This window comes from Chiroxiphia lanceolata, chromosome 15 (assembly GCF_009829145.1).
Source record: "Chiroxiphia lanceolata isolate bChiLan1 chromosome 15, bChiLan1.pri, whole genome shotgun sequence".
Lineage (NCBI taxonomy): Eukaryota > Metazoa > Chordata > Aves > Passeriformes > Pipridae > Chiroxiphia > Chiroxiphia lanceolata.
Window position 1 is genome coordinate 8,324,590 of NC_045651.1, and position 70,867 is coordinate 8,395,456.

Below are 70,867 nucleotides of genomic sequence, written 5' to 3' on the forward strand. Positions count from 1 at the left end.
AAGACTGCGTTTTCCACTTTACCCGATGTTCCTAAGTCATGCAGCACCTTAAAGTGCTGATTTATCCCTCGAAAGGCAGCAGACTGGATCCCCCTGAGAGGCGAGCTAACCCCTTTAAGCGGCGAACTGGACACCCCGAGGGGCGAGTTCACCCCCCTGAGGAGCGAAGAGACGCCCGCAAAGGGCGCTCCGATGCCCCTGAGGGGCGCGCTCCACCCCTCATGGCCGCCCTCCCTCCCGCCCTCGCCATCTTCCCCCGCGCGCTCCCCAGTTCCCGCCCCGCGACAGACACCTGGTGCCGCCAATCACCGCCCTCCCTCGGGAGCGGCGCCTCCCTCCGCCAATGAGATGTCGCAGCAGCCCCACAAGCCCCGCCCCCTCATTCACCGGCGGCCTATAAAGTACTAAGCCACGCCCCCTCTTCCCCTTTCCGACTCCGCGCTGAATGAAGCCCCCGCTGGCCAACGGGAAGTTCCCGCGGGGTTTGACGGACCGCTGCGTCGTCCAGTAGAAGAGCAGCGTTGCGGCGCGCCCGCCAATCGGACGCCGCCTGCGGGCGCGGGGGGCGGGCCCTCCCTCCCCACGGGCCGTGGCCGTCGCTCCCGCGGCTGGAGGGAGGCGGCGGAGAAAATGGCGGCCATGGCTGCGGAGGCGGCGGCGACTGCGGCGGTGCCGGGGGACGGCGGTGCCGGCGAGGCCGAGCCCGAGATGGAGCCGATCCCGGGCAGCGAGGCCGGCGCGGACCCTCCTCCCGCCGTCAGCGAGGCCGTGGAGTCGGCGGTGCCGGATGGCGAGGAGGCCGACGGCGGCAAGGCCGAGGAGCCGCCGCCGGTGCAGCGCGCCCGGAGCCCCGGCGGGACGCGGCAGCCGGACGCGGGGAGGACGGAGGAGCCGCCGCCGTCACCCCGCAGCCCCGCAGTGGAATCGCCGCGGTCCGAGCCCCGCGCGGCGCCCAGCCCGGGGTGCTCGGAGCCGCCGCAGCCCTGCCCGCCGCCCGAGCCCGCCCGGGAGCCGCCGCAGCCCTGCCCGCCGGCTGCCGGGGGCTCCGCGGGGCCCGGGGAGGAGCCGTCCCGGCCGGAGGAGGAGGAGCCGGATGCTGCCGCCGCCGTGGAGCCCGATCCGCCGGTGCCCGCGACCCCGGGCGCGGGGGAGGCGGAGGCGCCGGCGCTGCTGCCCGGCTCCGAGGTGCGGGTCACCCTGGACCACATCATCGAGGACGCCCTGGTGGTCTCGTTCCGGCTGGGAGAGAAGCTTTTTTCCGGGGTCCTCATGGACCTCTCGAAAAGGTGAGAGCTCGAGGGGAGCCGGCTGAGCCCCCCACCCAGTGCCGGGGCCGGGAGCCCGCCCGGAGCCCCCCGGGGCGGGATGGGGGGCGGCCCCCGGGACCCTCGGGGCAGGGGCGGAGGGGCACGGCGGCTGCAGTTCCCCCTGCACTCCACTCCCTTCTCCTCCCATCCCATTCCCTCCTTGGCCCCGGTCCGCCTGGGACCGAGCGCCTGCTATTCGCCGGGGAGCGGAGCATCAGCTCCCGGGCATCCTCCTCCTCCTCGACCCTTCCAGCCAAGGGTGGGAAGGGCCCGGGGAATGGCAATGGGAAGATGGGAGAGGCGCGAGCACATGGGCACAGCCTTTGGGCTTGGCTGGGTTTCCACGGCGCCTGCAGCATCATCCCTGTGTGCCTGGGAAAAGGACCCGAGCTACAGATGTACGAAACAGACTCAGAGATCTCTTTTCCCTGTTCGTTCTGGCTTACATTGCCTAGGTAACCTTATTTTTCAGTACTTACTTTTTTCAGAATAATGGTTTTCAAGCCAGGCTGTTGCAGTTATCATTGCAGTTATTAATTAGTACTAATTGCTCCTTGTATGCAAGGAATGAGTTGACGTTTATTGGTTCTTAAATATCCTTTTGGATGGAGGAGATTGTTATGTATCACCAAATAACTTATCAGACAGCCCTATCAGACTGAGCTTTAGGGTTTGCTTCTTTTCTTTGCCTTCCTATAGCAAGGGGTTCTTGGGAGACCAGAAATCATTGTGTCTTATAAACAATTTAACTACTGTTTACAGGTGAAAATACCTCTTCATCTTAGTGTTTGTTTTTTAGACTTATAAGGACTATACAAATACATGAGAGAAGAGTGAAATTTGACCAAGGTTATTATTTAAAATAATCGGTATGCAAAACAAGCAGTGCTTTTCTCCCCCAAATTTAAGCTGTATGTATGGGCATATGTATTTTTACGCTCCTTTTACATGTTTAATAACTTCCTATAATATCCAAATTATCAATACTTCCTAGAAGGAAAGTGTTTGAGACCAGCAGTTTTAGCCTGGGCCTTGCTATGTGGTTGGGTCTTGTCACACAAGGCCTTTTCTGAAACTCGGGTTTTGGATAATACCATGGAATTAAGTTTTAAATTTGTCAGTTGCTGAGGTATAAAATGCTAAGCTACCAATTTTTCTTTTGAAGCCAAGTACTAAAATGTGGTCTACCGACTGCACTCACTTGGAGCGTTAAATAGCATGTCAAGGCTGGGCAGAAGGTGATGAAAATTAAGTGGTAATCCTGGGTAACATTGATTCTTTTGTAGGTTTGAAGTTGTACCAGCAAAATGGCATTGTTGCCTTGGTCAGGAGGGTGAGGCACTTGGTTCTGTGTTTCCAGGGGTGAAGGAAAATACCGGCTTCTCCCTTACTCCTCAGAGAGATTGGACCTTCCTGAACACACGTTGACCACAAACATCCCCTTGTTTTTTTGAGGTTCTTGTGCACTGAGGGTCCTTTTGTCATGCAGTAGATCTGCAACCCTTTGCAGCAAAAGTCAGTTTGCAGGGTGGCTGCTGCTCTTGTGCCTTGGTGAAAGCATCTCCATTCTCCCTGGTGCCAAACACAGCCCCGGGACAAACCTTTGCAGTGGGAACTGTGTAAATGCCATGAGGAAAGGCCTGGGCTATTCCTCCCAGATTCTCTTTGCAGTGGAACCACTTATTCCTTCCTCTCCATTCATGTGATCTTCCCATGTAACAGAGGTGCTTGTTACATGGGAATTCAGGAGGTGAAACATAAACTCTGAAGGCCAAGCTCTGCAGAGGGACTGGACAAGAAGAACTGAGTTTTGAGACATAAGGTCTGTAATGTTTGGCTGGTGACAAGTGAATATTGGTAGATAACAGGAGTCTCTGTTCAGATGCCTCAGAGCAGGAAATGCAGTGGAAAACGAGCTCTGTTTCTACTGGATTGTTTCTATAGTCCAAGAACTTGCTGCCTGTAATAAGTTGAAACATTATGAAAAACAAAGGTGTTACATGAATGGCCAAATTTGAGTCTTACCACTTCAGTGGTGACTAAAGGATATTACTGTTTAGGTCAGCTTTTTATTGTATCTGTTTAGTTTTATTTTGTGTAGCAGCACCTGGACTTGTAGAACATGAACATATTCCAGGAACGTCCTTCTGTATCTATGGCAGGTCCTGGAAGTCTTGTAACAAGTTTTTCCCCTGGACCAAAAACTAAAAAGAAGGCCAGGGTTAAATGAAAACCATCTAAATTCCAGCATGCATTACCTGACAGCACTGGGAGTTCCAGCAGGGAAGATGGGTGGTTCCTGAAATCCATCTCATTCAAATGCTTGGGAATAATCTTACAAACATTCCTAATATCAAAGGGATCAATATTTTAAGATTGACAGCTCTTATTAAGTAAAAGTGAAAATTTGTGTTAGAATTTACTCATTCAGTAGCTTGAAAAAGTGGCTGATGTGTTCACTACACATGCTAATAATGTTTGTATACTCAGAAGAAAATAATTCCTACTCCTTTTTGGATCTTACCTTCTCCTTCCCCTCCAGAGCAGTGAAGGTGCTACTTCCATACAGTACTAAGAGCAAGTTTTAATGACTGTTTTATAAACCTGTTCACTGGACTCTTTTTAGTCTTTTCTGGTCATATTCTGAATTACTTGAACTTCACAGTGAAAGGAAAGCAAAATTATGCCCATATATTTCTGGTTTTAAACTTTTTTGGCTGTTTGTGGGTTTTGTTATTTTTTTTCTCCTTAATTCCTTTTCCATTGTTGAGATGATGCATTGACTTTGCATTTCATTCTTGTGGACTTTGATATGAAATCAGGGATATTTGTATCAAAGGCCTGATTTTCCTCCTACTCCCTATAAACATGACATCCATTTAGGAGTTTATAACACAAGCACCTTGGTGTTCAGTGGACTTTATTCCTACATTTATTTGAATTAAGGAGGTATTTTCTCTGCCTGTACTAATGGCAGTCTTGTGAATCTGCTGCACAGGAAGTTTTGAAAATCAGCAGAAAGGAAGAGAAGGTTGAGTGGAGACCTCACAGCCCCTTCCAGTATCTGAAGGAAGCTGGAGAGGGATTCTTCATCAGGAACTTCTAGTGACAGGACAAGGGGGAACGGCTTCAAACTGAAAGAGTGGGTTTAGGTGGGATTCTGGGAGGAAATTCTTGGCTATGAGGGTGGTGAGGCCCTGGCACAGATTGCCCAGAGAAGCTGTGGCTGCCCCATCCCTGGAAGTGTCCAAGGCCAGGTTGGACGGGGCTTGGAGCAACCTGGGATAGTGGAAGGTGTCCCTGCCCATGGCAGGGGACTGGAACGAGATGAACTTTAAGGTCCCTTCCCACCCAAATCGTTCCATGTTTTTATGGGATTTAAAAGTCCTTGTAACCTACCTGTATCTGGCATTTGCCTGACACTGTTTGCTTAGGGGACAGGAGATGTTCATCCCACCTGCTGGGTCGGAATTAGTGCAAATCCTGCTCTGCACCTGGAGGAAGTAGGTGGTACGAAAATACCTGATGAGTGTAGCATTTGTAAATCTTAAAATGTAGGATTTAGTTTTGGTTTTGTTTGTTTTTCTGGAGAGAAGATAATTGTTTCTGCATTTTTTTTTTTCCCTTCCTAAAGATTAGGGGAGGAGGGGGATTAAATTTATATTCTGTTGCTTTGGCAACAGTCAGGATTTGGACTTTTTATTGCTTTGTCATTTGACTAAAATATTCCTTCTAATTCTAAAGAGGTGATGGACAAGTTTCTTGTCTTTTTCTTTAAGCAAGTTCCCATCTGACTTCTGTGTGCTCATAATAGCTCTTGAGGGAGAAAGAAAGAACAAAAAGTTGTTTTGTGACCTAAAAGTCTTAGATATCGAAAAGATGTCCAGTGTATTCCTAGTAGACAGGTGTTTGAAATTATGTTTATTGGGGTTTGGTTGTGGAAGATAAGGAAAGATTTCCTGCAGCAAGGTGTGCATGAACTGTATGATGAAAATAAACTTTCATAGGCAGCTTCCAATTCTTAAAGTCCTAGAAGCAGTTTTCAGTTACAGCATTCTTTCTTGATGACTCTTGAATCCTGTTTGCAAAGTGTTCCTACAACTCACCACTTGCTCTCTTTTGTAGCTTCTCAGAAACCTAAAGGAGCTGGGTGAAATTCTAGCATTTAAGGAACATCCATAGCACCTCTTTGACATTTGTTTTCATTATCCCCAGGGCACCAGAAGCGTAGGTGTGATGTGAGTGTGATGTGAGTGTGTGTGGGGGGGGGGGGTTAACAGTGATTTACATTTATTTTGCTAGTGACTGACAGAGGTTTTATTGAATGACAAAGGTAGCCTCACTTAGAGGGTGGGATGAGAGTGAATGATTGGGGTTGGAAGGGATCTTAAAGCTCATCCAGTTCCAACCCCCTGCCATGGGCAAGGACACCTTCCACTGGACCATGTTGCTCCAAACCCTGTCCAGCCTGGCCTTGAACACTTTCAGGGATGGGGCAGCCACAGCTTCTCTGGGCAATCTGTCCCTGTTCTGTACCACCCTCCCAGTAAAGAATTTCTTCCCAATATCCCATCTAAACCTCTCTGTCAGTTTGAAGCCATTTCCCCCTGTCCTGTCACTCCAGTTCCTGATGAACAGTCCCCCTCCAGCTTCCCTGTAGCCCCTTCAGACGCTGGAAGGGGCTCTGAGGTCTCTATACAACCTTCTCCTCTCCAGCTGAACAGCCTCAACTTTCCCAGCCTGTCTCCATAGGGGAGGAGATCCAGCCCCTCAGCAACTTCGTGGCTCCATGAAGTGTTGAATCAGAAGACTTTGTGATGTTTTTCATCCTATCATTTTCTATGATTTTGTAGCTTTTCAGCTTCTCTATGAAAACTGTCTCTATCAACATCCAAAACTTTAAGTGTTATTTGTGGTGTCTTATCAAGTGCTTTTTGAAAGGCTTTCTCATTTTCAAGTTTCCTCTTGGGAAGTGGAAATAGCTGACAAAACTGGCCTAGCTTCTAGTATTTTGCTAATATAGTTATAAAGCACATTAATACTGCAAACACTTGCCAATCTGCTTCTGATTTTGAACCAGTACAAGGAGTGTGACTTTTCCTTTTCTCAAACCAGGAAGCTCTTACTGGTAAATTGGGTGTCTGGATTGTGTCTCAGGCTTCTTTCCTGAAGTATCATCTGTAGTCTACAGCTGTTCTTTGTTGGACTGGGATGTAATACAGTGTTCCTCTCTGTATTTCAGCAGCATGGCTTATCCTGGCTTTCTAAGGGTTCCTTGATTGACTTGGCTCAAAGTGTTGAGAGATAGGTCAGAGATGAAATTTTCAATCTGCTTTCATTTTTATTTTCTTTTGTGGGACTGATGGATCTTGGCACTGAATTGGCTTGAAGTTCATCCATTAATCACTGATGTCATTCTCGTCCATGTGTCTTGGATCTGACTGGTATGTGGATGAGGTGTATATTCAAGGTGTATATTGAAGTGTATATTCCAGGTATTTTCTCTTACTCATAATATTTTGCAATTGTGTAACACTTTAAAATATATCAGCAAATTTCTCAGCAAAGTGTCTATTCTAAAGTGCAGTAGATGTTAAAAGATACTTTCAGTTTAAACAGACCTTCAGCTTTATAGAGATGCCAGTAAAATTGTAGTAGTTAGTGGAAAGCCTAAACTCGAAGCATTTTGTCTTTTAAGTCCTTGATAGAACTCTGGGTTACAAAAAACTGAAGGAAATTCTGTGAATGCACTCGTAAATCCTTTCTGATGGAAAGTTTGTGTTGCCTCCCCACTCTGTGAGGACCACCTCTGTTATCTTCAGCCTTATCAACTCAGAGCTTCTGTCTCCACACTGGATAATTCTTCAGAGCCTGCATCAGCATCCTGACTCCAGGGACTTCTGGGAGTCATTTCCTTGGAAGCTGAAGTCTTTCAAAGGGCTTCTAACTCCATGGAGAGGTGCACTGTGAGCTAATGCAGCCTTGGGGCTCTTTGCACATTGGTGGCCATTACTTGGTTTCTGCTGGGGCAGGGGTTGCAGCAGAGACCCAGGTTACAGCAATCAGGAGTAATTCAAGTCACCTGCTGCCTTAGATACTTCTCACCAGCTTTCTTGGGATACTTCTCAAACTCAGGTTCTGTGCATGCCCTGCTCTTGTCTTTCCTCTGTCCTGAAAAGTGCCAGAAACAAGAGAAACAAGAGCTTGGATTTCAGGCCAGAGCACCTGCTTGTAAAACACCTGTCTTTCCGTAGGTGAGCTTCCCACTGGTGTGTTTAGATGTGGATTGTCACATATCATGTAATTTGAACTGTCATGTCTTTGACCAAATTTTCCTTGGTGCTGAGGCAATATCTTAATGTTTTGCTGTTTCTGAGAGTCCCTCATCCCTTTGCCATGTTTTTAGAGCTCTAAGTGAAATATACATTTTCTAATCTATTTAATCTGGTGTTAACATTGCTCAGGAGGTGAGTAAAATGTGGGGTTGATTGTTTGGCTTGTGGGAGTGGTTTTTTCAGGAAACTGCCACTTAAAGCAATGTGTTCCATTGTTGTGCTTCATCACACCAAGTAGATCCTTCATTAAAAATATGTTGTTGGATAATCTGTGGTTTGGATACAGATTACTTTGAGGAGTTCTGCAATACTTAGTGTTCAAAGAGCTACGATCTAACTGTATATTACATTGAATATTACAATTTAAACCCTCAGTTTAGATACCTGAAATATATATCCTTAGCTCTACGTTATTTCAGCATATTATTATACTCCCAGCATTCAGGGTCTTAGAACTTTGATCCATGCAATAAAAATGGCCTCAGTTGTTGCTTGTCTTGGCTTTTGCAGAACACTAAGGATGATACTGAGTACAAGAGCAATGCAGAAATAGGCAATAGGAGATTGCTGCAGTTCTGACTTAGTGGTGAAGATGAGTTTTGATCGTAGTCATTTACAACAGACTTCATTTAACACTTGAACACTGGAAGTTACTGTGCTTTGTTGGCTTTAATTCAGTGTGTCCACAGACAAATGGGAAATAGTTCTGAACTGGTTCAGTGGGTTCTCTCCTTTGGCTCTTCTTGGCAGAACAAGGTGCTTTTTCATTTCTCTTTCTTTTAGTAGAGAAGTAAAAGACATTGGAGGCTAAAGATGAGAACTTAAGACTTACATGTAGTAATGTAAAAACACTTTGCCCCAGGGTGTACTGTTTGGATGTTTATGTACATACAGGTTTAGATGGGATTTGTTCCTTATGTCATGTTTATTTCTTAAAAAATACTCTTTAACTGTGCTGTTTTGCATACAAATTGAGTAATAATGTGTATTCATTGTAGTAATTTTGTAGGATTTAGATTTGAAAAAAGTAGTTTTATTTTCCTTGAAGTTCTTAAGTTTTAATGCCTGTAACACAAAACTGTATAATTTTTAGTTTTGGTACCCAAACTGGCTTTTAGATGCCATGGCTACCTGTTAATTAACTTGCATTTGGTAAGCTGTGGAAATAAAGCCTCATTTTATCATATTTCTGTCTCTGCACATCCTGGTCAGTTGAAAGCTCTTTTCATTGTAAATATCATTGAACTGCCAGAATGGATCTCGTCTACCCCATTAGTCTCTTACTTAAATATCGGTCCTGGTATTCCTGTTGCTATTTATGTCTTTAATGAATATGTATATTAAAGGGATATCTGTAGCAGAAATATGATTAGATCCTACTGATTGCCCTGGTTACCTGAAAAACCTCTTAGGGATAAGTTTCTTTTACACCATCCTCTCTTAAGAGGTGCATTTTCAAAGCAGAAAAGAGCCAGGACCCTTATGCAGGAGAGGAACTGGCAACAGAGAAAACTGGTTCTGATTTTGCACAGGTACAAGGCAGCAGTGCACTGCTTTCCACGACTGCCTTGAATTAGGTTGAAATACCTATTTCTTAGTTTGTTTTTTCTTTTAACACTTCAATTTTAGATCCCCTGTCAATGAATCCTTCCCTCAAGTGTGATGCTCTGAGGTAGAAGTGAGTTAGTCAGGAGTGGGGCTGTTCAGGGGGCAGCTAGAACCTGGGCACTGAGGGTTTTTTTTTTTTAAGCAAACAGTAATTAAGTATATATTTCCAAGAGTAGCTTTTCTGGATGAAAATAATATTTTGGGGACAGATGAGACTTGGGATCAATATATTAAAAAAAATTAGTTTGTTTTAGAATAAAGACAAGGCAATTCCTTACAGTACTTAAACGTGCAACAGGTGACAAACAAAATATGTGGGTCATCTCGGTGATGTAGGAACTGAAATGGTTTCTCTTCAGAGGTGATCTACAGCCCAGTCATTGACTGATGTGAAGTTATGGCACAACTGAGTTTTGTTGCTTGGATTTTTTTTAACAGGTTTTTTTTTTTTCAGTAGCCTTTTAGTCCTTTTTCATCTCTGTAGCGGATGAGCCAAATACTTTTGCAGTTTTATGTCTAACCTGCCTACGCGTGTCACTACTGACTATTTCAACCTTGTAGCTGGTATAGCAAAATTTATTATTGTGGTTATATGAGAAGCATTTGTCTTCAAGGTCCACGTACTAGACATGTGAAAATAGGATTTGAAATCCCAGTACATGCAATAAATACTTTTGCTTGCTGTTGGAGCAGTTAGATGCTGTGTCATGCTTTGTCTTGAGTAGGTTTAAGATCATGTCTTCATTCTCCTGTTTCTCTTAAGAAAAACAAATTCTTCTTTTCTTGCCTTATTCTTTGTCTTCATTCTCCCCTGTATCATTTACTGTTTCATTTGTAAGTTTTTCTGCCATTGTTTTCTCTTCTTAATTTTCATGTCATTCTTCCAAGTTGCATAACTGGAGAACTTGATTCTCCAAGAAGGAAGCAGAGATAATCTAGAAACTGCATGTTTATGGATGCAGTCTGCTGTTGGATGAGGCCAAAGAGAGGGCACCATACACTGAGCTGTTGGAAATAATACTCAGTCTCTTGGCTTTTGCCACATTTGTCTTGTGCTGCAGGTGGACTGTCTTGACTAGTCATGTCTGTATGTACTGACACACCCTTTACAGGAATAGGGTTGTGCATAACTGGCACTAAACAATATCCATTAATGGTCTCGAATTCCCCAGTTCATTCATTTTTAGGTAGACAAAGGTGGGAGATTCTAGTTCATCTGTTAAAACAGTACCTTTTGTGAGGCAGACTCTGCCTTCAGAGATTCAATCTGGATTGTTTTTGTGTCTGACTAAAGCAGCTTTGCATCTTAGGTAGAAATTCCACTTTGGCTGTCCTGTTCTTCAGCTTTGGCCTGTGTATTGTGCAGGTGCTTGAAGGAAAGGAGAGTCTACAGTGCAGTATTAATCTTTGACTTCATAGTATCAGTCATATGCTGAGGTTCCATCAGGCTTTTTTATGCCTCTGGAGTGGTAATCGTGCTGACTTGGCTTGTGAGGCAGTAGAACAAAAACTTGGGAAAAGAGAGATGAAGTACTTAATTGGGATCCTTCTGGAGAACTTGCAGCCCTCGTCATCCGCTTCTTCCTAGTCACTACTAATAATGCTTAGTTTCCTAAATCAGAGTCAGCATAAATGTCCTCTGGGAGAAAGGCTTGTGCACTGGACTCTGGAAGTGTCCTGTGAGGGCTTGGAAATGCAGTTCCTGAGGCAGTGAGAAGAGCTGTAAGGGATGTTTCTCTGCGTTGGGTTTGCACATTTGATGTTCCACTCCTGTCTAGTTCTACTCTTGAGATGTTTGTCTGGACACAGCAGAGGTCTTTCCCTACCTTGTTTTCAACTCTTATCATAGATTAACTTTTTCCCAAATCCTGTAATCTTTATCAGGTGATGAAAGATAGGATCTGGATCTGATCTTATTTCCTCTTGGAAGCTGAAGGTCTTGATGCAAGGAACACTGAAAATATTGCTAATCTAATTATTGTCAGCTGATAGTTTTTTTTTAAATCCCTACTTGGAATTGAATAACTTGCTCACAATCCTCAGTGGAAGGAAAAGTGTTTGTGGAAAAGCAACTTCTTTACACTTGATGGACTTGTGGGACTTTAGGGAACTTAAAACTTAGTTATGAGTGAGTCCCTGGTGGTTTAATGCCAGACTTAAGGCTGGAAAAATGTCTGTATGAGCTGCTGAATGTTTATAAGTCACTGTAGCCCTCACTACTGCAGTGGTCTGTGTTTAGTTCTGCTGCTCCTTTCTGGGAGACGTGTGGAATTCAACTGGAGTGGGTCCCAACCTCAGAAATGAGGTGTTGAGGTAAAGAGCACTACTCAGCCCATGGGCCAGGACAGAGCTGCTCTATGTATCCCCTGGGCTCCTGCTTCTGTCTCCAGGGTTCAAAGGTGGGAATGTAACATGGAAAAGCATGGGCATGTAAATTGTCACGTGTTGAACCTTCTTTCTCTTGATGACAACTTTGTTTGGGTGTCCTTTGCTTAGGACTCTGCTATTTCTGTTCTCCTTCTGTAATGAAGTGCAAACTGGGTGGATAATTTAACCTTGGGTGAGTTGTTCGTTTCAGTTACAACTTTTAGATGTAAAAAGAGGCTTAACAGTTAAGCAGGACAAACAAGTGGTGGCTTTGGTTAGGGACAGTGTAAATAACCTTCTAACACATATGATGACTTTTTTCAAAATGAGTTTTGAGGGAGGCAACTTGGCCAGAAAAGATTTTAAATAAACTTCAACTCAATCAGTTGCAGCTGAGCAGCCACAGTGCAACACGAAGTAGTGTGAACCTGAGGACAGATCTTGGGGAATAACTTCATTCTCCTGTCACGTGGGGTGGGATAAACATTATGGTGTTTTAGTGATTTTTTAAAATGGAAGATTTGACATTTGAATTGCAATTCCTTGTCCACCATGTTACTGCACTAAGCTCAAAGTATTAAAATACCAACTAATAGGAGCCACACACCGGTGTGTGAGTGGGAGTAGGAGTCAGGCAGTGCTCGGAGCAGCCCGGGGACAGCTCTGTGTGAGGCTGGGACCTCACTGGGGGATGTGGAGTGGAACACAAGGGAGGTGAAATAACCTTTTATAATCCCCCCTGCCCGCTTCTGTGGATTGAAAGTTACAATGCTGAAAAAGGAATGTATTTTTGGTTTCCTCTCAGGAGAAGACCAGCATGATGCCGTGCAAATGGATGAAATGCATTGGCTTCCCCTGGAATTTCTCCTCTGGCACAGCCCTTTGCAGAAGGGCTGGTACCTGTTGGGCCATGTGCTGCCTTTGTCACTAGAGGAAAGTTAAGCCAATGCCTAATTCCTGCTGGGATTTTTTATTCTCCTCAGATCAGGGTGGAGACAAGTTCTGTGTTAGTCAAATGGGGCAGGAGAGATCTGGATCAGAAGTGATTCTAGTCTGGAGAAAAACAGGGAAAGGTTTAAAATCTTGTTTGCTCACAGAACAGAGAGGAATGGTTTGTACTGAGTTGCAATGAGGATGCTTTTGCTGGGAAAAACTCAAAACTGGTAGGCTGGCGAGTTTTGAGCTGTAATGCATCAGCTGATCAAGTGCTGAGCTTTTGTGGATGAAGAGTGATGGCACTCTGTTCAGTGCAAGGATTTATGCAGTGCAGATTTGTCTCAGTTAAGTCTGAAACATTCATCCTTTTCTGATATGCTAAAAATGGAAGGATTTTGTAAAAGTCCCTGAAGATACCTTCACATAAAATTGACTTTGTGTGGAAAATAATCTTGGGTAGATTTGGAGTTGGTGGGATGAGTTTGTATGTTTGTAAGTGTTTTCTATAGGTATAAAGTTGATTCTTTTACTACTGTCAAGGGGATATTTTTGTTACATTTTCAGGGCATCTTGTTGATGCAAGAGGAACTGATGATAAGTGAAGTTGTGTATTTCTAGTTCTCTGCTGACTTTGCTTTGGTGTCCTGCTTTTTCAAAGCTTCCCATAAGGCTGGATATGAAGCTTTTAATTTTCCTGGGATTCATGTCTTTCACATGCTGGCTTACCTAATGCAGACAGGTTTTCAAATACTTTGTAACAAATGCAGCCAAAGTTCCCTCAAAACATTCAGTTTTATTTTTTTCCTCTCTTTAAGGTTCGGACCCCATGGAATCCCTGTGACCATATTTCCTAAAAGGGAATACAAGGATAAACCCGAAGCCATGCAGCTCCAAAGTAAACCATTCCAAGACGAGGCACAGGTGAAGTGTGAGTCTGACGCTGCAGTCCCTGATGACTCTCCCCTCACACAGCCATCAGAGCCCAGCATAGCTAAAAGCCTATGGACTTCTAAACCACCTCCTCTCTTTCACGAGGGAGCACCGTACCCTCCTCCTTTGTTTATCAGGGACACGTATAACCAGTCAATACCTCAACCTCCACCCCGGAAAATCAAGCGGCCCAAGCGTAAAATGTACAGGGAGGAACCCACTTCGATCATGAACGCGATCAAACTACGGCCCCGGCAGGTCTTGTGTGACAAGTGCAAAAACAGTGTTGTTGCAGAAAAAAAGGAAATCAAAAAAGGTGGCAATGCAAGTGACTCTTCAAAATACGAGGATAGTAAAAAGCGAAGAAATGAGAGTGTGACTACTGTGAATAAAAAACTTAAGACTGACCATAAGGTGGATGGAAAAAGCCAAAATGAAAGCCAGAAAAGGAACGCTGTGGTCAAGGTTTCAAATATTGCCCACGGCAGAAGCAGAGTAGTTAAAGTTTCCGCACAAGCAAATACTTCAAAAGCGCAGTTAAATACAAAAAAAGTTCTCCAGAGCAAAAACATGGATCATGCAAAAGCTCGGGAAGTCTTGAAAATGGCCAAAGAAAAGGCACAAAAGAAGCAGAGTGCAACCTCCTCTTCCAAAAATGCACATTCTAAGGTCCACTTCACACGGCGTCTCCAGAACACCAGCTCAGGTTCCCTCCCGCCCCGATTGCGTTTAAAGCCACAAAGGTATCGGAATGAAGAAAATGACTCTTCTCTCAAGACAGGACTTGAGAAAATACGGAGTGGCAAGATGGCAACTAAGCCCCAGTCTCGCTGCTCCTCCACCCGCTCAGCAGGTGAGGCCCCTTCAGAAAATCAGAGCCCCTCAGAAGGCCCCGAAGAGGCCAGCAGTGAGGTTCAGGACACGAGTGAAGTGCATGTAACTGTTGATCAGGATGAACACCAGACACTGGGCAAGAGAGGCAGCAAAAGCAATATAACGGTTTACATGACCCTTAATCAAAAGAAATCTGACTCTTCCAGTGCATCAGTTTGTAGTAGTGATAGCACAGATGATTTGAAATCCACCAACTCTGAGTGTAGCTCTACTGAAAGCTTTGATTTTCCTCCAGGCAGCATGCATGCACCTTCCTCCTCCTCCTCCTCTTCGAAGGAAGAGAAAAAGCTCAGTAATTCCTTGAAAACGGAAGTCTTTTCCAAAAACGTCTCTAAATGTGTCACACCAGATGGCAGGACCGTATGTGTAGGGGACATTGTTTGGGCCAAGATTTATGGCTTCCCTTGGTGGCCAGCCCGTATCCTTACCATAACTGTGAGCCGGAAAGATAACGGCCTTTTAGTTCGGCAGGAGGCTCGTATCTCGTGGTTCGGCTCCACTACAACATCTTTCCTTGCTCTTGCACAACTCTCCCCCTTTTTAGAAAGCTTCCAGTTGCGCTTTAATAAGAAGAGAAAGGGTCTGTACCGCAAGGCCGTCACAGAGGCAGCCAAGGCTGCTAAGCAGCTCACCCCCGAGGTTCGGGCCCTGCTGACGCAGTTTGAAACGTGAACATGGAAAGTAAGGTAGGCAAGAAACCTGGAGGCTCCACAAAATCCATAGCCTAGTTAGAGAACTACCATGAAGGACTTGGCGAGTCAGAAGTTGCACTCGGTTGACTGCTCTTTTTATACTAAACTCGTTCCATTTGTAGCGGTTTCTTGACAGTTAAACGAATTGAACATGCAATCAAAATTAGCCTAAAGTGAGGACTTCAGTATTTTTCAAGTGAGAATTTTTTTTAAGGAATAAAAAAAAAAAAAAAACCTCCTCAACCACCCGATGCATAGGAGCCATAGCCTCAGCTGAAAGGCAGCTGATTTGCAGGGAATTTTTTAGTAGTTTCTACCCAGTATATAACTAGTTGCTTTGTGGCAAAGGGTTGACACAAGGGATGAAAGTAGTAGCTGTGACTTTTTTGTTTTATTAGGTGGCCCATCAGGGAAGTGTAGAAATGTAAGCCTTGTCTAAATGGTCTTTAAAGATTATTTTAACTAGTCTCTAATGGATTTAGTCTGGCCACTCCAAGGGGGTTCAAAGCCTGCTTAAACATCCGGAGGCGTGTCCTGATCCGCACAGGCCGGGTTAAATGGCGTTAGAGATGTGCTGAAATTTTTAAGGAAGAAGAATTCGTGTGACTTAAAGACCAGATTAAATGGGGTTTTATCGTAGTGACCACTTAAACACTCAACCTTTCTATGCACATGGGGGCACAACTATATCGCTTCAGGGTCTGAGAAGTCGAGGGATGCCTGTAGCTCTGAGACAAAGCTGAGGAGTCGCTCAGTGTTTGGGATCAAGGGCTGTTAATGCTGCATAGGTGTGAATCATACTGGTCTTTCTTCCTGAAGAAATCTTTCAGGCCATTTGCCTGGAGGTTTAGCTTAAGAGAGGCTTTGTTTTGAATGTGTAAATAATCAATTGCTGAAATTGGTCAGATTTTCTCCTGACTGGTTGTTCCTAAATTCTTAGGATACGTCCTAGTAAATTACACTTTGTGAATTGTCAGATGTGTAATTGTTGCATTTTGGATGTATCTAACTTCATTTTTTTTTTTTTTTAATATTTCCGTTTAAGGTATCTGTTTGCAGGTCAGAAAATGAGAATATGTAATTGTGTAATGCTCTGAAATGTAAAAAAACAAACTGTAAATAAAATTGACTAAATCTCAATTATTTGTGTGTGTTTCTCAAAAAGCTTTGAAACAAATCCAGGATGTCAGAGTACTTTATCTGTATGCCGGATTTAGAGGACACTCTTAAAAAAGTAAATTGTCCTTTTTCATGCATTCTTAAAGATAACTGCTTGATGTAAATACTATTGGTATACTTCAGTCTTAATTTGGAGATTGAGCAATTATCTGTCCCTATTGTTTCAGAACCAGCTCTGTAGAGGGCTTTCTGTAAAGTTTATCAAATTTCTCCCTTAATTAACTTTTGGTCCGTTTGTTTGGACAGAGACTGTGGATAAGGTCACTCGTACAGTGGGGAAATGTTTTCAGTTTTCCATCTTTCCAGCCCAGTCAGACCCACTTTCCATGGCCACCTCAGCTTTTCTTGCATGTTTTTTGCTCGATATTGGGGCATTTTCATGCAACTGACTTGACTTTTTTTTCTTTGAGTTCTGGTCCTTATCTGACCATGTGAATTCCTGTCTCTCCTCCAACCCACTCCTGCCTCAGCCTCCTGAAGAATCTTCCCACCCTTCATCCCAAAGCAGTTTTCATCCTGCAGTTTTCCATAACTGCCCATGTAGGCAATCATGACAGATGTAAAAATTTAAGCTTAGGCTGAAATTAGATTTTAAATGGACATAAAAATGGGGGTAAGGATTTAATCATCAAACCCTTAAACATTTTTAATTTCATATGTTAATGATACTGTCTGGTCTTCCCAAATTATTCATTTTCTTTTCACCTTTTTTAATTATTCTTTTGTGCCCATAGAACTAATGGAAGTCTAAAGTGTTAAACTCATGACTGTTCAAATTTTCCTCAAGGTGACAGTCATTAGGTACTAATTAAGCTTCCAAATCTACCTTGGCATTCTAACAGTTCCCAAAACCCCCACTGGTCAATGCTTTTTGAATGCGATAAACACACAATAAATTTCATAATGTCAAAAAAAAAAATTGGAAAAAAAAGATCTGTTTCACTTTTATGTATTCTCTCCTGCAAACAGAAACAGTTTATTTAAGTAAAGAAACCGTATTTTGTTTTTAAAGCAAACTGCTTTTTGGATCAAGAGCCCATACAAGGTGTGTCAGATGTCTACACCAGTTCCTTGAGGTTTAGAAGCTCAAGTGAACTGGTTTTAATTTAGCTGTTCTGAGCCAAGTAGTGGTGAAATCAATATTGATATTGTTATTTTTTCTTTAGAAGACCTGGAAGCTTTGTACTCTTACCTCTTAATTTATATAAAATTAGAATAGCACTAAGAGCTTACGTAGGCAAAGTTTGCTCAGGTGTTCACTGGGGTAGCAATAGGCATGAGAGGGCTTTCTTTAGGTTGTTTTGTGTTCAAAAGAACTGTTTATGAAAGGCATTTAAAGAGTCAGCTTTGATTTATGCTTGATCAGTTTTCTTAAGTTTTATAGGGAACGTGCTGTGTCGCTTCAGACTTAACAGGTATCAAAAAAAATAGATTTGTTTTGTTGAAAAAAATTACCTTTTTTTACAACATCATGTTACGTTAGGTTGAAAATATCCTCTTCATGCTCATCCATGATTTTCCTCTCACTCCAAATTAGCAAATCCTGTGAGGTAACAGTTTCCAGGGGATGAGGTGTTGGGTTTAATGTAAAGCCTGGTTGCAATTTGTGACTGTGGTTGTGGCAGGTGAGATGGAGCCTTGAAGGCTTAGACAAAACATGCTGGTTTAGCTACAAACTATGAAAAAACCCCCCTGTTTTTATGTGCCTGTGTGCTCACAGCAGTGCCCACTGTGGAATGCTGCTCCTGGAGCTGGGACACAGTTCTGAGTTGGAGTGATGCTTTAAGTGACTTATCAATAACTTATCCATAACTCCCTCCAGGAGCTGCCCTGTGCTGGGATAGGGCATCTGTGTGAGGAAGCAATGGGTACAAACAGTCTCAGGCTGTGCCAGGGGAGGTTCAGGCTGAACATCAGGAAGAATTTCCTCATGGAAAAGGTGGTCAGGTACTGAAAGGGGCTGCCCAGGAAGGTGGTGAAGTCCCCATCCCTGGAGGTGTTCAGGGAACAGCTGGATGTGGCACTCAGTGCTCTGGTCTGATTGACAAGGTGGGGATCAGTCACAGGTTGGACTTGGTGATCTTGGAGGTCTTTTCCAACCTAAATGATTCCATGATTCTGCCTTCAGAAGGCAAACAGCAGTAGAAAGGGCGACTGTTACTTTTCTATCAGCTTAATAGAGTAAATTGCACATGATGCCTTTTTGACTTAATGAAATTCCTCAGTGGAGCTGTTGAATATGTATGGCCTTTCAATTTAGGGGGAAAATGTGACAGGGGGTGATGATTTCCTAGTACAAGAGTTCTGTTCTTCTGAAGATCTTTAGCTTCAGTTAAAATGCTTTGGGAGAGAGTAGTTATTTTGAAACTTAGACAGATTTCCTTTCCCAGGAGTGTTTGAAGGTGTGAGCGCTTCAGGAGTGAAGCTGGAAGCAATGGGAGATGTTTGTATGTCTCTGAAGTCATGCAGGAAATCAAACAAATATTTGTTATTTTTCTAATTAGAGTTGTAATTTTATGTCAACACTTCAGTGAGATAATCATCTCTGATGATGTTTAGTTTGAAACCTACAGAACCACCAACTCTCTCCCTGGGAGGGAGGTTTAGTGGGGGTGATTTAGGTCTGTGCAAGGCTGAAAAGGCTTTTTTTTTCAGAGTATGTTGTAAAATATTTTTTTCCAAGTAGTTTCTAAACGTGATTAGGATTAAGAATAGCACAAGCGAGGAAGAGGTAAGGGTTGCTTTTTTGCATTGCTAGCCTTAGGCTTGGTTCTAGTTAACTCTCTTAAATCCTGAAACTGATTTCCATTCGTGTCCTCTAAGCTGTCAGAGCAGAATAAGAACATGAATTTTGGAAAATAAGTCTCAGTACCTGCTTCTCAGTATTATCATCTGTCCTTAAGCCTGTTCTGTGAAGTACTGTGAAAAAATAGAGCTACCTCCTTGGCTGAGGAGTTCTGGAAAGGGGGAGACTGATAATCAGAGAAAGGCTATTTCAGTCCATCTTTTTCATTATAACTGTATTCCAATAAATGCCTACAGGAATGATCAAATTCAGTCAGTGCAGTGGGATCACTACACTGATCTGTAGGTACAGACTGAGCTGGAAGGTAAGTGGAGTGAGCTCATGGTTAAAGGGATGGCAGTGTGTTGTGTCATAATCCATTTGGTAAAATGGCTATGACCACTGAAAAAAGGAAAGTTTTACATAACTAACAAAGCTTCTGAAATGGGAGTGGTCAGGGATCAGGACAGGCCTGTAACACTGGGAACTTCTGTAGCTGCAATAAGATCCCTCTGTAAAGTGGCTTTTCCCTTCTCATCCTCCTGGCATTTCTAGGCACTTGTTCTAGTCTGAACTCAGCTGTTTCTGACCTCAGTGGCAAGAACTGTTCATGGTAATGTAGATGGGTTTTACCAAACAGAAGCAGTTCCTCCCTTAGTCAGAAATATCTCTAAGTATTGGGTTTTAATTGTTAGATCCTGATAGCAGGTTGTAGTTTCCTATGATGTGCTTATACATTTCAGTCTCCTGTAATACCTGGGATGTGGATACCAATCCAGACTGTAATTTAAATTAATTTATGATTTTTTTTCCTTAAATTTAACTGTGACAAAACTGCCCCTGTGTGAACACAAGGCAAAATAGCAGTTCCCAGGCACGGCTGTGGTGACAATGAATTGATGACTGGCTTGTTGTGCTTTTTCCCTGCACAGCTTTGTTGTTGCTCCCAGATTGGGCAGTTTGGGATAACTCCCTGGAGCAGCACTGGCACCTTAGTGCCAGGTACTACTTGCTGAAGGGAACTCGGCTCCACAGCTCCATGTTTTCCCCAAGAAAAAGCAATTGGTGTTCTTGGTGTGGGGTAGGAATAGCAGGAGCTGGAAAATGGATGTTTTCTGATAGCTCAGGGCTTTCATACTCCAGAAGACCTGAGCACATCCAAGAGAGAGGCAAATGGGAGCAAGAGACGGTCGTGAGTGTGGAATAACCTACCCAGGGCTGGGAACTGTGACTTCTGTGCTTGTGCTGATGGGATGTGTCATCTTTGATCTTCACTTCCTGCCATGGCCCGAGGGGATAATGTTAACAGCAGTCTGCAGGTAGGGGTTGGCTCAGGGAACAAATCAGGATCCCCTGGAGCGAGTTTAAATTCAGGCTTTGCTCGATCAGTGCGTGAAGACAAATGGATCCGTGAGATTTATTTGGGCTGTGTTTGACAAGTTATTTCCCAAATCAGGACCAAACATATTTTGAACAACTGTAATTCAGTTTCTATACCAGTGATTTCATTTCTCAATCCAGAGGAGGAAGAGGGGACGCTGGGAACTGAGAATATTCCAGGTGTGTAAATACCTGTGGGATCGGTGCAGAGGGAAAACACACTTCTGGTGAGTCGGAGCTGGAACGGAAAATATTACTAAAAATAAGACAGGGAGTTAAAATTAAGCACTGAATATTTATTGCATTTGTTGTAGTGAAACCCTGAGTACTGTTTCTGTAATTCCAGATTTTCAAAAACAATGGATCAGGCTAAGCTCTGTCAGGAACAGGCTAAATGCAGCCAGCCAGCATTTCGGAATGGGAGAAAACAGATGATCTGTGTGACCCTGTCATTTTGTTATTAGCAATCCTGGTTTTGGAAAACCAGAATCTTTGTAGAATTATGCCTATAATGAAGGATTGTGCCCTGTCCTGATCACAGTCCTGCAGGAATCACACTTGGTGTAATGTAAATTGGAGTCTGAGCTTCCCCATGCGGGGAACATGCACTGCACCTCCTGCCAGGGGCCTCTGTGCAAGCTCCTGCTTGGATGATGGAATTTACATAATAGAGCAACTTTAAATTAGGTTGCTTTTTTAAAGAAATAGATCTAAGTCAGTTTTCATATTTGTTTAGTGATGGTTTTGATGTCAAATATACAATATGAGTAGGAAATATCCTCATACGTGCCAGGGATGTGCTGTGGATCTGTGATTTGGAAGGCAAACTGGTGCTCACGAGCTTGTTACCAGTACTAAGAGATTCTGTAATAAAGCACAGCACAATTCAGGTGACAGAATTGTCCTTGCCTTCTTTTAACATGTGCAAAAAAGGGAAAGAGGGTACTGGCTTTGTCAGCAAAGTGAGGAGATAAAATTCTGAGCAAATATTTACCTAAGTGCTAATTTTGCATCATTTTTTATTTAGCAACATGTAGGAGGTTTGTTTGGCTTTAGGAAACACTCTTTAATTGTACCTCTGCAGTGGTTCAGGACTTTAAAGCATGTGGTGCCAGTTTTGGTAATTAGTAGCTCTGGTGAAAAAGAACTAAATCCATGAAAACTGGATTTTTCAAAGAATTTTAGTTAGTTTAGTTAGAAGTTTAGTTAATGAAAAAAAACCCCAAACTTTTTTCTTTGAGATTTCTCAAGTGTTGAGGAATTTAGGGATAATCTCTTCTGATACATTTATATGAAAAAACCCTGGGTTTGGCCACATTTTAGAAATTCTTGATGCTGTGTTATATATTTATATTTCAGGGAATTAGGCATATACATGGAAGAATGTGTTGCTGCTCTTGGTTTTCCTTGTAGTTGAGGCTGTTGAAGGTTGTCTGGGGCTGTAAAAGAATGCAACAGTTCTGGTTGCTTTTAGTAGCTCATTGTCTGAAAGAGAAGCCTGGTTTAACTCCTCTCCACTGGTTACAAATGGAATCTGTAGCACTGAAATAGCAGTTGGTGCTTCTTCTGTTCCGTAGTTTTGATGCAAACACAGCATTAGTCCCATAGAAAGATACATAGGTGTTAATGTAACTATTTAAATTGGGCTCATGGCTGTCAGCTCTGTTTTCCTCACAGGATGTGATAGGGACGTGCTGCTATTTTTGCTTCCCTTGTCCCTCTGGGCTGCGCGTTCTCCCTCTTCAGGATTGCCTGTTGTCCTTCTGCTTTTCCTTTGGAGAGAAAAGCTAATAATTTCAAAGACAGTTCTTCTCTTTGGACAGCAGTAGATACACAGGATTGAGAAAATTTTCGCATTAAAAAATCAGAATCCCAGTTCCAGTGCTGGCTCCCAGGGAAGTGGCTGTGAAATGAGTTCAGTGGGACATCGCCGGGGAAAGGCTGTAAGTCATGTCGGGGCTTGTCCTGACACACATATTTTTGCCTCTGTTCCTGAAGGTTGTTCTTATGATGATTCCATAGGGAAGGGTCTGGAGAGTCAGTCCTATGAGGAGCAGCTGAGGGAGCTGAAGGGGCTCAGCCTGGAGAAAAGGAGGCTCAGAAGGGGCATTCTCACTCTTTCCAGCTCCCTGACAGGAGGGTGGAGCCAACTGGGAGTCAGGCTCTGCTCCCAGGGAACAAGGAACAGGACAAGAGGAAATGGCCTCAAGCTGTGACAGGGCAGGTTCAGGTTGGACATCAGGAAGAATTTCTTCATGGAAAGGGTTGTCAGGCATTGGAAAGGGCTGCCCAGGGAGGTGGTGGAGTCCCCATCCCTGGAGGTGTTCAAGGAACGACTGGACGTGGCACTCAGTGCTCTGGTTTGGTTGAAAAGGTGGGGATCAGTCACAGGTTGGACTCTGATCTTGGAGGTCTTTTCCAATGTCAATGATTCTGTGATTCTGTCTCCAGCAATTGAATGACACTGCTTCAAACCAGAGTCCAGACTGCTGTGAGCTCATTGTACATCACAGTAGAGCTGTGCCCTCAGAGTCAGACTTAGCTGTCACTGCCCTACAAACCCAGGATTACACGATGGAGTGAATGACCCCATGGATTGATTGATAAAACAGACAATGTGCTGCATTCACAAGGGTCAGGGAATTTAGTGACACAGATCCTGAGCTGACACCAGCAGCTTTGCAAGTGCAGCAGCACAGTCTGTGAGGACTCAGGGACTCTCCAGCTTTTGTGGGAATTCTGCTCTTTGTACCTATTGGTCTCTGGGTTGCTAGTCCCTGCTCCATGTGGTTCCTACCAGGAATATCTGCAGGGTAAGAAATGTCTCTCCACAGTACCAGGAGAACAAGACACGAAACTGCACATGGGCAGCTTGGTTTTTAATTATTACATCTGAGGAGTATAATCTTCATAAAATCAGAATGGTTTGGATTGGGAAGGACCTTAAAGCCCATCTTGCTCCACTCCCCTACCATGGGCAGGGATACCTTCCACTATTCCAGGTTGCTCCAAGCCCCACCCAACCTGGCCTTGGACACTTCCAGGGATGGGGCAGCCACAGCTTCTCTGGGCAATCTGTGCCAGGGCCTCACCACTCTCCCAGTAAGAAGTGGTGGCTGACTGGTGGTGGTCTCATGCAGTACATGATAATTGGACTGTTCCCATCTGCTTTGTCATCATTTATTCCAGTTCTGTGGAGTAAATGGGAAAACATAAGCAGTCATGGAAAAGAAACACTGTTATCAGGTTTATACTTCAGTGCTCCCACACACAGTTGGGTCTGGCAGGGCACTGCAGAGTCAGGTTTAGCTTTGTGTTGTGAACTAAACATCGATGTATAGATTTGGTGAATTAATCTCCTTCCCTCCTGAGCTGTCTTTAAATGTCTTTACAATTGGAATTCTCTCTGGATGCTGAAATGGGGTGAGATTTAACACAGATTGGTACAGTCGCTCCCCCCCAAACTCCAGCCAACGGAGGAGTTTGTTCACTTGTGTATGTCTGGTGATAATGTAAATCTCTTTTTTTGTCTTCTGCACACAATGCACAAAGCAGGTGAACCAGTAACTTTTCTGGCCACCTCAGATTTTGCTTTACCTACTTTTGCAATATGTACTGGAAGACATTTAACCATTTTCCCTTTCTCTCCCCTTTTCAGCTCAGAGACACTAATCATCCGCTGTTTTTATGGAACCTCACTACACTGCCACGAAGAGCACCAGCTCATCAGGACTGAAAGAAATCTGAGACTGAGTTGTCCTATTTTTCCTCTGAAATCTTCACCAAGTAGTAAACATTTTTTGAAGGGGAAAGGGGGTAAAGATGTTAAAGCTCCCCCTCACACCCTGTTAGGGCACCTGTACCTAATGTACATTTTCCTTAAAGTTTAAAAAGATGTTAGGAAATATTTTATAAAACTTTTTTGCAATAAATGACGCATGAAATTATTAAAGACTATATGACACTTACATGCAAGGAACCACTTGAATTCTTAGTATGAAGACTCACTGCAGATAACTGGGTTTTTTGTAATGTGACAGTCACGTTTGTATGTTTTGAGAGGTGCCAGTGACGGAGCCAATTGCCTGGGAAGTTGACTGTAACTTTTGAACTTTTTTCTTTTAATTCTTGACTTTAGCATTGCAATTTTCCATTCTCTGAGGCTTAGTTAGTATTTAGTGCAGGTGTTAGCAGAGCTGTGATCTGTGATCAAAGCATGTCCAAACCCAGTTGTATTGTGAAATATGAACAGTCCTGCTATTTGAGACCAACATTTCCCATAGAGCTGATGGAAAGGACAGTGACCACAAACTCCATGGATCTCTGTTTTATGGGAAAGCTCCTTCTGTGTGAATATGGTTGCATTTTATTTATGCTGTTTTAACTCTTAGGGAATTGAGGATTGTGGAATAATGTTGAGAGGGGCTACGAGGCAGAGAGCAGCCTATAATCCTAAAACAGGATGGGAAAAATGAATGGAGAGTGATTAAATGGGATGGCATTTCTATTTCAGATCATGGGTTATTTTTTCCTTTTGACATAAATATTTTTCAGATAGGTAACTAGTAGAGAGCAAAGGTTTTATTAGTGTTTCTGATGGTTGTTGATCTGAGTTGCGTTGACTTCTTTGAAAAGCTGTAAATCAAAAAAAGAAACCCAGTGGGTTTTATCCATTTTATTCCCCTCCCCCAAATGTCTTTGGTAAGGCTTACTTCAGTGGAGCTTGGGAATGCTGGACACGCTGCTGAAATCTTGAGTTATTAAATATTAATTTATTTGTCACTAATTATTTCCATTGTGTGCACACTGTCTCGGCAGAATCATTTCTTTAAAGTTCTTAGCAGGGGGTTTATTGTGTAACCTGGGAAAATAAATATTTGTTTTGAAGAAATGAAAATGTGCACATAATCTACTAAAAGTCAAATTTTTGTTTTTATAGAGATGAAAAGACTTGTAGTAAACTCTTTTCCACCTTACTAATATCCTGATTCAATTGGAGAAAATAAAGTGTCTTTGTCTTGATCGTTTAAAACCAGAGAGACCTTTTTGAGAGGCCTCTGGGTCAGCACAAAGACAGTTTCTTTGTGTCTGGAGCCTGAATTAATCACATGGAATTTGAAGTTAGGATAACTCTATCATTGGCAACAGGTTTATACTTGTTAAACAATCGGAGAGGGGGAAGTGAGAGGCTGGGACAGGCACCCAAATCCCCGGCAGGCCCAGCAGGGATCCACACACTGAGTGTGTGTCAGCTCTTGCCTCAAGCTGGTTCAGTTTCTGCTTTTCAGAGGTAAATTTACAAATCCAGAAATTGGGTACTCACTACCTACTTTTTAAAAACTGGCTGCATAGTGCTGTACAGTAGGTGCAAAGTGTACCATTTTTCATAATAATTTCATCATAAACCATAAATTTGTTTTTTTAATTTGAGGTGAATGCTTCTCCTACAGTGCTTTTCATTTTCACCAGTTGAAGAGGATCAGGTTCTGTTCCTGTTCAAGGCCTGAGATTTGGCTATGGCCGAAAAAATAAGACATGTGACATGAGGAAAGGGGAGATTTGGTGCCAGGTACGTGCCAGCCTTTCACCTCCAGAGACCCAACCCCGATTGGATTGACAAGGAAAGGGGGCCTTGGCCTAATCAAGTACATTTTTACCCACCCCCACAAAAACCAAACAGAAAAGAAGCCACCAAACATGGCACAAACCAGTTTCTGCTCAGGAAAAAGGCCCAGGACTGTCCCAGCAGGGGTATTGCACATTGGACGGAGAAGTGATTGGTGTTGTAAGTGGAAGCCAGTAGTGCCTGTCTGTGTGACACCTGATCTCACCAGGGCTCTCGTTTCCTCCCCTCCGGGAGCACTTGGGCACAGCAGCTGAAATAGAAGAAATTCACTTGAGAGAGATGCAGGTCTGCATTGGAGAATATGGGTATATAGAAATAGCATCAAATAGACAAGGTAGCTGATGTGTCTGCGTTGGTTTTCACAGCAAGAATCGCAGCCATTGTGTTTGAAACCAGATTTTCATTTGGAAATGAAATTGTCAGGGATATTCTAATGATAGAGAATTACAGTAATGTATTGCTTTTCACTTTTTTGCTTTAGTTGCTTAATATTTAAGCTTTGCTCCGTGCTACCTTCTTGTCTGTATATTGAATGGTCACTATGCCTCTTTCATTTTGTAGACTTGAATGAGGAAAATATGATTCACCCTTTTAAGGTTTGCTGAGAAGTAAATGATAAAGAATGTTGTGTAACATTTATTCAAATAAAGCCTTGATTTTTTTCAGTGCTCTTTTAAAGGGAAATAATGTTTTGATGTCTTAACTTTCTTGCTTTATTAGTCATTGACCCTAAAGTCTTTGATTTATGTTAAAAGTGGTTTTTCTGGATTAAATGATGATTAAACTGGGGTTGCTGGTCCATGCTGGAAGTCTATCATGTGGACAAGTCTCCTTTGACCACAGTGGCTAAAAGATTCCAAGTCATGCTCAGCCAATTGGAAGGTTCCCACAAGCAATAGAAAAAATTGTACTTAGCAAGAAAAGATGATTGTCTGTGGTAAAGACAGATCCAGAGAAGCCCCGCTGGCTCTGTTCCATGGCTGTGACCAAGGTGCACCCCAGGTCACGTCCCAGGTGGAGGAGGAGGGGGATGCCATGAGAAGGGGTTCCTGCCCTGGCACACGCGGTCCTTGGGCTGATTTTTATGGATTACTCTCAGTTTCAGACAAGTCTGGCCTTCTCAGGTAAGTGTAACAGGGTATTTCTCCGTCCAGGGAGGAATTGCCTTGCCCTGAGCTGTGTTTCTGTGCTGTGCTGCCCTGGAGCAGGTGGTGCTGGAGCAGGTAATTCCTGTTCCAGAGCTCCATCTCGGCACTGCGGCCAAAGGAGGGACACACTAGCAAGTATTTCTTCAAAATATCTGATAGTGTTGGGTTGATGGTTGGACTTGATGATCCTAAAGGTCTTTTCCAGTCGTAGTGATTCCATGATTCTATTAAATGTCAGACTTTGTAGAATTCTACCCTCCCATTAAATAGAAGGTAGCATTTGTACACATTTTTTCCACTTGCATTTTTGTTACTGTAAAGAAAGACAATATAATTTGAGTTGAGCTCCTGGGTTAAACAAAAAAATACACTGCTCGAGTAGACTTGGTTTTTAGGGTGTTCTTATTTCAAGGAAGCAATTTCTTTCTGGCACAGGCTGCCAGGAGCTGTGGGCGACACAGAGCACTGACCCTGCTGGGAGGTGTTTTGTTGCAGTGACCTGTTGTCAATAGTCAGAACTTTTCCTCCCAAATCGAATTAACTTCTGGAGTGAAGTGCTGGTGTAGGAGAACAGTGCCTGTAGGGACTTGGCTTGGCTCTGGGCCTCTGGGATGCATTTGAAACCCACTGGTACCTCCTGTCACTGTGAAAAACACCCACATCTGGCCATAGCTCGGAGCAGAGCTCCAGCATGTGTTTTTCTTTTCCTTCACAGGGTTGTTTCTTATTCTGTCGGGATTACAGAAACTCCCATCCCTTTTCTCTCATTATTCATTCATCCTTGCAGCAGTTCCTTTTGAATTGGTGATCCTCATTAGGCTGTGGTGGAGGGGAAATCCTGCTGCAGTGTAATTGCTCACTAATGGCTTTTCCTTTGTGACTGGTGTTGGCAGCAGCACTGTGGAGGCTGCTGGGTTTGCTGGGGAGCCCAGGAGAGGTTGGCCAGGCAGATTTCAGAGCTCTGCAATTACTCCCTGGATTAATCTTCACTCCAGTGGTTCGGTGGCAAAAGGATAAAGGTGACCCAGCCTTCAGTGGTGAAGCCAAGCCCACACAATGCCCCACTAATGGTGTTCGCTGCTGCCCCGGAGCATCAAAAGGGTGACACTTAATGAGGGTGAAAGTGCCTGGAGCAGCTCTGGCATGGGAGGTTTGGAGAGATTCCCAGCTGAAGTGTGAGGGATGGGTATGGAGAGTTTAGATCTTTTGGGGGGAGACCAACAAGCCCATTTCTGAAGGACGTCGTGGGTCAGTGACAGGGATGTGAATTCAGGCACTGTCACACTTGTTATTTTGAGGCATTATGTGTGAGGCTGCTGGGCCTGAGGCCTCAGCTGTGGTTGAGGGAATCACAGAAGCGACTCCTCCATTCCCTCTGTGCTCCCTGGGATCATCTCCAGCCTCAGGTGTCCTCCAGGACTGCCAAAAGTGTCAGGGGCTGCTGAACTTTACATGGAGAGGCCCTTCTCCTGCTTTAGCACTTTATGGAAAGCTGGGAATGCCCCCGCCTGGGATGGTTCTTTGACGTGTGAGCTGTGGTTGAGCCCTGTGAGGAGCAGCTGAGTGCTCAGAGACCCTGAGGGTTTTGGGAAGAGCTCATCCCTCTGCTCCAAGTGAAGCAATGCCAGGGCCAAGCACAGGGAGGGGCCAGGGCAGAAACAAACCCTGTGCATGTGGCCTTGGCATCAACCACCACTCACTGCCATAATTTCTTTTCTCTTCCTCACTCGTCCTTGGTCCTTGCTCAGGTTGTTGCAGTGGATTTGTTGTTCTCCCTGTCGGTGCCGGGAACGTGGAGGCCACGTGTTCTGCAGGGAGTGCAGGGTGGCAGCAGGAAAAGGATCTTGTTGTTTGCTGGTTCATACAGTGGGTTTTATTCATATTCTGTACCTGGTTTTCATGGTTCTGCTTTTCCTCTGTGCTCTTTGTTCTTCCTCCCTTGCTGGGTTTGGAGCACAAGCCGTGGGTGCTCCACGTTGGGCAGATTGGACACCCCTGCAGATGTTTTTGGCTTGTGCTGAATTTGGGGTAAATATTCCATGCCCCAGGAGGGGTAGTTCTAATTTTGAAATCCAGATTTTCGGCTGAGCTTAGGGAATGGAATTTGCAACTGTGGTTGTCTTGGTCATTAAATATTAAAGTGAGGCTGTGCCTGCTGGAGGGCTCAGCCAAACACTGAAGACTCTGAGCTGTCAGAGGAAGGGGCTGGGGGCTCCAGTGTGTACAGGGGTGATACTGGACCACGCTAAGGATAAGATCCCAGAAATACTAGTGCTGCTTAGATGGATGTGGATAATCCTTCTTTGATACACTCACTTTGCTCTGTTTGCCTTTAAAAAGACAATACTTGGGATGAGCTGTGAGAGTAGGACTGGGGTGGCCAGACCTCTGCATTAACACTGCAAAATCAAATCAGGAGCCATCAGCTGCATCTTGGCTTAGAAAACCTGCTGCTGTCTGCAGGTTCCATGGCCCCAGTTGCATTCCAGCTTGGAGCAGGGACACGTGCTTTGGGGCACAGCAAGAACTGTCGCTTCAAGCGCAGGTCAGGGCTGGAGCAGTAAATCTGTGAGCTTCTAGCCTCCTCCTTTCCCAAAGTTCCCAAATACTGCAATGCTTCCTTCCTCAGACAGAGAACAGCCCCACGATGGAGGGTCACAGCCAAACGAGCTCATGGAAATATGGCAAATGCAATTAGGTGAGCTGAGCTCTCAGCCCCCCCCCCTCTCCAGGGACCTGCTGCATGGCTGGGCACTTGCCAGCAGCACTCAGGAATACATTTAGGAAGCTATTCCAGCAGCCACCGCCCAGACTAGATAACAACACTTCCCCCCTCTTCCTGACAATATCTCTTCCTGACCTTGCTCTTCCCTGATGTGTCTGCAGGGAGAGTGTTGTCCAGGAGCACCGGCCACGCTCGGGGCTCTGACAGGAACAGGCTGCAGTTCACACACCAGAGGTAGAAACAGAAAATCCTGTGGCCAGTGTGTGCTTATCCCAGAGGAACAGGCACAGCTCATGCCTGGATCCCGCCAGGCTCCTGTGCTGTGACTGGGGGGGGTCAGGTCCCTGGGCAGCTGTGGGGGCCCCACTTGTGCTCCCAGAGACCAGCACCCACTCAATCACTGCCCGGAGCCAATGGATGCCAGGCAGGCAGTCCTGGGAGCCAGGACCAGAGCACTGCTCCCAGCCAGGCTGGGAAAGGCAAATCCATTTCTGCTGTGTCTGCTCAGGGAATGCTGGATTTGTAAATTGTCCTCTTCGGAACTGCTGGGCGAGAAACGCACAGTTCTCGGGACTCCAGGCTGGAGCTGGAGCTGCAGATGGTTTCCACCTGGGAGATTCCTACTGAACATACAGAATCAGGAAAAAGGTGGTTTATTTTAGTTTTCAGTTGATTTAGGACCTTTAATCTTTGTCAGGGTAGGTGTTGATGACTCTGCCTTAATGCCACAACTCCCAGTGCCTCAGCAGCCAAGGGCTGCCCAGGGCCCCCTGACAGCAGGGACTCCCCAGCAGTTACAGCCTTGCACAGGTTTGAAAGAATGAAGTTGCTGAACAAGAAAATGCTGGGATTCTTCCAAACAGGGAAAGCTTGTGAAAGAGCAGCGTATTAATGCTGCACATTAAATGTGCCCCGACGCATCTTTACCCCCTGTTAAAGAGAGGAGGCACTTGGATATAATTGGTTCTTGGCTGCAGCAGAGCTTGGCTGGTACAGTAATCCCTTGGGAACAACACAGCTAATTAAAGCCTAGGAACTGGTGACCAGCAGCTTCTCCTTTCTCCCCGGCTGTGTCTGTGCTAATCAGAGGTAGGGAGATCTCCTGGACATTTTGTGCTGAAATGTGCTAATCAAGGAGGGAAGGATTCAGCTTCAGAGCTTGGTGCTCTGTCAAATCCTAAATATCCCAATGGGATGAGCTGAGGAGGATTTTGGATCCTGGTGGGTGGGAGGGGATCAGCTGTGTCAGTCCCAGGCCTCTTCCCAAGTCCTGGATTGTGGCCTCCTGCTGCCTCACTTGGGGCTGGTGTTTTGGGAGACAGATTGTAAGATGTGAACTGGAGAGAGGCCTTTTTTTTTAATTCTTTAAGAGATGTTAAATCCCCCAAATCTTTGGTGAGACTAGGGGAACTGCAGGTGTTCAGCTCCTCTGAGGGCCAGGTGTTGGGACTCTCACAGAGCCCAGAATTAGCTGTTCTTGGCCAGGTTGAACAGGGCTTGGAGCAACCTGATCTAGTGGAAGGTGTCCCTGCCCATGGCAGGGCATAGGACTGGATGATCTCAATGCTCCTTCCAACCCAAATCATTCTGGGATTCTGTGAGGTCTAAACCCCAGCCCATCTGCAGCCAAAAGGGTTAAGCCAGTCTCTGAGGGTACAAACAGAGGAATAAGAACCTCTGCACAGGGCAGAAGGGAGACAGATCCCAGTTGTCACTTCTGCTGTCAAAAATGGAGGGTCTGAGCCACAAGTATTATGGAAATCCTGGAGAAAATTTTTTATAGGGAGAGACTTAACCCAGCCCTGTCTCTTCAGCTCATGGACAAGAGCAACAGGTTTCTTTATTTCTATGCAACCACGTTCAGGGGGAAGAGCTTGGGTACTAAAAGGTTTTGTATTTGGCAGGCAAAGGAAGAAGGAACAAAAGCGGGAGCTGAGCACGGACAACTCCGAGTGGAAAAGAGGCACATGCTGGTTACAATGAGGGTGAGTAACTATTGGAACAAATTAGCAAGGGACTTGTTGGTTTAAGAGCGCTTATATTTAAAAGATTACATTTCATAAAACATTTTTTTCCTATTAGAGGTTTTAAGTCCAACACGCGCAACTCACAACTCCCTGGCACTGCACTGGAGTTGTGGCCAGTGGCACCAGGAGGAAGTACCAGTTACCTTACTGGGGGCGGCTGTGAGGACTAGTTTAGACATAAAAAAAACCCCTTAAAAAGCAAAAGCAAAATACATGCTTGTTCAGGATTTGGACAATGCAAAAGGACTTTCAGGCAATTAATTGGAATTTTACCTAGGGGAGAACTTGCTGTGGTGGTAGATAACATGTCAGAGGTTTCTGGTCCAGCTGGAGAGTGGCACTGAGCAGGGATGACCTGGAGGTTTGAGCCCTCAGTAACCATGTGCCCAATTCCCAGTGAGTCTTTCACACAATCCAATTAACTACAAACACAAGAGTGGAAGCAAATTAGCTGCACTCCTGCTTCATTGCAAAACTACAGGGACATGTCAGGCAGGGAAATTGCACTGATTGAAGCTGTGTTTGTATAGCAGGTAGGAATTTCAAAAGTTTTGTTGTGCTTTATTTTCCAGAAGTTACCCAGCCTCCAGCAAAGAAGGGGTATTTGCAGCCCTCCAGGCCTTGAAGCAGGAACAGGATGGAAGGAACAGAATCTGTCACTGAACTCATGTGTAAGAGAAGCAGGAGGTTGCTAAAAGCCAGCTTGTAACTCAGCACAGCAGCCACACAGGGGTGAGTAACAGCTGCACACACAGAGTGGGTAAAGATAGAAATTCATTGGTCATAACGATATAGAAAATTTGAAGCATCCAGAGTAGTTCCAAAGTGGTTCCATTTTTGTTTGTTCCAAAGGTGTGTACAGATGTTGCAGGGGAGTGAAAACCAGGGCCCAGGCTTACCCTGCTCAGTCAGTGATGCTGGGGCTGGTACCTGGCAGAGCCCAGCTGACCCCTCTGCCCCCCTCTAGCCCTGTGGGCTCCTGGGCTCCAGGGACAGACTGAGCTGCTTCCAGGGCCAGCTGCTTTCCCACTCTGGAGAAAGCAGGAACAGACCTCCCTGCCCAGCCTTGCTGCACCAGGAGCTCAGGGGAAGCTCATTCACACATCCCTGAGTGCCTCAGTCTGGGTACAAGTCAAGCTTAGGAGTTTCAGCCCAGCCCAGCTCTGCCCAGGGCTCCCCTGCAGCAGCTTGGACACCTTTGCTCTGTGGTGTTCCAGGTTTTAGGGAAGATTATTAACATTTATACTGATTCCAAGCCTCTAAGCCTTCCCTGAAGCTGAAGAGCTCAGCTCAGGTTCCACAGCAGTGGTTCCACAGCTGATCAGCCCCCCAGCACTGCACAGGCCTGGGCCAGGTCAGCCTCTGCCTGGCTACCATAGGCCTCTGCCTGGCAACCCCTTCTCCAGCAGCTCTGAGGGGCAAAATCTTTCTATACATCCTCCCATCCACACACCAAACCATTTGCCCCAACTTCACCACTGCAGGAAATTCAGCCTTGCACAGAAGCTTTACTCCAGTAAAGTCTCTGTCTCAGTTGCAGCACAGGGAAATGCCAGAGGCCAGTGGTTGTTATTTACTTAAGTGACATTTTAATTATGCAGAAGATGTTGGAGGATGCACAGGCTGCAAATTAGGGCTTCTCTCCTCTTCTGACAATGATATTTTAATTCCCATAGACTTAATACTCACTGCAGACTTGAGATGGTTCACAAGCAGGTACTAAACTAAAAATGCATCAGGACAGAGTTAAATGATGAAAAAAACCCTCCAGAGCTGCAGAGACAAAAATGAAAATAAAGCACCAAACCCACTGTGGCTGGAAAAGCTTTTCCTTTCAGGCTTGTTAGTGAAAGGCTGAAGCTCCTTAATTTCAGACACATACAGACTTCCTGAAATGAATTCAAGATGACACCCAATAGCCAAGACAGCCACTGCTAATTATTTAATTACATCATGTATTGAAACCTGCATGGAGACAACTGAAGAATCTGTCTCCAATGTAAACACTTCAGCATTGATAAAAACCAGAAAGCAGGAATTACAAAAGGCACCTTCTCCAAAATCTGAATGAACCACCTCAGCAGAACCCATTTATATATCACAGACTGGTCTGGGTTGGAAAGGACCTCAAAGGGGACCTTGTTCTATAAATATTTCAAACTCTTCAAGGTCCAGGATACTGTAAAGACCTTTTGCAATCAACTCAGGTTTGCCACTGTGGATATCTGCAACATGAATGAATCTCACACAAGCAAATTTAATTTGATGGTACCATGACAAAGTGTGTAGGTGTAAAGAGGCACAAAATTCCATTGTTGCCTTCAGAAAAATTAATAACAAGTACACGAACTGTGCTGTGAGGGTGGCCTCGGGTTAAATTACTAATATTGCTCTAAGCAAGGCCAAAAATCAAATGCTTCCAATTATTATTGTCTTGCAAGTGTGTTATTTGTGGGTGGCTGGAAGCACTTTTAACAACAAAACCACCCTGAGAAGGACTCAAACAAGGCAAGAACCTCACAAACCAAACAACCACCAAGCCTTTATTACAAAGAACTAGGATTCCAGAGCTTGTGTCCATGGTGCTGCCAGTCACAACCACCTGCTGAGCGGATTCCCTAATTCCCAGGACACCATGAGCCTTTGTTCCTGGCTTCAGGTGGGTGAGTGTTTGGATTCACCTGAACTGCTTCCTAGAATTTTGTTGCCAGCACTGAGTGGGCTAAAACAAGGAACCTCCCTTTTGGATGAGCCAAACACCGCATGGGAAGGGAAAAAATACTTTAAAAAATAATAAATCACACACTGGACACAGTTATCACTACGAGAAGTCAAATGACTTGCTTTACATCCACATTGCAAATAATTTCACAAGCAGGAAAATGAATATACTGAGTCTCATCCCCTGGGGAGGGTGAAGGGTGTTTGGGATCCTGTCGCTGGGACGTGCAAGAACACGGGCAGAGCCAGACTGAATCCATGTTATCTGTTGTTGTTTGGGTTTTGAACAAAATTGATGGAGTATGAGCCAGTTGATGAATCCTGTTTTATCTGGAAGTTTTCTGTTGACAGGCCAAAGGGGCGGAGAACTAAATTCCCAAGATCCTTCAGTTTGCCTGCAATGAAAATCCAAGAGAACACGGTGAGAACTGAGCAAAAAGAAAACTCCCATTGAATTATGCCCAACTACAGTCCAGCTCTACTGATTTACCCATTAATTTCAGGTAATGCTGTGGGAATTTCTGCATTTTGTTAATATTTAGGCTCTTAGCAGGAATTAGAAATCATTGTTAAATATTCACAGGGTATGACAGTTAATAAAAATCTAAAGACTTCTGTCAATATATATGTATCACACAGGCTTTCTCACTCTAGAAAATTAATCTTGCTACACCTATAAAAGGGGAAGGACAACAAAAGCACATATTTTAAAACAAATCATACATAGAAATGATAGAATAGATGAAATGAGAAAAGAAGCAGAGGTAACAACTTCACTGTTGGCTGAACAGAGGGTGACTGAGCCCCTGGCATGACAAGACAAAGGAATAAGATGGTCAGTTTTCCAAGAAAAACATTATTTTCCTCCTGGCTTCACTGATGAACTGTAGACTGATTTTCCAAAGAACAAACAAGAGAAGTCTGGACAAGTTGAAGCCTAACCTGGGTTTGCATCCCAGACTACACACCACCACCTTCCCAAAGCCTTCCACCTGCATTGATCCCTCAGGACAGTGAATGGATTTTGTTTTGCTGGGAGTTGAATGTGACAACAGCAATAGCTGACACAGAAAATCCACCTGAGCAGCTGCAGCAGCCACAGTCCTGTAAGAAAACATGCAAATGCCACACCTATTCCTACCTGAGGTGCTTCCAGTCATGGGAAACACCTGTCACTGTGGTCACCTCACCTGGGTTCTGTTTGGTGCTAGGCCAGACTGGAGCAGTAGAATCATGGAATAGTTTGGGTTGGAAGGGACCTTAAAGTTCATCTCGTTCCAGTCCTCTGCCAGGGGCAGGGACACCTTCCACTATCCCAGGTTGCTCCAAGCCCCACCCAATCTGGCCTTGGACACTTCCAGGGATGGGGCAGCCACAGCTTCTCTGGGCAACCTGTGCCAGGGCCTCGCCACCCTCACAGGGAAGAATTTCTTCCCAATATCTCATCTAAACCTACTCTCTGTCAGTTTGAAGCCATTCCCTCTTGTCCTGTCACTCCAGTTCCTGATGAACAGTCCCTCTCCAGCTTCCTTGTAGCCCCTTCAGATACTGGAAGTGGCTGTGAGGTCTCCACACAACCTTCTCTTCTCTGGGCTGAACAGCCCCAACTCTCAGCCTGTCTCCAGGGGGGAGGTGCTCTATCCCTTTATCAACTTCGTGGCCTCCTCTGAACTTCACAGCAGGGAGAAAGAAGTACAGAAACATGAGCAGGAAAGCCCCGTGTCAGTTCTTTACAGAAAGATCAAGATGTGTGCTTTGCCTGTGACTGTGCTCAGAACAGAACATATCCAAGCCTCAAAAAAAGCCAACCTTACCCCTGACCCTACCAAAGTAGCTGAGTGGTGAGACAATTTTTCTTCAATCTGATTGTTTTTTAATGTGAGGATTAACAGGAGGTGGTTCAGGGATCTGGCCAAAGTCACTCCAGGGAGCAGCTCAGGTAGGATTAACTTCTTTGTACTGGTGGTGGGGTTTTTTTAAGATACACCCTGTTTAAGGTAAGTTAACTATTAACCTCATACCTTTATGGTGCACTCTAAAAGCATTTTGGTTATAAAACCATGAAGTTGTTTGGTAGCATCTGTGTGAGTGACAGGAATAGTTGCTATTGTACTTCTGGGCAAACATTTGGTCATTGCTGAGCTTCAAGTTTGGGGTGAGACGTGCCTTTGTGTGGTGGGAGAAGCCTGGCAGAGTCTGGCATGGCTGGAGTCCCCCAGGCCCTGCAGCTGGTTTGCCTGTGTCAGGAAACTGTGAAAGGTCTTTTCTAATTGCAGGGAGCACGATGCTCTTTTCCAGGCACTCCAGAGCCAATAAACACATCCCAGATGCCTCGGGATCCTGCAGCTGGGGCAGCTCTCTGGGAGAACCGAGACCATATGATAGATTTAGTACTTTATTCTTCATCTCACTGCGACTGAATAATTCAAACAACACAGTCACAGGTCACCTTCCAGTTCTATCACTTCATTCCACAGACAGCAATGGCTCTGGGGCAGCCACACTGAATATAAATTGTTAATGAGGCAGAAGAAAGCCTTGGCTTTTCCGGGAACTCCAGCCCAGAGCTGCTCCTGGCACACATAAACCCATCATTGTAGAGAAGCAGTCTTTCCTCCTCCCCCACCTCCTTTCATCCCTAAATTAGGATCTGTAGTTAAGAAAAGCTCTCTTAGCACAGAGCCTGTGCTTGGAGGAAGGAAAAGGCACGTGGGGCTGGAACTCAGCTGCAGAGAGTCCCCAGCCATCACATACTCCTCATCCCCAGGCAGGGTCACACTCTCCTCTCTGAGACCTTATTTTCATAGATTTTGTTCTTTTTATTTTAGAGAGACCATGCCTACTTTTCATCTGCAACTCCAGCACATTAAGTTTCTTCAACAAAGCAATATTCAGGGGTTAAAGAGAAAACTCATTGGTAAAAATCAATTTAGGCCTCAGAAGTCTGTGATTCATCACTCACCTAAACTGCAATTCAACACCCTATTGAAAAAGGCAAATGCGGGAAAAGATTCCTCACAATTTACATTAGGATGTAACAGCCAAAATTAATTGCTATTCAGTCTTTCTGGCAATAATTCTAGTTTATTTGCTGGTATTAATGTGGTGTTTGGAAGTTGAAAAGCTGCATATTGTTTAAGATTCTTTTTTGGATAAAAGACAGATTTCCTGATGAGGTCTCCTCTCTGTGTAGCTTTCTGTATTACCAACATTTTTAAAGCAATAAAACCAGCAAGGGCAAATCTTTCTCCTTTCCCCAAAACGCTGAGGACTGAACTGTAGGAAACTGTATATTAGCTCTGGTTTAACTATTTAAAGTGACATCCCTATATGCACTATTGGGATTTAGCAGCTTAGTTGTAAATACAACATAACCTTCAGTATCCAAAAAAACCCCAGAAAACATAATTCTCTAGGTATGAAGCCTTATAATATTTTTGCTGATCTCAGGTAGCTGGAAAATCTCTTTTTGTCAGGAAGGCCCAGTGATGTGCTCTGAGAGCCTTCCCAGTAATACACTGATAACCCAGTACAGTTCCCTACTTTTTGCAAGGCACTCATTTATAACTCCAGTTTTTAATTTGATTTGATGAACTCTGTGTGTGTAAGATGGGCTACACACATTGGCAAGTTCAGTCCCAGGTTTTTGTATCCAATATCTTTGGTTCCCCTGCAGCTGTATCATTGTCACAGCCCCCAAGCTCCTCTAACTATCCAAACTTCCCGTCTCCTCACACCCTCTCCTCAAAGGAGTGGTCCTAGTTATCACAATAATTATAATGTCTCTAAACAAGACTTGCTTGTTGCACAAGAGCTGGAAATCGTTGGGTTTGAGGTCAGAAGAGAAATACAAAAGAAGAGAGAAAATGGTCACTGTGTGTTCACATCCTTGGACAGACACTGAGGCAGAGGATACTCATTCTATGAAAGCACAAAGGGAAAGATCCAAATGGATTTCAAAGCTACTTCCCAAATGTGCTCTAAGGTAAGCTTTCTTTGATGTGGAACTCAGAGGTCACTTCAGCCTGAGCAAACCTCAGTGACAAAAGAATTGACCTGCAAAGGCTGAATGGAAAACATGAAAATAACTTACAAATACAAACGTCAGCTTTGGAAAAGTAAGATCCTTGCTGAACACACAGCTCAAATGGACTTGGTTTGGCCACTAAACAGGATTTTTCTAGTGACATTGACTTCATCAGTCACATGCAGCACCACTTGCACACAAGAATTCCTCCTTAGGTAGTCAGGAAGGAAAATCTAGCCAAGAATGTGTACTCTGACTTATTTACACACAATCACTTCAGAAGTGGTTTCAGCTTCTGACAAACTATGTGGTAATGAGCTGTAGCACTGGAAAACAGGAAACACACTTGGGGAGGGAGGAAGATGCACTCTATTTATTTTGGTTTGTTTATGTACAGCTCCAGTTTTCAGGACAGTGGGAGTTAGCTGGGTACCTCTGGATTTGTTTTAGTGAAAGAATAAAAGCTTAGCATTTATTTGGCTGATTCATTGATTAAGACAAGGACCAACTCAATATCCAAACTTCAAAGGAGCCAAAGCATGAACTGGGACATTCTTTCTAAAGATTTTGTTGGTTAAGTTCAATTTAGTATCAGTGCTCCTGGAGCAGGCCTAGCCTGGAACTATTAGGATGCATCTGACTTGGTCTCCTGGAACCAAAATATCTGGAGTACAACCCAGATACCTGAGCTGACCCTGTGAGAAGTCAAGAAGGCACCCAGCACTGTTGAACCCTCAGTCAGAGCATCCCCTGACAGATTGCCACAAGCCATTGTCTATCCTGACACAGAACTCCCTTGGGAAACAGCATTAACAAAGGTCTGGAAAAAGACAAGCGGAAACAGCTCAGAACAAATACACTGTACAACAAAAACAGTCCAAAGGAATCTCATAACCAACACACTATATCAAGTCTGTTGTCTTCCAGAATTCCCATCTAACCTTCCTCCTTCGTTGTAAGGGTTTTTCCCTGACCTCAGACACAATAGGAGCAGCTTGTAAACCTTAGGAAGTATTTCATTCCCAGGCCCCCACGGGTAGCTCCATGACCTCACCACTGTCTCTCTTACCAACAAGATATAGGGAATCTTACAACACTTGAGAAAACAAGCTGCCCATATTCCTGACTTAATTTCAAGTGTTCTATTCAGAGAATAAATTATAGAACCCCCCTCAGTTTGTGTTACATTGGGGACCACAAGCAGTGCTAAGAATATAATATCACCTGCCTCACTGACACCATCTAATTTAACAACACGTGACAATTTAGATGAATCCTGTCACACACAAAGGTTGTGGATGAACACAAGGTTATATGTTGTACTGTCTACTCTCAGTCTGGTTCTCCTGGATGTTTGTAACTCCTTGTATGTTTGTAACATCATTGAAAAGGAATTTATTTCTCAAGAACCCAATTAAAATTTTTGAACTGGTTGCCAAACGACCAGTTCATTTCTGCAATGCTAACTGCCACTTTTAAAGTTTTAACCCTTCTAAAAAAGATCACATATAGTCTGAAATCTAGGCAAAAAAATAGTAGTATAGAACCAGGTTTGAATTTATTGTTTCATCCTTTGTGATTAGTGAGACCCTTTAGAGTTCAAAAAAGATCAGGAATTTTCATATTATTTTGTGCTGAGACCCATCCCATGTCCTACAAATGGGCCTGATCCTTCTGGAGATTTTCTGCATTTCTTATTTATTTATAGCACTATCAACCTTCTTTATTTATGGCTTGTTCTAAGTACAATGGTGGAAACAGAATCCTTAAAGCCTTAGAAAGCCTCACTGACACTTTGCCAGGTCAGAGCAGGTACAAAGCAAGAGCAAATCAGTGTCTGCAGATCAAGAAAAGAAATTACAGAAAAATATCAGCTTCAGCACAAGTCCTTGAAACAGTCTCTTCTTCCTAAATATATTAAGAATCAGTGTCAGAGTTAGACAGGCCGAGTTTATTTAACCTGATTCTCTGCAGAACAGCAAAACCCTGCCTTCCCCTTCCCATCACAAACCCTCCAAGCCTACTCATCTTGAAACAGCATTTCATCTCCTGCCTGTCACACCCAGAATGAGCAGAGCTCCTGAGAGCTGTTTCTGAAGCAGGGCAGGTACAGTCTCTCTTACACTGTCACTGGTCTTTGCTCTTTTGTGTGGCTTTTCTAAACAGTGCAAATGAAAAATCTATATTAAAAAAACCCCTCACTTGAAAAAGCACAAGGATGCCTGAACCTGTAAGAATTAACTAACCCTGTTAATGAGGAGACAACATTGTCAGCAGTCTTTTTTTGGCAAGAGGTTCCCTTCAAAAGTGTTAGTTTAACCATATAATTGTTTTATTTATTTATTTATTTCATTTATACTTAATGTTACACAGGAAAACCAACCTTGCTTGGGCACTCTTAAGTATTTATCCTTTTCAAATACATCAACCCAGTTAAGATGTTATCCAAGCAATACCACACAACATGGTGAGGGGGGCACAGACATTCATATGAGTTGTATTAATTAAATTATCTTTTCCACAAACAAGTCCTTTGTTGTAGAATTGCAAAGAATCGAGACACAATGAACTGTGCCATTAGGAAATGTAATCACACAAGGCCTGGGTAGGTCTAATTCAGTCTCCAAACAAACAGTAATGAGATACTGTATAAAACAAGGTAAACATGAAGACTTGGAGGTCTATAGGTTGGAAGTGCCACAGAAAGAATCAAATTTATTTCTTCAGACACAAGATCAAACACCCTCAGTTATTACAGCTGGGTGACTTCTTTTACATAAAGGTTTGGTGAAACCCCTGGTTTATCCCTTCCACGGGAAATGTTTGCTTTGAAGGTTTATTGCAGGGAAAGGGCAGAGCAGTTGGTCTGTTTCAAACCATTTTCCCCAGCTTTTACATACACTTCAATATTAAATTCTTTTAGAAGGTCTTAAGTATCCTTTCTTTAAATGTAATTTTCTTTCTGGGAGAATTATTTTGGCCAGCACTTACTGTAGGTGACATCAAGGAACAGAGAACTACAAAGAAATCAGGAGTTTTGTTTAACACAAATATTTCCTTTAAGATTTACCTTCTTAAATTTTACACAAGAGATTCTATTCATGCTTTTTTATTTTTTTTTTCCAGTAGACTATGAAGGTTATTATGGAAGTTATATGTACATGCTACTTACCCAACATTTCTTTCTTTAATTTTTCATTCCTCTCTTCAATTTGTCTCGGTAATCGCTGTGGAGAGAGAGAAAAACTGGAATCAGACCCATGCTTTCAATAATGCTGTAGGCTAAGATGATGGGATTTTTATACACATATCCAGGATACATTTCTCACTCCAGAAATGTATTTGTATGTGCTTATGGACACCTGTTTATCTGGTGCCTGTGATACTTATCTCAAAGTACAGCTTCTGGTAAAGCATTTATCTGCCCTGCCAATCCCTCAAAAACTGTGTGGAAGCTAAAAATTCACATAACATTTACACACCTGTTAAAAACAAAACCTAAACACTGACTCCATATAATTAAACTTTCAGGAAAGCAGCAATAGGGAATATCTGACCACGAAACATGATCATTTCAAACTGGTTAGTTTGGCATTGAAGGTTCAAAAGTAACTGAAGTGTTGACACCAGGGTTTAAATCAGAAAACCAGTCCTGCACTCCTGAAATATAAACAGAGCTGAAATACCAGAGCAGGTACCAAATCAGGAGTCAAAGCAAAGAACTACTGTGTATTTATTATTTTAAATCTGTCATTTAACAAGGTCATGACACTCCCTAAAGCAGGATATGAAATCATTTCTAGGTACAGAAAGGAGGAAGATTTGCTGTAACAGTGAGTGGGGCAAATTTGCAGATTCTCTTGCTGCATCATTTTCATTGCCAGCGAGGGGGAAAAACTGCTGTGATATTTCTGCAAAGCAGAGGCACTTTTACCTTCCAATAAAGCAAAGCTCCTGCATGTCAGATACATTAACCACATATGTGGTGTCAACATTACAGCTGAAATTGGTTTATGATGAAATTTAGAGATTTATGATGAATACTTTAAGAAGTGTAAAACTGTCAGGATTTCCCTAATGATTTTTCAAGAGAGAAGTTTTAAGCTTCAGCCTCAATAGATTCATCCTCCCCTGAAACTTGACAAAGAGCAGGACCAACTCAGGGCAGAGCATCCTAAATCCCACTGCAGTGTAAATTGAGGGCATTTTGTACAAAGTGTTCTGCACCACATGTGAGCCCTGCCTGGAAAAATGAGGTCAAGGAGCAGAAGGTACGTGTATCAGTCAACCTCTGCACTTCCAGCCACAAAAATTAAGAATAAATCACTGATTATTCTAAAATATTCCTGGAAGATGGCCAGGAGGAACAGCAGCACTTATGATTCACTGGGGACTCAGCAAGGGCTCTTTTGTGAGATTATTAAGAGGCACAGTCTCTGAGAGAAAACGATGGTTTTGCTTGAGGTATAAAGGGCAGTGTCTGTACTTTCAGGGGGTTCCAACCAGCCTAAACAGATCCAGCCATTCCCGAGGGTCAGACTGAGAATCACAGAGTATCCTGAGCTGGAAGGGATCCACAGGGATCAAGTCCAACTCCTGGCCTGGCACAGGACACCCCAGCAATCCCACCAGGAGCCTGAGAGCATTGTCCAAACACTCCTTGAGCTCTGGCAGCCTTGGGGCCGTGCCCACTGCCCTGGGGAGCCTGTCCAGCCTTGACCTGGTCCCACCCTGGCACAAGGGAAGCTCCTGCACAGCTCTGCAGGCAGCAAAGGTTCGCAGGTCAGCTCAGCTGCTCTGTGGAATCACACTCTTACCCATAACAGGAGTTACACAGTTAAGCAGCATATTTTTCCACCATCAGTGCAACTGATCCAGTCCCAAAGGAAATCCTTTCAGGCAAGATTTCTTGCCTAATACGCCATAAAGGCCGTTTCTAATCTGTCACTTACAACACCACAGTATGGGGAAAGGGTGAGGGAGAATCACTACTAATGATTTATTTTCCCAATTGGAGAGTTAAAACAATTAAGCCTTTCAAAAATATTTTTGTAACAACACATTCAAAGGGGTTTTAGAGTCAAATTTGCAGGTGATGCAAATAGTTTTTTTTTCTTTCTGGGGTAGAATCCGTTGCAGGTTCACTGATGTGAAGCTGAACTAAAATAATGGTGCCCTTTGAAAATTTAACCAGCTATAAGTAAAGTATTGGCACAGATTTGGGTGCCCAACTAAGAATTACATTTTCAAATTGCAGCCATTTATCTTTACTGTTTTTTTTCTTTTTTTACATTTACATTTACATAAGTAAGAAATAGTTTGGTTGTTGTTTTCCCTGCTCAGCTCTTCCCAGGCTCTCTGGTGTCCACAAACCATTCCCCTGCCATGCCTTGCAGCTCCCACTTGGATAAAAAGTGGCAACCCCTGCATTTTTCAGAGTGGCTGCTTTTCATTAGCACATGTTCCTTCAAAACCACACCTGTCTGGCTGCACCTCTACCACATTTGTCCTTTCAACAGAGCCTCCATAACCTCTTTCCAAAAACAAGAACAGCAGCCTCTAAGAGGAGTTTGCAGAAAACAGACTTCCCTTCGTGCTACCTTTGTGAAAAGCCTCTCTGAACTTGTCAAATCCAGAGCCACTTCCACACTGAGCATTAACACACTAAATATCACCAGAAAAATCACTTCCTGCTGCTGCTTTGCACAAAGAGTTACTTAAAGCTCAAATCAGCAGGTTGTGGCAGTGACTTCAAATCCCCACTGAGGAGGGATTATTTACATGTTAGGCTGGGCTTTCAGGAAGTGCTAGGGGTTGATCTTTTTTCATCCAAGCTGACACATCCTAAAAGCCAAGGAAGCTTTCAAAGCACTTCCTTACACGTACAAATATATGGCCAAGATTTTGCAAGAAATGTTTCATTCTGAAGTATTTGTAATTTGATTGAAAGTGGTGAAAGTGGACACTGGAACACAGGACTGAGCTGAAGAATTACTAAGCTGCAGGGGTTTTTTATATTAGAAGAAAGTAACTGAATCAGAACAGGCTTTTTGCTAGTCACAAAGTGCCTTTCCCTGCAGGAAAAGGCTGAGGTTTTGAAGATAAATGGCACACTTCAGTCACCATTAGTAAAATAACTCAAACTGCCCAATCCACACAGAAGGCACAGCAGAGAACAAGAAGAGAGAACAGCTAAATCGAGAAACAAAATATCAACATTTTAAAGTAGGTACAAACATACAGACTGAGAGAATCCTGTCTTTTTTCCATTCTCAAAATTATATAATCAAATCATCAAAAAAATAGTTATGCAAATTAACCAGTCAGAAAAATAATTCTCCTGAAAGACAGACACTCAGTTATGAACCAGCCAGTAAGAGCTGCATTACAGGGTAATTCTACTCTGACCTCCAAATTGCAGATCTGTATTGAAATGATGGCACTAATATGCAGCAGGTTCAGGCAACCTCTTCTAGCACATGCAGAAATACAATTAACAGCCTTGATCAGAGAACTGGAAAGTGTGTGTGTGTGAGCTGTTCAACAGCCCAACAGGTCATTAGATGCTCAGAGCTCAGAACACACATTTACTTTCACTCATTTTACAAAGGTAAAAGGAGGATTCTGCTTTATGGACCAGAGACCTGTCATGGAATTTGTGGCAGATCATTCAATCTTCCTTATGTAAAACCAGGTGAGAAAACCACTACTTGTTAAGACTTGAAAAAACAGTTATACCACTGCATAGGAAGCTGCTTAAACAAACAGCATTGAATATTTAGAATAGGAAAGGAAGTCAAAATTAGATTTAAAGTTAGGCCAAAGTACAAAAGGCTTACCATGCAAGCTTCTCTGGCTTGATGAACTGATGGGTCTTTTTCTAGGATTGCCTTATAATCTTCCAGAGCTTCATCTAGTTTTTCTGTTTTTTCGTATAGTTCTGCTCTCCTCAGCAAAGCTCTAATATAGTGAGGGTCTAATTCCACAGCTGGAAAACAAAACCAAAGCACAGTATTTTACTTGAGACATTTCTACATCCCTTAAATGAATTCTTAAGTGTGTATTAAATTCTTAAGTTACCTTTATAATGTAACTTAGAATCAAGCAGAGCTTAAAAGCTAAGTCAGAATTCAGAAAGGCAAACAGCTGCCTGGGAAAGTCTCATGCAAATGATCATATTTCACTTAATGTCCATAATCTATCACAGATGGAAGTGATTTATAATGTGCAAACATTTAATTTTGCAATACTATATATGCAGAGATTCTAAGTGATGCTTCAGAAAGTTTAAGGACCTGTAAGATATTTCAGCTTCTGTGTATTTAGCAAGAGTATATTATTTGATCACAGATAAAGTTAAATATACCTGAAGATACACATAGCAGGGAAAATAAGCATTTTCATGCTTATCTCAGTTCAAGTTGAGACAAACTCCAGGAGAATTACTAGTGCTGTTCTGAATTTAGTATCAAACTGTCAAAATTGTGTTGGGAATCCACAAACAGTTATTTTAGCTTTACAAGTCAGCAGAGGGGCATCCTAACTGCATTTAAGCTCTTCCTCTCCTCGTTCCCTTGGCAGCCATGACTGTTTTCAGTAGCAGTTCAGACTGAATGCTAAACTTAACAGGAACCTCCAAATGGTAATTCCTCAAGAACTCCTGAATCCATTCTTCATCACAAAAAAGAGAGCGTATGAAAGATTTTTCATCACAGAAAGAGGGAATATGAAAGGTCTGTCCATTTTGTGATTACTGCCCATTAAAATGGTTCTAGGGACAATTAAATCCAGGATTATCTAACTAAACATTCTAGCTTATTTCCTCTGGAAGGACAAAGGCAGTGCTACAGTCAGCAAGTGCAGGCTACTGTGAATTGCTCTGCTGTGCTCCAAGTGTTGCACTGCAGTCTGTAAGTCCCTGGGGAGTGTCAGGCACTGGCAGTTTTAAGTCTCTCTGCTGCAGAGCAGATTGATTCCCCTTCAGCCACTACAAAATTAGAACTGTTTTTCAAACTGCACCACCACCAAAGCAAGTCAACCCCCCCAGTGACAGAGGCCAGCTGGGATTTGGTACCTTCAAGAGTACTTTTAGCATGTACAAACTCATATTTACTGTACAAGCAGTACTGGCACACAGCCACTGGATTAGTTTTCTGATTGGTAATTTGGGCTTTTTTCCCCAGCTGTCATGGGGAGTTTAACAAATATTCGAGTGTGGGTGAGTGGGTGGGAGCAATAAAGCAAAGCACAGCTGAAATGATTCCACCAGAAGGTGCAGAGAGGAAACTATGCAGGGCAAGAATGGGAGAGCACAAGCCCTTGTGACAAAGCAAAAGCTGTGCAGAAAAGGGACTTGATTATGCTTTTAACTCTATAAGGCCTCACAGTTCTTTGGAATCTGAGATTAAACCAAGATTTGGCAGGGAATGGCAGGTGGAAGTGGGTTTAAAACAGTAGGTGCAAGGAAACAGTTTCCATAGTAAAAAGACTTTCCTCTTAAAAAGAAGTACAAAGAGCAGCATTATTGGTACAAGAGAATTATTCCAGACAGGAAAAATTTGATAGACATTTAAAAAAGAAATAATACAAATCAGGTGTGTTCCATCACAGCTTTCCATTAAATTCTTTAAACACCCTCATGCCCAAAATTACAGCTCTGCAATAAGGCACTAACTGGCAGAATTTATGCAGGAGAGATCTGGCAGAAGAAGAGGGAAAAAAAAGTGGTACCTTTGGTGCAGTCACTCAGAGCAGCTTCTGTCTTGTCCTACAAAAAACACAACACAGTTTTGTTAGATTTAAGTCATATTTCTTCATGATGGTGGTGGAGTCCCCATCCCTGGAGGTGTTCAAGGAATGACTGGATGTGGCACTCAGTGCTTTGGGCTGGTTGGCAACTTGGTGATGGGTCACAGGTTGGACTCGATGATCTTGGAGGTCTTTTCCAACCTCAGTGATTCTCTGATTCTTGGGAAACAGATTATTTACAATTGCAAATAAACAGGTTTGTGTGGCATTCCAAGGAACTGGGATATTTGTGTAATCAGGGATCCTATTTTCATCTAAATTAAAAGGTTTTAAAGAAAATAAATCAGGCTGTTCTGAGCTTGTGCTGTTGATCTGAGCAGTAGCAATCTTTCTGCTCTCAATATTTTCTCCTGCATGACCAGAAGCTGTCTCAGGGAAGAATGCCTCACAAACTAAAATGGGAGCAGCAGGTATGGAAGAACAAATTTATGGGGAAGTTATTAAAAATATGAATCAGTTTTCAGAGTAATGTGTTGGTCTGTTGGGTTCCATCAATCTGGTGGAGATACACTAGTCCTTGTATCATCTTGGGCTCCTTTGGGGACCACTGGATTAGCTTCCCATGGATACAAATAGTTAACATTTGGATCAGGTTTTAGTTTACAGCTTTCATATTTGAAATATACACCTGCATCTTTTAATACAGATTCTATTCTGGTTTTTTTTTGCCTGCTCAAACAGCTCAGTATCCCAACAGCAAATCAGATAATTCCAGCCAAACAGGAATGTTCTATGCTGAGTAAGAATTTATTTATTTATGCCTAAGTATGGCTGCAAGGTACATTTCTAAACAGAGCTACATCTCTCAATCCTGGAGGAACACTGCAAGAAAGTTGCTTTTCCAGGACAGTAAACTGAGACCAGGAGTTACTGTGTTATTTTTCTGTTTCAAGTGCAACTTCCACGTTTGTATTCATCTGCAGTAAAAACAAGTGTACCAGTAATTCTACTGGGAGGAGGACAGACTGAGCAAAACCTGCAAACAGCTTTATCCTTTGCCCTCCTTTCTGCACCCCTAATCACTTCATTATTGCATTTGTCACAGAATCAATACACAGTATTGCACAGAATAAAAAGAACACTCACCTGTTTCATTTTTGCAGCAGCTCTGTTTGAAAACAAAACAGCCCTGTCTTTCTGGAAGCAGGCTGGACAAATCTGCAGAGCCTTTGTGTAAGAGTCTTCTGCCTCTCCATAATCTGCAGATGCAATAGAAAAAAAAAAAAAAAACCCAAACCAAACCATTTATTTCAAATGCATGAACCACATGGCTGAAATTTCTTTGGAAACATTTCTCCATGTATGATGCAGTATTAAACCAGAATCAGCACCAGCTCTCTAAGTACATTACTAAGTAGTACATAGATCAAACACAATTATTTTGAAATTCACACCCTTATAAAAGCAGTAATACAGTCCTGAGCTCAGTATGACAAGTGCAGCATGATGTGTGTGTAATTCTCATCCCTGAAATTGTTTCCTTCTATTTGAGTACCAGCCTTACAGGCAGAATCTCCTTACAATAAGTGTATCCTTGATCCAAAGAGAAGCGTGTGCTGAAACATGTCACTGCACTGATACCTGTTCAAAGCAACTGCAGAGACATTTTATTGCCACACAGGTGCTTCAAAGGCTCTGTGTTTGTGATGAGGAAGCACTTTGGCAGGCACGGGCACAATGAAAAGATCTGCCAAAGAATTTATCAAGCAGAGGCTGTGGATGAGCCTTCACGAGATGACTCAGCCAACAGTGCAGGCTTGTGGCCTTCATGGGCTGGGCAGTTTCCTTTTGCTGCTCTGATGCTTCCCAGAACTGGTAAATCATTCCCCAGGAATCCTTTTCTCTCAGCACACAATAAGAGACCTCCAGCAGGAAGGCCACTGTCTGGTTATCAGGGTACAACAGTTCCTTGGTTGTATCCCTGCTGACTGAGGAAAATAAGAATCTGCATTTCCTGGTTTCTTTGTGAATCCCCCACCCATGGAAGGCTGGTGTCAGAACCACTCCCCCCATTATGCTTTTTAATAAAAAGCAGTGTACAAAGGTACAAGAGAGCTACAGACCCCCAAGTCCTGCATCATTTCCAAGCACATGCATTAGCTGAACTCAGAGTCCAGGGGAAGCCTTTTCTGATTAGTGTAAGAAACCCCAGCACTTGGAAGGCAGTTCCGTACCATGTTCCTGGATTAAACACTCAGCTTTCATGGGAATTCTCCTTTAGTAATCCAAGTCTTTGTGATTTAAACAACTCTAAAGGAGGTCTGGTATCTCCTTCTTTTCTCTAGAGCTGGATGAAAAATGAATTATGTGATAAAATTGAACAAGGATAGGTGTGAAATCTTCCTATGGGTTTCCTGCAACATCACCATGATGGCTGACTATTAATCTAAGATTCTCTAACATCCATGAGGTGTTTAAAGATTATCAACCCACCTCCTTTCTTGAACTGCTCATTTCCTTTCTCCTTCAGCATTGTGCTCTCCTTTCTTCTTCTCTACAAAAGAAAAGACAATGTCTCAAAGTATTTAATTGAAATGAACAAGTAGGTCAGCTGTAGTTCCAAATAAAGTATGAATGGAAATCAGAATAAAACATAACCTGAAGAATTTTAAGTACTACCAAGCTTGCTTGCTTGTAGCCACTGTGACATGATATACTTTATATATCCATGAAACACTGGAGTGTAACAACAAGGCAATTAAAAAGCTCCAGTTCATGGACACCAGTGTGCAGGAAGAGCATCCACAGTGAATTACATGGTTTAAACCAATCTGTTAGCATTTCAGCTGACTGTTTGCTTCTCCTTTCCAACTGAATTTAATTCAGTCACTGCAGGTCAACTATACAGAATATCTTTTAAATGTAAAGTTTTGCTTGAAATAATTCCACCCCAGCAATCCCCAGTTACTTTCAGGGATGCACAAAGCACGTTGAGCTGACTGCATTAGAAAAGGTCCATGGTTGATACTGCCCTGAAAGATTTCTTAGGCAGAGAGTGACTGACCCATCAGAACCAGAGACAGGAGGCTTGTTCTGTTGTACACAGTATTGCACATGCTGAGCAGAGTTGTGTTTTCAACCATGAATATCTTGGCACAAGTGGAGTTGACATGGGGGCTCTTTGCCTTTGACACAGAAAACACAGGATGTCATCGAGCCACCCCTTCAACCTACTGACAGTGGAAGTGTTTCACAGACAGACATTCCTCTCACCAGTGAAAACAAAGCAGTTGTTTTTAAGACCCAGGAACATCAAAAAGCGGTGCTTGAGTTCGTGAGTCGTTTCTATGGTAGAAAACTGATCATTTGACCACTGATTTTCCTCCCAACACACAAAGGACTTAAATCAAGGTGTCTGTAAATTACAGATCACTGAGCAATTAAAAAGCCAGCACTAGGGAAAGGAGCAGTTTCCTTTCCTGCAGATTGTGTGAATCAAGGATTAATGCAATTATCAATATCGCACAGAACATCTCCTTGGAAACAGCTAAATATAGTCCTGTGTGTGGAGCACTGCACCACTCACAGCTATGCCAAGGAGCAGACAAACAATGCAAAAGCAGAGCTTCTCTCCTCCAGCTTTTATTGGTTTGGGGAATTAATTCACCTGACCATTGTCATCACCTTGGTAGTAACAGATCACAATGCTCTGCAAACCAGGCTCAGTGGAAGAGCACTCAGTTGTGACACACAAAATTAACAGCAAAATCTCATCTCACCCTTTCCATAGGTGCCCAGTTCATGAAATTTGTTCCTACTGCCCATTAAATATGTTTTCTAATACTCATTGCTCCTTGCATTTAAAAAAAAAACAAACCACAAAACAAAGAGCAGACAAAAACATGCCCCACTATTTAGAAAATGCCTTTCCTTGGGATGGGCCCACAAATCCACACAAACCCTTCCACAGTGCACCAGTGTCCATGAGCTTTCTAAATATGAGCATACAAATTCAACACTTCAGGCTCAGGCTGCATTAAAATCCTGAATTCTTTGTATATATGCAGGACTCTGCTGTTCAGCAAAGGGAATATGGAACTGGTACATCTAAATTTTCAAAGAACAGACAGAAGAGCTCCAGCAAAGTCACTGTCACACACAGCTGGGCCTGCACAGAAAGGGGTTTTTAAAACATCTTCAGTGCACACAAAGTGAAAGTTGGCACAACATTTTCATACTAGTGAACAAAGCAGCCAGATCCCAGCACAGAACAGGTCTGGAGATGATGATCCTACTGGAAAGATCTCCATAGACAACCCTCATTCAAGAAAAGAAATGCCTGAAACACAAGCCCTACTGACTTCATTGCTCATGACCTATTTAGAAGTGGCCTTTCAGTGCCATTAGCTGATTCACTGCAGCACAGGGTTGAGTTACAGCTCTACAAGAACGAAAGAATTTTTTTTATAAACAGAACTACAGCGTGGTCACGCTATTCCTGAGTAAGAAAGCCTAAAACCAAGGAATACTGGATGAAAAGTTTTACCTGTATTATCATTATTTTGTTTCTTTTTATTAAAATTATTACAAAATTTTCACCCTAGTTATGTATTAAATGCTAATATAAACAGTGATTTGCAGCAAGAAAGGTTCAGAAGAAAAAGCTTTATATTAAAAAAGAAGAGTAAAAGGACCAACAACAAAGAAACAAAGCAGCATTTTTATAAGCACCATGTATGGTTTTGCAACCTACTCAGCTCCCTGCAAAGCAGCAATGCAGTCCTAGCTCAAAACCTGTATTTCTCTTAGAGCCTGACCAACATTTTCAAGATATTCCTGTATTATGAGTTTCAGTTCCAAACTGTTTAAGTTTTCAAAGTATTTTTAAAAAAGGCGATGTCTGTAGGGTACCTCATGCACCACTCTGGGTTTGCATTTAAAGTATGACTGACCAATAAGCAACATATAAAAGCAAATTTCTCTGGCTTTTCCACAAAATGTAAAAGCATAAAAAATATATCAGCCCCTCACATCCTAAAGGCATTGCCCTCAAAGGCAGGCTGTGTGATTGTGAAATAAATACATAATTTATTCCTCCACATACACATTTCTTTTACTGAAAATCCTAACACGAAACAGTAGAAAGTCAATTATTCTGCTGAATTTACATTTAAGCTGAAAGGGCTGCTCAGGGGAGAACTTGTGTTCCATTTAAATTCAGGGTAAAAACCCCAAAAAACTAAATCACTGTGAGAAGACACAACTCAGGATGTTAAATTTCCAGCTTCCATGGACTACTGCAGAGTGACTGGTCATCAGTGTACTGTGATCACATCAGTCCAGAGGGAAAAAATTGCAAGTGACTTGTCCCTGGGACAAATTTTGCACAATGTCACTTCAGTGTCCCCACCCACTCATTTTGCAGGAGAAGATTTCAGTAGCTGCAGGGCAGGCTGCCCTTTCCTCAGCAGGGAAGTAGGTCAGCCTGAACTCCTGGAATGCTCTGCCTAAGGAAAAGCCATCTCCCTACTCCATTCCCTGAGGCTGCTCATGTACAACATTGGGGTCAGGCACAACTTCCCCAATTTACACTCCATTCTATGATTTTCTGCTATTCAAAATCAGTAAAATCTTAAGGTTTGGGGTTTTTTTCAAATTTTGTTAACGCAAAGATGACAAATTCCAAGTGGCAGTTAGTACAAAGTAAAAAAAAAATAATTTTTTATAGTCCAGAAGGAATTAACTACCTGTAACTAGCAAAATGATTTTTAAAGGATGTAATTAGAAATGTTTAGATTTGGATACTGAATTACAATCCCAGACTCAGAAGAAATTAGTATTTTAACACAAACCTGCCTGGCAAGTCAGTGGTACTGAAGAAAGGTCTGATCTGAAGTCATGACAAAGGACACCTTGGCCTAGTGACAATTAAGTGCAATTCCAAAGTAAGGCCATCACATACAGTCCCTGCACCTCAGCTTCTCCGACAGGGTTAAAACCAAAAGCATTTAAAGCATTATTCTGCTATGAGAGAATAGAGCAAGCTACACATTTTCCCTGTTTGGATGGGAAATAACCAATACAATAAAAGTGCTGGAAGTGAAAGCCTTAATCAGAGCCAGTGGGAGCTGAAGGACAAACACCCTCAGGTTGTAACGATTCCAGCTATCCTTCCTCTGGCTGTTCCTATGCATTTTGTTTGATCAATTGATTCACCTTTGCCAGGGAACCGTTCTTGGCTCCAAATCTGGCAGGAGCAGCAAACTGTGCTCTCTCTCCTCTATTTTCACAGTGACAATGCACACCTGCTCCTCACACTCCCCTCTGGAAGGTCGCCAAGAAGCAGTGAATTTAAATTACTGGAGTTCAAGTGGGGCACAGAAACAAGGAATTTAAGCAGATAAGGAATATACTTTTCAGCTTCAAATACCCATTCTAAAGTCATTCATTAGCAGTCATCTGCTTCCCCCTGCAGTTTTGGGAAGCTACTGCTGTATCCTGCATTCAAGGATTTGAATTTCAATTTAAGGTTGGAGTCCCCCCAAAAAACCCATTTTTTCACATCTTGAAAAGAGCCAAACCTGCCCTGGACACTTCAGAGGTCACAGAACAACAAGCCCTGGCAAGACCTGGCCTATCCCTGCTCCCTGTAATCCGTGGGAAAGACACATCAGCCTTTCTACTGCCAAATCACCATCTTTTCCCAAAATTGGAACCAGCACTTCCAGACACAAGGAAGGAGGTCAGAGCCCTCTCTGACAGCTTAAGTTAACATGCCAGACTAGCTGACTATTCCTGAGTGACAATATGTGCCATTCACTCATCCTGCTCCAGAGGCAACAGCCTTGGGGAGAAAAAGTGGAGCTGACCACTGAATCCATCACCTCAAGTGGAAAAGGGCTCAATTTGACAGGAAAATGCAAAACTGAATATAGCACTTAAATCAGATAGCAGCACTCAAAGGAAGATAATTATATACTTTTTCACTCTTTGTATTAAACTGCCATCCAGCAAAAGACTTCTACGTTTGCTTAATAACGTAACTCAGAGTTATAAATCACACGGGGAGATTATAATTCCAGATTTTATTAAAATTCTTCTTATCAGCTCTTGGAATTAATTGCTCTAGCAGATACAGATATACTTCTCAAATGTTCTTCTCCAAGCTTGGATTAACTCAGAAAATATGACAGGATGTTTTATTCTATTTTGCAAGCCATAGGACAAAGGCAGGTTTAGTCCAGCAATCCATCTTTTCTTCCAGTTTGACCAAAACAATAAATATTTAGTGTAGGTGCCGTACTGTCTACTGGATTCAGGTTATTAAAGCAGATAATTTGAATAAGGGGATCACCTTTTATTATATTTCAGAAGATTGCACTGTGACACCTTTGAAACCTGTCTTGCAAGTTTTATTGCTATACAAAATAATTGTGAGTGCTGATGAGAATTGTTAACAAAATATATATTCCTTATTGGCATTTATCATTAATTTATGTAATAAGTTTTACATAGTCACTTGGATTATTTTATGTATTAATAATCTGCTTTTTTTTGGTCCAGCCACATAATTCTTCCTGGAAAGAGCTCTGAGACCATCTCCAGGTAATCAACACCTAAAGACTGTTCCAAAATACAACTTGCAGTGCTTTGCTTGCAACCTTGGCTTTTATTTTGTAAACACTACAGAAAAAAACAGCAACTCGTAACACAATGAAACATATTATATTGGACAGATGAAACTAGAAAAACACCAAATGCTGAAATGAATGACTACACCTATATTGGAGAAGAAATCCCAGGGCAGTTGTTCAACCCCTGGAAAAGCCAATTCTATAGATAAGCTTTTATTTATGGAGAACAATGGGATCACCCTAAAGGCACAGGGAAGAAAGGAAGGGTGAGGAGGGGGGCAGCTTAAAAGAAATTTCTTAAGACAATATTCTCTTACGTATCTTTGAGCTTCTGCACAAAACAGGGGGAAAAAAAGAAAGAAATTTTACTGCTTAGCTCAGAAAAAAATCTCGGGGTTAACTCAAAAATGCTACTTCTCAAAATCAGTTTCACTTAATTCGAACAGAGCGGCTGACAAGACACTAATGAAGAATCTCCTCTACCAGAGCTGTGTTCCTTGTCCTGCTGACACATTTCCCACTGTTAGAACAGACATGGACTGTGATTCCAGCCAGCTGTATGTCAGTGGACATGGAACAGCCCAGAGAGGGGAACTGCTTTGGAGGAATATTAGATATTTATTGCAGTGTACTACATCCAAAAAAAAGAGCTTCCTAGGCCAGGTGCATAAGTCCTTGCCAGACAAGGCCCAAGGAACAAGACAACATCTGTCACGACAGAAGAGCACGAGGGATTCAGAATGAAGGATTCAGAACGTTGCACTGGATAAACTCCTAATTAATGGGTGTCCCTCCAGAAGAGGATGGGGCAGGCTGGAACAATTACCATGGAACAGCTGTTGGGTGTCCTTGGATTAATCCTGCAGACCAGACCAACGTCAAAGCCATCACTGTCAGTGACAACTAACCAGAAAAATCTGTTTATAATGCATCAAAAGCAATTTACTGCTCAGTGCCTCTGCTGAGGCAGCAATCAGAATGCTTTGGAAACAGCAACAAAACCTTATAAAAGTCATTTTTGGTTTTAATTCTTAAAAAGCTCAGAGTTGCAAGCCCAGCCAAATAACCAGGCTCAATGCTGCATCTGTTTTTCAGAATATTTCTTGCAGGTTTGTGTCTTAATATCATTTCAAGCTTTTATTTTGCTTCATTGTGCAGAGAATATTTCTTATGGTATCGATACTGTTTCACTGGGAGGAATTGCCGGTGCTTAAAATTAGAAATCTCACTGTAAGGGGCTCCTGAAATATAACTGAAGAAAATACACAAACAATTGTTCCTTCACTCTGCAGCAGCTTCTGCACAAGTGAGTATTTCTACTCAGAGCTGCTGCTGTGGAAGTTTGCACACCAGGATACACATAAATACACAGAACAAGGACTAGAATCTGCCTTTGCACTTCCAGTACAAATTAGAGACTTTTTCTACAGCCAATTACTGGGGAACAACACTCGATAGAACTTGTTTATTAAAGCTGCTGAAACACAGCATTGGTCTTAGTTTATAAAAAGCCCAACAATCTATTAAGGTGTAGCTCCATAAATTTGATCAGAGCAGGGCCAACATCCAGCTCTCCTTATGACCTGAGCCCACAGTTTATGGCTGGGGCTGCAACAACAGTTCAGAGGGAGTTTTTCTTATTTAGACAAGCACTCTAATGGAATCCATCTCCCCCTGTGCCAACACGAGGCTGCTGTTTGATGTCTGCTTTTACCAGCACTGCCCTTGATCTAAAAATACAGCTTTATTTTTCACGTGAATCACTCCCCTGAGTGGTTCAGTGCACATTCACACAGAGGTGGGCCAGCACAACACAGGAGGCTGTGGAGGGATGAGAATAACCCATCAAGGACTGCCTGAGGAGCAAACACAGCACTGCTGAGTGTCTGCTCACAACCTCAGCAGCCAAATAAACACTCCTGAATATTTCTGCCTCATTTTCTGCAGCTGCAATTTAAAGAAAACAATCACGTTGCCCTTTTTCTCAAGAAAAAAAATAAAATCTTTTGAGTAACTTGGAAGGAGTTTTAAAAGCTCTGAATAAATGAATGTACAGCACTGTTTTCAGACTGTGACTGCAGTATTTTTTTCTTAAAAGCTCCATCATTTAACAGATTCTTTTAAATATCAGAATGTTTCACTTTTAAAAATAAATTTGGAGCCATCAACACCAAGTACAGTGAGAAGAGTTGGAGCAGCAATTCAGGAATGGCCCATCCCCATGGTTTTACTACAGAGATGCAAGGTGGTGCAGAGCAAGATAGTTGTAACAGCTGTGTAAGCTTCTAATTTTTCTCTGGATTCAGGATTTCTCAAGCTCTGCTTGTAAGAGATACCAACAATATTTTGTTGGAAAAAATAGCTACATTTGAAAGACTGTTCATATAATCAGAAAGCTCTTTATGGAACATAAACAAAGAATTGCCAATCTAATACTTACGGTGATAGTGAGAGACAGAATCCCTCTGGTCAGATATAATCACAAGCCAAGCTGAAGGGCAAAATTGCTCAATACCACTGGAAATAAACCTACAGAAAGATGAGAGCTGCAGCTGCCTCAATACTTTCTCTAAAGAAATCTTTCCTGCTTTCATCAGTTACTATTTTGCACTCTCATAGCACCTTTAAGTGGAGTTCCACAAAGCTGAATGCAAAGATTCAACAGTCCCAATTCTTTTGCTCATTTGACAGGAGGCAAAGATCAAGGTGCAAAATTAAATGATTATGCAACAATACAATGGAAACAAGAGCAACATGAAAATTAAGACACCCAATTTCCAGGCCTGCTGCTCCAGAATTTCTGGGGTTTAATTCTATGACATAATTTCCCTCCAGTTTTTAGCATTTTTTCTTGAAACTCTCAAGTTGCCTTCAAGTTCCAGGCTACTGCAGCAGCCTCAGCGTGACTCATGATGACAGTGCTCCTTGTGCAAGCAATAAATACAAGGACAAAAAAGGGACTGTTCAGTCTAAACTGGAAAAGACACAAGGGCAAGGAGATGTTTTTGTGTGACGAGCAGGTCAAAGACAGTGATTATTGCCCCCTGTTCAGCACCTGAGAGCTGCATGTGGAGAGTGCCCTGCTTTGGTGTGTCCCCCCTGTGCAAAAAAAAAATCCCAGAATTAAACAAACTCCCTCCTACAACAACAAGACACTGACTTCCCAGAGGGTCCCAAGATGGTCAGAACCCTGGAGTTGCAATAAAAGAAATTCTAATCAAATACAGGACAAATGTTTCCAGTATGAGTGTAGTTAAACACCAGGACAGGGAGCCAGAGGGGAGTTTTATGCTGGGAGGTAGGTTTTAATGCAGCATCTTTACTCTCCCAATATTTACCAACTAAAGTTGAAAAAAACCCCAGAAAAAAATCCATAAATCAGTAGAAAGCCTTCCACTATCTGCCACAAGAATAATAACCAGCAGAAATTCACTGGATTACTCACGTGAACAGTCTAATCCTGAAAGTGATTTAACAAGTTTTATCAAAGTCAGAACAAAAAAAGTTCTTTTTTTCTAACAACTTGATGACCATAATATCTTAGAACCCTGAAAACCAACTGCTGTCAAGTGACACCACTGACTGAGAGTCAAAAAATTGGTTCACACAGACTCACAGGAGAGTAAACACCATTCCAAAGGCTGTTGGACTTCCCCTAAGACTCAATTCCTTACTCCCCACAGCATTATCCATATTACCCAAACATTTTGCCCAATGTAACTGCACCCACACATTTAACGTGTTTTGTTTGATTAAAGCTCAAGTAATCCATAGGGATACATTCAAATTTAATCCCAGTTAGCTGGATTATATAAACCAGCCTTCCAGGAAAACTATCCTCAAACCTGCTGTGAGTTTTGGAAAAGCACCTTGCAGCTGATCGGGGGAAACAATGGATGCACACACACTAAAGTAACATGGAACAGGGAGATTTTTGTTTCTTGTAATCTCTGAGTCACAGTCACTTAACTGACTGCTCAATGCAGACAAAAATCTGCAATGGAATGTGATGATTAAGAGCAGCAAGGAAAGCTACAGAAATATTTGTTACCTAGAAGAGGAAATTAAGAACAGTAAAAGCAGAGCCATGAGGGCTCTAAAGGTCCATTTTCGTGTCAGACACAGACCATTTGAAAGCTCTGCACTGAAAATCTGTCTGTTTACATTCAGCACTGGTGCTTTGGATTACCTGTTTCTCTTCCTCTGGCATATCTTTCTCTAGTTCTAGTAAGTATTCTTCATCTAGTTCTGTCTGCTTCCTCGAGCTACTCCCACCGTTCTGCACATTCCCTTCATCATCCAGCACAGCTTCCTTTGCCTCAAAGGAGTCCTGACAGTCATGGAAACACTCATCTGTTGTGGCATCTTGGCCTGGGGATGGGGCACATCCACTCCCAGTGGTCTGCGGGTTCTGGGCATCTCTGGGGCCAGTCTCTGCAGATTTCTGGTCAGAAAGCTTTAAGTGACCGAGCAACTCTTCAGGTGGACTTGCATCTTTAAATTCTTCCATGCTGGACTCCTGGGAGGGGGTTTAGAAATGAGAAAGAAATAACTCTCAATAAGGATCATATAAAACACTTGTCAGCAAACAAATCACAGTGTGGGTCAGGTTGGAAGGGACCACAGAGGCTCATCTGGTCCCACCTCCCTGCTCAAGCAGGGCCATCCCAGAGCACATAGCACAGGATTGTATCCAAAGGGTTCTGGAATATCTCCAGTGGGGGAGACCCCACACCCTCTCTGGACAATCTGTTCCAGTGCTCGGTCACTGCACAGGAAAGAAGCTCTTCCTCATGTTCAGGTGGAACTTCCTGGGCATCAATTCCTGCCCGTTGCCTCCTGTCCCATTGCTGGGCACCCCCGAGCAGAGCCTGGTCCATCCTGACACCTCCCCTTTAGATATTTATAGACATATAAACTTATTTAACTCAATTATTTATTTTATACACGTTTAAAAGCCTCTAAAGTACTTAAAAATACCTTTGGCATCCCCCGAGGGAAACTGTGACCCTTCAGGGAGGGAACAACTTATCCACGACTCTACGCACTGCAGCGACACGCGTCCGGGACACTGCGGCCATGAGTAAGTGAATTCCCGAGCTCAGATTCCCAAGCCCGGCCCAGCACCGAGAGGCTGAGCCCACACACAGTCCCCAGCGCTCCTCGCCCACCCCAACCGCCCCACGGCCCCTCCGCCGCACCACCACCCCCCGAGGGGTGCCGTGCGCGGCTCCCAGGCGCACAGCAGCGCTGCCCCGGCGCTGGGGCACGGGACGGACCCGCGGCCATCGCCCCAGACACCGCCAGACCCCCCAAGCAACCCCCGGTACCCCCGAGCCCCAGGCCCCGCACTCACCTGCGCCGGTCACGCTTCCGGCTTCCGGCGTCCGCCCCGCCCCCTGCGCTCGCAGCCGCCGCTTCCGGCCGGAACAACCAATGGGCGAGGAGGTGGCGCGCGGAGGTTGCCGGGAATTGTAGTCCTGCGGGTCGGGGCGCGCGCCTGCCTCAGGCGGAGGGCGGGAACGGGCTGAGGGGGCGTGAGGGGAGCGCGGGGGGGGTGACGGAAGTGATATAAGTTGCCTGTATTTTTAATTAGTAGCAACAGGTGGCTGGGTTTCTCTTGTCGGTTTGATCTTTAAGCCACCGAAGCTTTGAGTTTCTCTGGACTGGCTCTGATGAGCTTCGGTAAACGAAGCTTGAGGGAGATGGATGTTGGACAGCTGGGATCTTAAATGTACGATCCTTCAAAGACATAACCAGAAGATGCAGAGGGGATTGACAACCTGAAAGCTGGACACTCTCTGTCTAAGGAAAAATGATAAAACAACCAAAGAATGGGGACCAGATTAACCAATAAGGAATGGAGCAATTAAATGAATTAGATGAATTATTAAATTATGAATTAAATGATGAGAATTGTGTAACCTAGAACCAGTCAACGTTAATTTCTTTGTTTCAATAAATCAGTAGAAAGCCTTCCACCATCTGCCACAAGAATAATAACCAGGAGAAATCCATGAAGGGAGGCTTAAATTTTGCCAGTAAATGGAATAAAACTCTTGGATTCAAACAGCCAGAGACTTAGGAGGTTATGCACTTGAGTTTTGCACTTTAGACGTTCTTAAATACTAAAATAATTAAATACTTAAATATTTACAGCAGAAAATTCATAAGGTAGAGCCAACGTGAGGCCCACGGACTGAGCTGTGTAAAAATTTGTGTTGCTAAAACTCAGTGTTCTGGAAGATAGCTTCTATTATTATTATTATTATTAAACTTCTGTTTTGCAGAAGAGGTGAATTATTTTAGAAATGAAGAGTAGGTGAAAGAGTTTCTACTTAGAGAATACATGTTATATCTGAAAGCTCTCAGTCAAAGAAGGAACTTTTTTTAACAGATTCTAGTCCTGAGTTGCCTGAACAGCATTTTCTCTCTTCTTTTTTAAACATAAAGCAGAACAAAACTTCAAGACACATAAATTTCAGTGGAAACCAAGTTGCCACTATTTACAAGTTTATGGAGGAGATTTTTAAAGGCGGCAGCAGCAGAATACAGTTACTTAACCCACTTTTCTGTAAACTTGCCAGTTGGCTTTACTGTAAAAAACCCGATGTTTTGACAAAGCAAACGGAGCTTTGGGGACTCGACACTTCTGGAAGAGACAGTAGAAATCCCAGGAGATCCAAGTTCTCTTGCTGCCTTAGGGAAAAGTCTTACTGCTTTAGAGGTTGGATTTGTGGTGTGTAAAATCCGGGGAACTCTTTGCTGGATTAGAGTATTTGTGACTCTCCCACGCAATAGAAATCCAATAGATGGCGATGTTGGATTTTCCAATTTCCCTGTAAAACGGATCCAGTTTAGTGAAATCAGGGCTGAATCTCCACTGTGTTACAGTACTGTCAGACTGGACTCTAAGCTGACCAGGAGAGGGATGAACTGTTGCACAATTACCTCAGGCTCCAGACCATATGTTAAATTTACTTCTTGGGACAGCTTTTTTGATCTTCACAGTGCAGAAACCAAAGCTCAACAAATCAAGCACAGAAAAAATAATTACCATTTTCCAGAGGTCGTAGAAAGTTCAGGTTCTTCACCAGAATTAAACATTTGCACACAAGTCTCAGTGGAATCAGATTATTGTGCTTCCCAAAGAACATTTGAAAGGAAGTTGTGAAATAGGCAATTAAAGGCTTTTTAATCGCAGCTATAAATTAAAGTTTTACTACATCCGCCTTTTAGGCTGGCTTATTAAAGAAATTGTGAACGATTCTTATTAATTTTGAACATCCTTTCTCTTTCTCTCTAAATCTTGGCTGGAGTCCTATAAAGATTGTGAGAATTACTAGATAGGGAGCATATTCTTCACGGGTTAAGCTAAGATGTTTTGATATAAAAAATTTCCAGTAACAACTCCAGACTTCCTTTCCCTATCACCTTCCACTTGTCTGAACAACCATATCTCACAATTTTTGTCAAGCTTGCCATTATTTTCACTGGTTTGACTCAACTTCACAGGGTATAAAATAAGGATTCAGCCTTATTTTATGAAGACAATTCTTTGCCTTTATCACTTTTTGCGTATTTTGCAGAGGCAAGATGCTCATTATTCAGCAGGTGTAAATGAATTTGCCTCATTTGAGCTCAAAACTGTGCCAATCCCATCATTAGAGTTTCTAAAGCAGGATTTGCCATGGTGTTGTCACTGACTCATCTGGTGGGATTTTGTGCCCTACCTGTGGCTTTGATTTGGGCCTTGCTGCTTCTTATACCCTCAGTGGTGCTGATGGAAACATGAAGTAATCTCCTTGGAGGAATAAATAAAAAATGCAACTTTAATTTTAAACTAACTTTAATTAATGAAATTTTGGCTATTCTAGGAAAAAATGAAGCCACAGATTATAACTGAGTAGAAATGGAACCTACCTTTCTGCTGTTTACAACCCAGGCAGGAGAACAGAGGGGTGCAGGGGCATCTGTCCATGTTGTGGTGACACAAATTGACATAATAACCCTGCTTTTTCCTGCAGAGACACTTTGTTTTTCTCCTCATTTTAAGAGACAGACCAACCAGATAAACACAATACATCAAGTTATCATGTCATTAAGATGAATAAACGCTGATTTATGGATTTACAACCTTTATCTTTCAGCACTGCTCCCTTTCTTTTGGTGTTTTCAGCACTCTCATTTGTCTCCCACATTATCCTCCCACATGTCCTGTTCCACATTGCCAAATCTTAGTGGGTAAACAGGCCCATGTGGCTTGGCTGGCCCTGGGCTGTGTGTGCTGACTCACCAGTCAGAATGTGCAAGTTAGAAGCCAGCAGGCTTTGAGATTGATCAAGGGACAGCCTAAGAAAGGTCTCCTGAGAAAAGGCTCTAATTGGGTTCCCTTCCCTCTATTTAGGGAGGTAAAACACAAAACCATTAAGGCAGAGGCAGGATTTTCCCAGGTTGGTGCCTTGACCTCCATGTCACCACTTCAAGTGTTCTCACTGCTCCTTGGAATCATGACTTACCCTTTGCACAAGTAACTAGGACCACTCCCAGTCCCAAAAAAATCATAGAGGGTGGAAACATTTTTGGGTTCCTTTAGAGTGACATAAACCAGCGTGGTGTGTGTCCTTATTCTGAAGTGTTTCTTTCTGAGCACTTCAGGGTGAAACTGGTGTTTGTGGGATGCACCATCCCCACAGGACCGTGTTCTGCCCTATGGAGTGGTGAGCCAGAGCACTGCAGGGGGGTTGGGAAGGAGGTGAGCAAATCTGTTGTTGGATGTATCAAAGCAGAATCCAGTGCATTCTTGTGGCAATGAGCTGGTAAATTTGTGGGATAAGGAATAAGTGGATGCCAGTATACCAGTAGTTCTGTGGATGATTATCTCCTGTGCTGTGCAATTTTATGCTCATTTGTGTGAGAGGAAAGTCAAGCACAGAAACTGAGAGCTCAGAGCTCATCTGTTGAATAAGAAGTTGCTGTTTTGACATTTTTTCAAACTAGAACTGTACTTTATAATATTAATGTCCCCTCTTCTCTCCCTGGCACATTTGGAAAGATAATAGAAAACTGCATTCCCAGAGAGTAAAGAATGTAGAATGCTTTACAGTTTCAGTCTCATTCAGCTGGATTGATTTTACCATAACACTTTTCAAAAATAAGCAGCACTTCTGTGATAGCTGAGTGCACTGAAGCCTAATGGGTTTAATTTGTGTGCAGCTGGGCTGTACCAAAGCTCCCTGAGCCATTACAGCTGTGGCTCTCCCCTGAATGGCTTTGGACAAGCCCCTAGGTAGGGATTAAGCTCCACACAGTAGCTTAACCTGGAGAAATTCACAGTGTTTTATGAACACCTTCTGTGTTAAATGGCAGCAGCTCCTCTTTGGAGGCAAATCTATTTGGGGTTCATCAGAAGGCCTGTTAATAGGCATAAAAAATACCCACGATGGAGTGTAGTTGCGTTGGACAGACCATCATCATGTGCCACTGCACTGGATCCTGGATGTTCTGCTTGGCAAAATAATTTTGGCTGTACTGAAATATGGGCTAATATGGGCTTGTCCCACAAGGGTTTATGATCGTGCCCTGGTCCAAATAGTTTTTCCTTTAAAGGAAAACATTGCAACAAATGAAGGACTAACAAAAGGAAGAGGGTGATTTGTATGGCCTCATTTGGGCTAGCCTTGCCTGGTGGAGGTCGTAAAATATTCCAGTGGTAAAAATAAAGATATTTAGAATAGATTTGTTCTGGAGAAGTCAGGTGGTCCTGCGAAAGTTTCATATTTTAAGGTGGCATATCAGACTTTCTCCTCTGTAATGTTCATAGTCCCTCCTCCAGATCCATGTGGGTTTTTTTCCCATTTTATACAATCAGTTTTATTGCCTGTACCTCCAGCGAAGCTGTGGCTGGAGGTGAAGCAGGTATTGTCGGCAACTTATGAGCAAATGTGACAGGACTTTTGAAATCTTCCATAGTTTACATATTTGTATGGATGGGACCCCACTGGTACAGTGTTGCTGTACCAGAAGAGGAATTCATGAGACAAAAAGTAAAGAGCTTAAAAGAAGAGAGAAGACATGTAATATCACGCGTGGCTATAAAGAGCTTGGAGAAATGTATTTTAGAGAAATATTAGGAATCTTCCCATCTTATGTTTGCTATGCCTACAAGCTGTAGGCTCTCTAGTATTGAAATTTAATTTTAAGAATGAGACACAGTTTATTAAAATTCTATTTGAAGTATATATTAGGTATTGCAGGACATGTGTCTTTGGGTCTTTTGCTCTCTGACGATTTTGGTATCTGATTTGTGTGTTTTGAGGCACTGAATGTGTTGTTAATGCATGTCTTCTCCTGATCAGTTACAAGGTTTGCAGAATGCTGGTTTTTCCAGTACTGAAATGGCTGAAATTCTCTTTTTATACATTTGAAAGAAGCAGTAAGGGAACTTTCCTTGTGGTTTTTGTAACATTACATGTAAAAATGCACAAAGATGATAAGTACTTGAAGTACTTCAGTATGGGATAAAAGCCTCTCTGATTTCATCCATATTAGAGAATTATAGCATTGTTTAAGGAACTTAAATGATGATCAGAGATCACACAGCCTTTGTTAGGACTAGAAACTAATTAAAATAATTATCAGTCTCAGACTTATGTAGTTAAAGGATTTAAAGTAATAGAATGCTGTTCATTCTCAAACCTTGAAGTATCGCTTCTTTCTCAAATACAAATATTGAATTTACTTTACACTATACAAATTGTGTGACTCAAAATTTACCTGAATTGTGCTGTCAGGTGATAAGATTAAACAAATTCATTTCCAGTTCGCTGTAGTTTGGAAGAAGTTTTACAAAACCCGAAAGTGTTTGACAGACAATTGTATATTCCCTCCAAAAGTGTACCAGTGGGTCAGAAACACAGTTCTCTGCCTTTCAGAGCCACAAAGGGCACAGTTTCCTACTGGTGTATCACAGCTGGGTGTGATATTCCTTATGGTAACATCAGTCTGTGAGCAACAAGAGTTTGTTAACTGTTTTATAACACTTTTAAATTTTATAAGCATTGTCCTTTTAAGAGGAAATTACTGCATTTTCCACAATCAAAATGAAATTATTGAAGTAGGAAGTTGGCCATACTGCAACAAGATAGGACTTAAAATATACTTATGTGGTTCTTACTATAACATAGGACCACGGGAAGATGCTGGAACATGACTTTCCTATCATTGGGCTGGGGGATGTGTCATCTAACCACACACCACATCCACCCCTGGCTATTCGATGAAAGAATACACATGAAAGGAAACAAAAACTAAGGAAATGGCTCTCCCTTGGAGTGTAGCATTGTTAAATTGTCCCCAAGCGCTTTTAGTACATCAGCTTATGGTTTGTTCCTTGTTTCGAGATTTAAAAAAAGGTCACTACAATTCCTAGTAAGGAAAGGCTCGGTTGGAGAAAGGAGTAAATACTAATTGTCACGGTTTGTACCACTTCATGTGAAAAATCAGTCAGCTCTGTGATTCACACTTAATTGCAAGGGATAAAAATAGCTTCCAAACATGACCTAAAAAGTCCCAGAAGATATTGTCAGGAATTCTCTTAAAGAACTGTATTACTGAGCTGGAAAATATTAATGAAGTGATACTTACACTACTCCATTGTTTTGACTCTTCTTATCTGAGAGGTAAAGTAAAGCCTCTAAATGTCCAGTGCTGTTTTCAAAGCCTGCTAAAAGAACCAAGGGCTGAGCATATTTGTTCTGGAGCTTGTTTTGGGCCTCCAGCGGTCACTGCTCTTTTGTGCTGTGCCCACGACACTGTTTATGAGGTATTTGGAGTGATTTATGAGTGTTGCTTTTAGAAATCAGATCCTCTGGCAGCCTGTATGTTTAGAGGACGCTTACTGATGTGCTCAAATGTAGATTGTGAGCTCTCACCATTACTGGTATTTTCAGACTTTCGAAGAAGAGCTTGGTAAAGGATAGAGGAGTTATAAATGCTGGTGATCAGGGAAGTAACTGCATCCTGGGAGTCACAATGGCAAACTTAGTGGCTATGAGTGTTTTGTTTCAAAGTGAAAATGGTGATAAGGGAACTTGGCTGAATTCCAGTCCTACAGTAATAGGTGCAAGTGTTTAAATTGTTGAGAAATTACTTTAATGGTTGACATTGTTTTCAGTTTCTAAAGTGCGAATGTACAGTGACGTACAGCAACGATACGGAACTACAGGCAAAGTCAGGGGCAACCTGGAGAGGAACAATCAGGACTGCACTGCTTGCTGCCACTTCCAGACATCCATCCACATGGCTGGCACACCTGGACACCCACCCACTCACACATGGCCCCTGCCCACCCCCCTGTTTATGGATTCTTTCTATGTACAGATGTGTTTCGCCGTTCCACAGCACTTCCACGACAGCTCAATAATTGGATGTGCACTTCCCTGGGTTTATGCAGCACTTTCCCTGCATTCTGTTCATGCTTCAGTAGTTTCTCTGGAAACTGCCTGGGAATATGGTTAGGCCCTGCGCTTGGCCACTCCTGTGACTCAAATCTGCCTGTTCCTCCCTGGTGTCCTTCCCATGCTATCCTGAGAAACCATGCACAGGTCCATGTCTTTGCCTGGGCCTAACGTCAGACAGGTCGGTGTCCCAAGGGAACAGACTGGTTGGGATCTGTTCATTCCAATGTGGTGTTTGCTCCACAGGCAGCTTTGCAGTTCAGCGTGTCACAGGTGGCCTCACAGTCCCTGTTGCTGGAGCCTCGGCTGCCGGTAGGGACGTGTCCATTCCGCTCCGAGAAGAGGCTGAAGGTGAAGAACTGGCACGGCTCCTTCTGTCCGCTGCCATCCTGCAAAGGGCTCAGGAGGGAGCTGGAGTTTTTCCATTCCTGGAATGTGCACATCTCCAGGTGTGGGTGAGTGATTTTGCTCACGTACCCGGGGCTGGGAGATGCCGAGGATAATGTCCTCTGGCTGCCACTCAGGAAACTCCCGCTGTCCTCCAGAGAGTCTTTCCTGTGGTGTTCAAAGGAGCACCGATTCCAGTTTCTGTAGCTGTAGGGCCACCACCCCAGCTGCTTTCGACGGTGGCACTGGCATTTCAGGATCTGTATAAAAGCCCTCTTGAACTCTTTGCTTGAGCAAGGGTAGATGATAGGATTCAAGCAGCTGTTAAAGTAGCCAAGCCAAAAAATCACCTTGAAAATTGTTTCAGGTGGCTTCAGAGCTGAAAACAGAGATCCTGTCCACAGGAAACAAGCAGAAACAATATCTGAGATAATGGGTTTGTCTGCCTCTAGGAAGGGCAAATGTTACATCAGATCGCTGTTAGAACCCGTGTATTAAAAATCTTTCATGCATGTTGCTTTTAGTTTTGGTCTTTTGCTACTAAAATGTTACTTTTGTTATTTCTAAAGCTAATAATGAAATGCTCTTCAAACTCAAAGGAGCACATAATTAATGTAGAATTAAAAACTAACATGCAGTTTATGGGTACACATCTGCTGCACTAACGTGTACTGATCCCAATGACAGATCAAACCTCCAGTGTCCAAGCTGTTGTACAAGGCACACATGGAATACTTCTGCAAAGGACTTTCAAAGGTCATTTCTGAAGGAAAACATCTAAATGTTCCCAGGCTTGTTAGGAGGAGTGTGTCCGGACATACCTTATAACTTCTAATCCACTCTCTGGCAGCCCTCAAACATCCCTCCATTTATCCAGATTATTGCTGTAGTACAAACCTCTTGAAACCTGAAGTTAGTCGTTGAACTTCACATATCTCAGGCGTTCATAAAAGTGATGTAACCCAAAATAAGAGGTTGTTTTATGAGTTCTTCCTCTTCTGTTCACAACCAAATAACTTCCCTAATGAGACTGCCCAAATGAAAAACTCCTACTGGGAAATCCATTTCCTGTACTTTTAGTGTTAAAAGCAGGGGCAATTGATCAGCTAAATTTAGCAAATGGGGCTGTAGAAAAGAATGTGTGACATTTTTAAAGCAAAACAAGCATTCAGGAGTTATCCAGCTGGGTAAACACCCTTGTGTCTAGCTCAAGTAATCAAGGAATGGGGATTCAGGGGAGAATTCTTATGTCAAGAACTGGAGTTGGATTTGAAGATTTTTTTCAAATGGAAGTCAACACCCCAGCCTGGATGTCACATCCTGACCTTTTCCACTGGAGTGGTTTCAGATTCGCTGGGCTGTGAAAGCAGCTGAGTCAGTTGTGGCTGTCAGATGCCTGAGTGGGGAGGGATGTGATTCTGGGCATATTTCCCATCTCACAGCAATGTGGAGGTCACGGTTTGGGCCTCAAAACTATGCAAAAGCACTTCCTATCCTCTTGGGTAAACAGCTCTTCCGTGGCACGGCACAGTGTGTCTGCATGGCAAAGCTGGGCTTGGAGCCTCCTCATTCCACAGGAATCCAGAGGGGAGTGTGTGCCATTCCTCATACATCCACTGCCCTCCCCAGGGTGCCAGCTGCTCCCTGAGGTGGCTCAGGAGAGAAAACAAGATGCTGAGCTGGCATCAGCTCTCTGGAAAGACTCTTCCTCATTACTAACAGTCAGGGAAGGTCCCATGAATCCAGAACTATAGATTTTTCCCTAGCAGTGTTTGGGAATGGTGCCAGCTAGAACTGGATCTACCCATTGCCTCGGAGCTAAGGAACGCTGGCCCTTAGGGTTAAGATGGAGGGTTTAAATCACAAGGTTCAGAGCAGTTCTTCATGACTCCTGCACTTTACTGACTTTTACTCATGGAGAGTAAATGGAGAAAAAGAAATATATCAGAAAATCAATTGACTTGATGAGTTTTGATTGATCAGTTTTTTGATCACACTCACCAGACTTCGTAGAGCTGTTCAGTTTGGAAATACACTGAGCAATAGCAAACATCGTAAAGAGAAATTAAGAAGTATTTTATTTAGTAGAAGCTAATTGCATTTAGGGTCTGACTGGTTCTTTATAATGAATATTTTATTACAGAGAATGTAAGTGAAGCATTCTAATGAAATTAGGGAACATTGTGGGAAGCAATTTGGCATATTAATTGTCCTCACATATTCTGCAGAATATCTGCCCAGAGCATCACTGAGACATTAAAATTCAGACTCCACTGGAGTCAATGGAAGTCCTTGAAAGGCTCATAAGGACTTCAGGGGACCTGGGAAGAGACCTATAATTGCTCATAGAATCATCAGTTTTCTTCAGAATCAAGTATTTTATACTTAGGCTAGATAATAGTTGGTCAGGAGTACTGTGAATTCTCTGGATTTAAGGAGAAAAAGTGGCTATGGATGAGTTTGGGGCAGTCAGGTGCTGTTTTCTGCATGTTACAAAAGGGTCACATTTCAAAATTTTCTAAATCCAGTTTTTCTTAGATGAGAGCCAACCTGGGGGAGTGTGTGTTCTGTTTTCTGGAACAAACGCAACATCTGGTTTTATTGCAATACAATGGACTGGAGCTGTTTGAGTGCTTTGCTGTGTGTCAGTGGATATTCCAGTGATGGTGACAAGAGAGCTCCACTGCTGGGCTTTGTCGTTGCCTGAAGATTAAAGAAAAGCCACAAAATTTGAAACTTCTTGTCCCTACTGATAACAGGTAGAAAATTAAATGTTTCCATACTTGAAACACTGAGGGGGGATATTCCCACTCTGGAGAAAACCACCCTCTTGTTTGAACACCATAAAATAGAAATAGTTTGAAAATTGGTAAGGGGTATTTGGAAGTTCAGTTACAGAGTCTAATCAGACTCAAATAGTTAAGGTAACCTCGGAAGGCAAACACATCCTCTT

The 70,867-nt window shown here is 43.0% G+C and overlaps 3 protein-coding genes across 8 annotated transcripts in view; 1 reads left to right on the plus strand and 2 right to left on the minus strand.

The window, feature by feature from the left end:
- The first annotated feature begins 630 nt into the window (after window positions 1-630).
- PWWP2A (PWWP domain containing 2A) lies at window positions 631-32,562 on the plus strand. Of its 5 annotated transcripts, XM_032702717.1 has the most exons (4): window positions 1,109-1,286; window positions 13,369-14,336; window positions 31,817-31,897; window positions 32,512-32,562. In XM_032702717.1, exons 1-3 carry the CDS (start codon window positions 1,270-1,272, stop codon window positions 31,846-31,848), a joined length of 1,017 nt encoding a protein of 338 aa, XP_032558608.1. In that variant the 5' UTR covers window positions 1,109-1,269; the 3' UTR covers window positions 31,849-31,897; window positions 32,512-32,562. The 5 variants fall into 5 exon arrangements, with proteins under 5 accessions (XP_032558607.1, XP_032558606.1, XP_032558605.1 ...); XM_032702716.1 differs by lacking the exon at window positions 32,512-32,562 and having other exon boundaries at window positions 631-1,286; window positions 13,369-15,063; window positions 31,817-31,836; XM_032702715.1 differs by lacking the exons at window positions 31,817-31,897; window positions 32,512-32,562 and adding an exon at window positions 24,072-26,723 and having other exon boundaries at window positions 631-1,286; window positions 13,369-15,063.
- Window positions 32,563-33,857: 1,295 nt separating this feature from the next.
- Window positions 33,858-60,487, minus strand: TTC1 (tetratricopeptide repeat domain 1). 2 transcript variants are annotated; one of them, XM_032702719.1, is made up of 8 exons: window positions 60,426-60,487; window positions 59,259-59,588; window positions 49,929-49,989; window positions 48,582-48,694; window positions 47,418-47,454; window positions 45,527-45,675; window positions 41,860-41,914; window positions 33,858-35,055 (listed from the first exon to the last, which is right to left on the minus strand). In XM_032702719.1, exons 2-8 carry the CDS (start codon window positions 59,577-59,579, stop codon window positions 34,922-34,924), a joined length of 870 nt encoding a protein of 289 aa, XP_032558610.1. In that variant the 5' UTR covers window positions 59,580-59,588; window positions 60,426-60,487; the 3' UTR covers window positions 33,858-34,921. The 2 variants fall into 2 exon arrangements, with proteins under 2 accessions (XP_032558610.1, XP_032558611.1); XM_032702720.1 differs by lacking the exon at window positions 60,426-60,487 and adding an exon at window positions 60,400-60,413.
- A 6,616-nt stretch (window positions 60,488-67,103) lies between these two features.
- ADRA1B (adrenoceptor alpha 1B) overlaps window positions 67,104-70,867 on the minus strand; it is a 12,610-nt gene continuing 8,846 nt past the window's right edge. Inside the window, exon 2 of the mRNA XM_032703187.1 lies at window positions 67,104-68,308. Within this exon, the coding sequence (XP_032559078.1) occupies window positions 67,746-68,308 (563 nt within the window). The 3' untranslated portion in view covers window positions 67,104-67,745. The remainder of the gene's footprint in view (window positions 68,309-70,867) is intronic.

Coding starts and splice junctions, on each gene's coding strand:
- PWWP2A (XM_032702716.1), top strand. CDS start 631: ATGGCGGCCATGGCTGCGGAGGCGGCGGCGACTGCGGCGGTGCCGGGG. Junction 1,287..13,368: donor CTCATGGACCTCTCGAAAAG/GTGAGAGCTCGA, acceptor CCTCTCTTTAAG/GTTCGGACCCCATGGAATCC.
- TTC1 (XM_032702719.1), bottom strand. CDS start 59,579: ATGGAAGAATTTAAAGATGCAAGTCCACCTGAAGAGTTGCTCGGTCAC. Junction 47,455..48,581: donor CTGCTGCAAAAATGAAACAG/GTGAGTGTTCTT, acceptor TGTTTTTTGTAG/GACAAGACAGAAGCTGCTCT. Junction 45,676..47,417: donor TCTGAGTGACTGCACCAAAG/GTACCACTTTTT, acceptor TTTGTTTTCCAG/CTGTGGAATTAGACCCTCAC.